Source organism: Oryza sativa, chromosome 9 (genome assembly GCF_034140825.1).
Source record: "Oryza sativa Japonica Group chromosome 9, ASM3414082v1".
In the NCBI taxonomy this organism is placed as follows: Eukaryota; Viridiplantae; Streptophyta; class Magnoliopsida; order Poales; family Poaceae; genus Oryza; species Oryza sativa.
In genome coordinates this window covers 9,338,481-9,399,533 of record NC_089043.1, presented here as the reverse complement: position 1 = coordinate 9,399,533, position 61,053 = coordinate 9,338,481, and the positions used below count along the sequence as shown (strand labels likewise).

Genomic DNA, 61,053 nt, shown 5'->3' with positions numbered 1-61,053 from the left:
CTACTAAAGAACTATTTTTAGTCCCAGTTGTTAAACAATCGGGAAAAAAAATCAGCAACCGCGCGCTAAAAAAAATTGGATTTACTGCCCCCGATCTCATCCTTATCTCTTCCTCTCATCTCATCTCCTTATCTCCTCTCATCAACCTTATCTCTTCTCCTCCTCCTTCCCTCATTCTCTCACCCCCCCCACATCTCCTTCTCCGCCCCCCTCCCCTCTCCTCCCCCTCCTCATCCCCTCATGCGTCTACCTTTTCTTCAATATTTTCTACTACTTCATTCCCTTAATTTAATGATGTTGAAGTAAATAAATTGTAGTATGTCTTTCTTGTAGGAGCAGTGTATGGTCCTATATCATTTTCTTAGATCCAATATATCTTAGTTTATGTGCATCTGCGGACTTTACATTGTTGCTTGGAAAGTGTATATTATTCAAGTACATTTTCAGTTCTAATTGGTTTATCATAATAGCCTATAAAGTAGATGGTTGCTCCCTATCCTTACATGATTATCCCATCTAGGTCCTAGAACTATAAAAAATACAGAGATTCAAATCTCACAAATTGTCAGAATATGTGACCCTTTAGCTGAATTGCCATGACCCTTTGAGATTCTACGTGGCGATGACATGGCATCATCACTAATTCTACACTAACACTCGAAGGAAGAAGAGAAAAGAAAATGGAAAAGGAAAAGGAGGAAAAGAAAATTTTTTAAGTGGGCTCCACTTGTTAGTCGGTATAGGATTGATGAATATGCCACGTTGTGGTATATCACGTCAACCCTAGAGAAGGACCATGGTAATTTGGGGCCAGAATGATATACTAGTATAATTTTTCATCAACATTTGCTTTGTTCAACGCGCGTGCACATCTGTAAATTTGAGGGAATACATTCTATTTAGGACCACGTTTTCTTCTTCTCCATGTTCAACTTTCTGCATATGCAAATTAGGGTATGTGCATATGCAACTTTCTGCGTATATGTAATAATGTAAATTAGGGTTTGTGTATATGTAACTATGTAAGAGAGCTCATCAGCGTACTAGAGTCGATATGCTCAAAATTGTTAATGTTGTAAAGAAGTGGTTTAAGGTGGTCCAAAGATCATGAACTCTATCATGGGCTGTTTTACGGCTAAAATATACCCACGATGCGGGAGACGAACGAATGGTTGCAACGAAGAACGTGAAGAAATAGAAGAGCTCTAAACTCGAAGCAGACAGGCAGGGCAAGGCTGGGCTCTAGCATCTGTGGGCGTAATAATAATGATAATAATATATGTTCTTCACCGGCCGCTATTAGCTTTTCTCTGGAATCCAAATTTTCTTTTTGCTCAAGCGGCCCAAAGTAGGAGATTGGATTTTATCTTTCTTTTATTACCTTTTCGATCACTGGTCAAAATTTGGGGTATCCATCGAATGGATTCGATTCCAAAAGTAATATTCTCCTTTAAAATTGTCTTCTAGATCATTAAGTGTTAGTTCATGGACCACAGGGTAAAAGAGCGGTCCATGAAACTAATATCAAAGTACGAAAATAACCTAAAAAATAGGAGTATATATCAAAGTACGAAAATATATATCTGAAAAGATATGTTTGGCTGATATTCTTTTTCATTCGTCCAGATGTGTGTCGTACGTATGATCAATCAGAAAAGCCTTCCGCGAATTTAAAATTGTGTTTCAGTGCAGCTTTAATTTAATTTTAAGATCTTGCTCAATCGCAATATATGCAAGTTTAATCTTATACTAGAACCAGTTGCTTTCTGCGCCGTTTGTGGTGGTAGGATCAAATAAAACTCATCACATACCGGAGATGCGAGACGCTTGGCGCGGGAAAGTGTTCATGCAAATGATCCTTAATTCAAAATATAAATACATTCAGATTTGCATGAAACAAGAATGTTTGGATTATTTTATATATATCCCGCGTGTGATCAATGAGCTAGATGTAAACAGCTTTTTTTCTCAATAATAGAAATCAATCCGGCCGGCATCCACAAACACGAATATCCTCCGACGATAACTAATAAGAGCATCACCCACAGGTTAGCAATAATCCATTCCCAAAATTTGATTTTGGGTTTTCTAAACTGAAAATAAAAAAGTGAAAAAACTCTTTCTTTCAAGGGATAGCCTAAATTCAATAAAAAAAAGTGGACCCTTATGTTAAACTACCAAAATTTGATTTTTTGGTTTCCTAAACTGTAAATAGGAAGTGAAAAAACTCCTTCCTCCAAGAGATAGCCTAAATTAATTCCCAAAAATTAAAAGTGGACCCTTCTGTTAAACTACCAACAGGAATTTCCCTTTTTTTCCATTCACGCGTACAGAAAGAGATCACGATGACACGCATGCTCCCAATAGAAATTTCGCCGCTCGCGCGGGAAGGAGAGGAGAAGCGCAGGGAAGGAGAGAGAAACACGCGAACGAGAGATTGGGAGTCGCTCTCTCACCCTCAAATCTACATAATGAAATATATGGAGATGGGAACTCCAAAACTAATGTAAGGCTTTTGGGAATATGTTGGATCTGATTTGTAAAAAAAAACCCCTCAAAATCCGTTTTGGGAATGAAATATGATGACTGTTGGTGATGCTGCGATTTAAGTGCATTCATATTTACCTTGCCCTTGTATTAATGAAGTATACATGAATTTTAGACTATATATATATTCAATCTGCAATAAATTCTGAGGTATATTCTCTTCTTTTAAGCGTGTAGCATAACCCCTAACTGTGGGTCATTATGTCATATTAGGTCTGCTCCACCATGGCTTAATCGGAGCCACAGCTTTAATCTTGAACCTACATGACCCAAAAAACTAGTTAGTCTGATATGTAAGAACTGTCTCCACATGTCACAAATCAGGCCCAATAATCTTCTCCGTCATATCAATCTATGTGACCCGAATACTTGTTACTGGGGCACCCCCACCATGAGAACCATGAAAGTTATTCTGGGTTTCCAAACCACAGGTCGAATTAGAGCTACAACTTTAGGTTTAGGTCTTTGAGCCTACACAATTCAAAAGATTAGTCTGATGGGTGATGTGTGCCCCACCTTTTAAGTTGTGCTACCCCGTTATCAATTATTGATGTGAAACTAAACCCAACAATCTCTCTCGTCACACATCGGGTCCAACAATCTTCCCATCACATCAACCCATGTGAACCCAAAGACTTATTACCGGGGCTCCCTACTGTGTGACCCATGAAAATTATTCTGGGTTTTCAAACCTAGGCTATGATACCACTTGCTAGAGTGCGCAGTATAGCCCACCAACCGTGGGTCACCTAGGTCATATTGGGCCTACTCTACTACATGATTAATCGGAAGCATAACTTTAGATCTTGGGCCTATGTTATCCAAAAGACTAATCTTATGGATACGGAATGCTCCCACCTTTTATGTCGTGCTCCTCCATCATTAATTACCGATATGGGATTAAACCCAACAATAAAAATGAAGGTGAACCTAGTCTTCGAGGAGTTTAGAATATGCAAGTGATGGAGGAATCCAATTTCGCTTGATACGATGATAGTGATGATGGGAGAAAATATGGAGCATTGTTACAAGTGGAGTTCACACGAAAAAGTTACAGGGATAGCGGAGTTTCTCGATGATGGTGAGTCTGGGTGCATTACCTTTTGTTAATATTTTTCATGGAGTAGATTTTGTAAACTGATGTCTTTCTCAGTTCGGATATTACACTTTGAATTGAATTGAATTACATATATATTCTATTTAAATTGTGTATAACAATAAATCAAGGTGCATATTTACATAAAAGACGCATTACTGGAGAAACCATTTTTTACGGGTTGACCAAATTCCACAATAGCCCCGGTTCTTTAAAAAACCAGGACTAAAAGACACCTTTAATCCCGATTTATAAGTGCAACGGGACCATGTGATCTTTAGTTCCGGGTATTTAAACCGAGACTAAATATAGCGATTTTTAGTCCCGCATTCGTAGCCCCGGTTTGCTACCTGGGAATAAAGGGGTTGCAAACCGGGCTAAAAAGATCTGTGCAGCAGTGACGCTCGCAACATCCCACTATATATTAAAAAAAAACCTTTGCCTTGAATCAGCTTTTGGTAATTATTATGACATAAATAATGGTGTGACGTAACCGTCTGGAGAGAATGCTAAAGCGAAAAGGAAAAAAAGTAGGACGCCGTCCATCGATTACCAGACTTAGTACGCAACTTGAATTAATGGTGACGGGTGAGTTTCAATTAGTAGCTTTTTGGTTGGCTGCTAACTCGTCTTGTGTGCTTCGTAACTACTAAACGGTAAGTTATTTTTAATAAACATTTTATGTGCAATATTTTTTAAAATCAGATAAATTTCTTTTAAAGTTTATAATAGTTAATGCTTAGTTAATCATGCGCTAGCAGCTCTTCTCAATTTACGTAATACACGAAAAAGCCAATCCATTTAGCTGAATTTCACCCTAAGTCTTAATTTTAATATGGATAACTTATTGTATGGGCTGTTGGTGTATGCTAGGATAACTTGTTGTATGGGTTATCTGTATATCTTTTAAATATGACATAGAAAGATTATATATACAACAACTGTTAATACCCTTAAGAGCAACTTTAGGTACTTAAAAGATACTATAATTTGGTATTTCTCAGCAACTCATGTAGCACGGTACCTCATTTAGCAGGAGGTTGGTACTCTTAATATCGTTACGGATGGTTAAATTTCTTATTTATTAATGAAATGGCTTAATTGCTTAATCCAAGATAGTTAGATGACCCTTAGGATAGGAGAGGAATCTTGTTAGAATATTACAATAATTTAAAACCTATACAATATTTCTTTGCTCACAATAAAAGATAGGTGTCTAAGGACATGATTAATGTGGTAAGTTAGCGAGTGGCCTCCCAATGCCACCTTGGAGACAGACTGCCAGCTCGGCCAGAGCGGTAGCTCTGTATGGGCACATGTGACCTATAGAGCGCACGGTGACTTGTGCATGAGGCGGTTGCTTTGGTGGTCCAAGCCTAGAAAAATAAGGGGAACCAGGGAGGGAGTAGGAAAAAAAAGAAGAGTACCGGAGACTTGGAGCATGTCAAGTTGGTGGAGGATCCTGGTGCAGATTGTACTAGATTGGGCAGTCAGGAAGCAGATCAGGCTATCGTCGACGAAATTAGCATGGCCTCGATAGAGAAATTGACGTAACCTCACTGTCCTTGTGTCATCGAGATATCACTAACTTGAGATAGGAGGGAGGGATGGGATGGGGCAGAGTAAGGTGACATTGTTGGCTGCATCGGTAAAGAGTGTGAGTATTATAGATATGGCATACCCCGTATACCCGCACTTACTATCATTGTGATTATTTCATACTTATTCTTATATGGAAAGGTATTTCTAAATATGGATAAATATACAAACAAGGAATGACTGTAAAGTCCGTTCCAGTAGAAATAAGGCCTTGTTTTTCCATACTTATTTGAGACCCTGAGTTTTATTTGCGCAAGGAGTTATATCACAGTATAAACATGATGCTTTACAGGAGGGAAGGGCATCAAATCATAAGCCTTACACAACGCCACATCGAGTTTATACCAGGAGGAAGCCCTTTCGCTAGATGCCGAGTACAACCTGCCGCTTTGCTCATCAAGATCAATTGGTTGGCTAGATTAGGTTGCTTGCTCTCCTTTTGTACTTGGTATAATACATCCAAGATAGAACAATACATATAAACAGGAGTATGGCTATTACCCATATCGGGGTGCTGTGTTGAATAGAAGGACAAAGGGGGTTAATTGGTAGGAGAGAGAGTGGGGGAGGGAGAGGAAAAAGAGTGCGGTTGGAGGCTAACTGGGTGTCCATCACGATGTTAAGGGTATACACTGGTGGAGAAACCGTTTGTAGTCCCGGTTCGTAACCCCCCTTTAGTCCCGGTTGTCCAACCGGGACTACGAATCCCGGTTCGTGTTACCAACCGGGACTAAAGATCGGTCAGCCACGTGGCCGGCCAAACCATCTTTAGTCACGGTTTGTGTTACCAACTGGGACTAAAGATTGGTGTATCATTTTTTTTATTTGCATGGCTCTGTTTGCTGCATGGTTATATATATATATATATATATATATATATATATATATATATATATATATGTATGTGTATATATATATATATATATATGTGCATATGTGTATATGTATAAATACATATATTACACACATATGTATAATTGAAAGCACTTAACATTTTATGTGCATATATGTTACCAAAATATATATTAACACTAAAGTAAATGTGTACATATATAAATATATATATATACATGCATATATAGTACAATTCATTTGCTCAGTAGCTATAGCTACGACTTCGACGCCGGCGTTATGTCAGAAGAGGAAGGACCGACGTTATGAATTGTCGATCCGTCGTAATAGAATTCACCATTGGGATTAAGGACTTCTTTGTTGATGAATCCCATCAGTTGTTCTTGAACAGCCGTGATAAAATCCTTGTGTGGGAGATTATCCCTCATGTGAATACGCTATCATTCGAAAAATAATGACATATCAATATATGAAATTAATAAACAACTTAACAAATCGATACGCAATGAAATTTTGAATGGTTTATGTATATGTACATCGAGCTCTCGTGTGGTGCATATTTGGTTTGATAGGCAGTGGGCATACTCGCATACGTAGTAGCCGCATAAGTTAGTTCCCTGGTCCTGCTTTGCACACTACATGAGAAACGATGAGAGATTTAATATACTCTTTATATTAACTGTAATTAGAGATTCAATTCAATATAATTTTGGATCATGCATGTACTCACTGGAAAATGAAACCTCCGTCCAGGTTTTTCTTCCCAAGTCCCGTGGACCAATTGACGGAACCGATCCCAAGCCCTACATATGCAGTTGCAAGCTATGATTAATTAATTATTACCCGAGACCAACATAATAGCAATAGAATCCCCGCGACTTTGGAATAGATGGCATTATATTACCTGTCTATCAGTTGGAAGACCTTGTCAAAAATCTTCTCCTCTTTATTCATTGAGTCATACACAGTGACTCTGCATGCGTCCAAGTCGAAGAATAACAGGACCCAGTGGAATCTGGAATATGCGTGAGATGAGATATATATGAAAATGTACATGCTATATGTATGGGAACGAAATTTGTTCGAACGATAATAAAAACTCACTCTGTGTTGTACGGCAGTAGTATGTACGTCTTGAAATGCTGCTGCGTTAGGAGATGGACGAGATTGTCCTCTGTGTCTTTCTTGTACTTGTCGATCATTTCGGTGTTGATTTTTCAAGGGTCGATGAACCCAGTATCGTAGACCCTCCGCCGTTGGGCCCTTTGAATCTCCATTCTACAACGATGAGAGGAAATTATTATTGCTTATATATATGCCAGGAGCTAATTATTGAACGAAACAAATCGAACTCAAAGATACTCACAAAATACATGCGCTCAGAAGAGAGACGTCGAGGGCGTCTAGATGGTACAGATCAAAGAGATCCTTGAAATGGATCCAGAGAACATCTTCTCCTTGCAAGAAGTCGGGGTTTCTGATCCTCGCTCCGAACATCTCTCTACCCTTGGCGCTCATTTCCATGTACCCTTCATGGAATTTGTACATCTGCGTTGGTAGGGACTGCAGCTGCTCAGGCGTGACAAGCGGTTTACCGAGTTCAAACTTGTATGCCACTTCCGCCTTCGGGATTGGTGCGCCTCGAATTAGCTGATCCACAGTTAGACCGGTGTTTGAAATGAATTCCGTTATGCCAAAATCTTTGCTGGTCACTAACGGCTCAACCTCTTGGTTTGGTTGTTCTCCAAGCTGAGGGATTGGTTTGGACTTCTTGTGATAGGCTTTCTGAAGTGTTCGGTCATAGTCCGATATCTGTGAGGCCTCCTTGTTTGTTGTGGACATTCCCTTAAAGAAGTTCTTCATGCTCGGGTCAATAGGTATCTTCTTTTCAGGACTCCGAGGCTTGAGTTGCCTCTTCACTTCTCCTGCCACATAAGCATCAAGCTCCTCTTGACTGCAATCGTACTGCGGCTCCTTGTTATTGGTGGCGTCAACTTTCGCCTTCTTCGTTGCCCTTGTGCGGGCAGGCGGTGGAGCTTGGCGAGACCTTGTCTTGGGAGGTGCAGGCGGACACGGTGGAGGTGGAGGAGGCGAAGGAGGCAGGGAGGCGGAGGAGCCGGAGGAGATGGTGCAGGAGGAGGTGGCGGAGGAGCCGGAGGAGATGGTGCAGGAGGACGTGGCGGAGGAACCGGAGGAGATGGTGCAGGAGGAGATGGCGGAGCCGGAGGAGATGGTGCACGAGACGCCGCTTGTCGCCCAGGGAGGATGATGTACCGCTTGTCGCGATAGTATAATGGCATGGCTTGTGTCTCGTAGATGCGTCTCACTGTCTCCTCCTGGGTAGTCCAACTCGAGGTCCTCGTACGCGGCTTCCACCAGTTCAACTTCGACCCTCGAGTATCCTGCTGGAATCGGCCTGCAGTGGTAAGTCCCGGAAGGGTCCGTTGGGATGGCCATTCCCGACGCCACCTTCACGTGATGAGAGGTTATCTATTAGTAATCAACCTAAGTAGCAACTTGCGGAATGTACAAGTCAAAAATCATCAAACTACGAGCATACCTTGATTGATAAGTTCTTGAAGGGAATATGCAGCTCACATGGTGTCCGCTGCGTGATCTCATCAACGGGGCAGGTGGTTTTGTCCTGGGTTTGCATGGCGTCCATGCTCTGTGATCCTACCTGCCCTGTTGAGGCGCAGCTGCTACGATTGCCTGATGGGCTGACCATTGCAGGAGGAATGTACGGCTGGGGATCCTGGGACCGATGTGTGGCCATACGTTCATCCACCTTCCTTGCCACCTCCTCTTGCATGCTGAGCTCGTAGCTCGATACCCTATACTCAAGATCTACAATCTTCGCCTCAGTATCTCTCTTGCTCCTCATCCGACTCCTGTACGTGTGGATGTCCTCCTTGAATCCAATCTTCCAGGGAATCACGCCTTTCCCTCGTGTTCATCCTGGATGCTCGGGAGTCTGTAGGGCGAGTAACAGCTCGTCCTTCTCTCTGTCGGGTCGGAATGTGCCCTGAGAAGAGGCTTCCGCTGCGTTCGTTAGTCGACTGGCAGCCTCGCGTATCTGATCGCTGAAGACAAGGGAGCCATCAACTGGGTTAAGCGTTCCACCGTGAGCATAGTACCAGAACTTCGATCGATCCAGCCATTTAGCGGTGGCCGGTTCGATACCCCTCTCAATCAATCTTGCCTCCATCTCCTCCCACTTCGGCATTGCGACGCTATATCCGCCTGACCCCAAGTGGTGATGGTACTTCTTGTTGGCGGCATTTTCTTTGTTTCGGGCCATCATCGCTTGTCCTTGTTGCCCTGTCTTGTAAGCAACGAACTCGTCCCAATGATCCCTTAGCTTTGGGAATACGTCGAAGTTCGGTGTTAGTCCCTTCAGGATGTATTTGTTGTTGAGATCTCCCTTGAAGCTCTGGAACTGTTTTGCCATTTTCTTCAGAGTCCACTGTTTCACTATGTTCTCCGTACCCACGGGTAGCGTGAACGTCTCGAGCATTGTGGTCCACAGACCACATGATCTCTTTCTCTGATTCCGGGACAAAGCTGTCATTATCCCCGCGTGCCATTGTTTGCGCTAGTACACCATGTTGACAGGGACGTTGTCCCTCACAACCCAACCGCTGTGGCGTATAAAATTCTTGGCTGCTTCTGCCGGGGCACTAGGTCGGCCGTCTTCGTCCACCTCAGTTATGATGTGCCGATTCTCTATCTTCTTCGCGGCACCTCGTTGTCCGCGTGCCCTCTTCTGTCCAGCGGAGGGATGACTTCCACTAGCCTCCTCCTCCTCGTTCCCCTCCGCATCCCTCTCCACGTTCCCCTCCTCGTTCAAGTGCTGGTTTGGATCCTCGTTCCCCTCTTCTTCGTTCCAGTACTGGCTGCTTCCTTCTGCGATTGTATCGTACAGTATCTGTTCCTCATTGCGATCAGCCATCTGTGCATACAAAAAATATTTGTTAAGTCTATAGGTCATATTTGCTAAGCGTAATACTAAAACTCTACTAATCTTATATTAAATCTCTAATAATCTTATATTAAAATTGCAGTAATCATATATGCTAAGTCTAACAATCTTATAATAAAACTCTAATAATCTTATATTAAAATTATAATAATCATATATGCTAAGTGTAACAATCTTATATTAAATCGCTACTAATCTTATATTAAAATTGTAATAATCATATATATATGCTAAGTCTAACAATCTTATATTAAATCTCTACTAATCTTATATTAAATCTCTACTAATCTTATATTAAAATTGTAATAATCATATATGCTAAGTCTAACAATCTTATATTCAAACTCTAATAATCTTATATTAAAATTTTAATAATCATATATGCTAAGTCTAACAATCTTATATTAAATCTCTACTAATCTTATATTAAATCTCTACTAATCTTATATTAAAATTGTAATAATCATATATGCTAAGTCTAACAATCTTATATTAAAACTCTAATAATATAATATTCTTATATTAAAACTCTAATAATCTAATAATCTTATATTAAAACTCTAATAATCTTATATTAAATCTCTAACAATCACTTCTTTACATTATTGCCTGCACGAATTCCTTCGATGGCTAGCTACAACTTCGGCTTGAGGGACGACGACGACGTCTTCTCTGCAACATTACCAGGAAAATGTATTAGTCTAAATGGGCCAAGTTACATATATTGTATTTCACGTTTTAACCTATATATATAATCATATATGTATGCTAAGTTTAATAATCGTTTAATTATCTTGTTCGTACAAGTTTCGCTCGCGTTCGTTCTCACACTTTTAGTACAAGTGCATTCACGCGTTTCGTTCACGTTTGTTCACGTTCGTTCGCATTCGTTAACGTTTCGTTCACGTTCGTTCGCGTTTCGTTCACGTTCGTTCGCGTTCGTTCGCGTTCGTTAAGCGTTCGTTCACGTTCGTCCACGTTTCGTTCATGTTCGTTCGCGTTCGTTCACGTTTCAATCACGTTCGTTCACGTTCGGCAAGGTCGGGGCGCGCGGCAGTGGCGGCGGCGGAGCGGCGGCGTGGCGGCGTGGTGAGCTCAAGGCGGGGGCGGTGGCGTGGCAGTGGCGTCGGCGTCGTCGGCGGTGGTGGCCGCGGCGAAGTCGGTCGTCGGCGGTGGCGGTTGACCGTGGCGTGGCAGTGGCGTCAGCAACGAGCTAGGCGGCGGCGGTTTGGAGAGAGAGAGAGATCGAGATCGAGAGAGAGTGAGAGAGAGAGAGAGGCAGCGGCGACTCTCACCCAAGAGATGCGGCGGCGGTGTCTACGGTGGAGGCGGCAAGGACCGCCAAGCGACGGCGAGAGACGACGGCGGCGTCGGCGCGGGGTTGCCCTAGGCAGTGGCGGCGAAGGAGAAGCCGAGATCGATCTCGATGGAAAAACGTCTAAGTGTTGGTGGAGAAGACGAGGGCACACCGGGAATATATATACCCCTAGATCTTTAGTCCCGGTTGGTGAGAACATCCGGGGGTACAGATCATTACTCCCTGTTCGTAACAACAACCGGGGCTAAAGAAAAATAGCACTGAATTTTGAATTTCATTACATATGTGTTTCAAAAATAGTAAATAATGCATTACAATTATTTAAAGCCGAAAAATTAATGACAAAACCTTCGAAAAATTATTGTTACCTGTAGTAAACTAAGTGGATAATATATAATAAGCACATGAATGATTTAAAATTGTTAAAAATTCTAATAATCATATATAATTAGCATATGCATGATATTAAATTATTAGAAATTCTAATTAACATATGTAAATACCACATGCATGATTTAAAATTAATAAAAATTCTAATAATCATATATAATTAGCATATCATGATATTAAATTGTTAAAAATTCTAATTAACATATGTAAATACCACGTGCATGTTTTAAAACTTTTAAAAATTCTAATAATCATATATAACTAGCATATGGATGATTTCAATTTGATAAAAATTCTAATAATCATACATAATTAAAATATGTCATACAACAATTGATTTGTTTGGATATTCAATACATCAAAAATAGTTTACATCGTGTACACAACAATTACGGTAATACATCGGCGGTGACGGTTGACCGCACGTACTTTCTCCTCACTATTGTTCCTTTCTTGTGATCGCTACGTGAGTAAGGAGTGTCTTCATTTGATAGGAGGGTGCTAGGGTCAATCGTCACCGTGAAAGGGGGTTTCCCATCAAACTGATCGTAATCCTCGTCAGTCTTGTCCTCTACTTTGACGATTTTTCTTTTTCCTGGGAAAACCACGTGGCGCTTCGGCTCATCAGGCCCTTTGCCCTTTTTTCCTTTGCTAGACATGTCCTTGACGTAAAAAACTTGCGTTACATCATTGGCAAGGACAAAAGGTTCGTCCGAGTATCAAACCTTGTTAAGGTCAACCGTTGTCATCCCACTGTCATCGATCGTTACACCTCCACCAGTCAACCTAACCCATTGGCACCGGAACAGAGGGACCTTGAGAGGTTCATAGTCAAGTTCCCATATGTCCTCGATGGCACCGTAATACGTGCTAGTTGTACCATCGTGTCCCATGGCATCGATACGAATAACAATGTTCTGGTTCGTGCTCTTCATGTCTTGGGCTCTCGTGAAGAATGTGTACCCATTGATTTCATATCCCTGGAATGTCGCGATCGAGCCAGATGGTCCCCTCACCAGGAAGGCCAGTTGTTGGTTAATCGTCTCGTTACCCATGAGATGTTGTCGCAGCCACTCGGAGAAAGTATCAATGTGATGCCGTGTAATCCATGCATCGGACTTACCGATGTTTCTGGCGCGAATTAGAGCCAAGTGCTCCTCGATGTAGGGAGCCACCAATGAAGATTGTTGCAGAACCGTGAAATGGGCTTTACGGAATAAATTGTTGTCTACCGTCATTATTGCTTTCCTTCCGAGAGTCCCCTTTCGCCGTAATCTCCCTTCATGGTGTGATTCAAGTACCCCGATTGGGCGAAGGTCTTCGATAAATTCTATGCAAAATTCAATGACCTCCTCTGTTCCACCCCTTGGCGATGCTTGCCTCTGGACGAGCACGGTTATGAACATACTTCTTCAGAACGCCCATGTACCTCTCGAAAGGAAACATGTTGTGTAGGTACACAGGGCCGAGAATACCGATCTCTTTAACAAGGTGACAAAGCAGATGTGTCATTATAAAAATGAAGGTGGAAATATCAACTCAAAGCTGACAAGACATTGTACCACATCATTCTGAAGGGCTTCTAATCTATCCGGATTGATGACCTTCTGCGAAATTGCGTTCATGAAAGCATATAGCTTTCTTATTGTTGCCCAGACATTGTCTGGGAGGATACCCCTTATTATAACTGGTAGCAGCTGTGTCATCAACATGTGACAGTCATGAGACTTTAGGTTTGTGAACTTCTTCTCCTTCGTGCTTATTATTCGCTTTATATTCGTGGAGTATTCTGACGGTATCTTGATGCTCTCCAAGCATTCAAACATACTTTCCTTCTCTGCCTTGCTAAGAGTGTAGCTGGCTGGAAGTAATGGCTTCCTTTCTCCTTTGGTTCCGGGTGAAGGTCGCCGCATTGTTCCATATGCTTCAGATCATTACGTGCTTCCAGTGTATCTTTCGACTTTCCATATACACCTAGGAAGCCAAGAAGGTTTAGGCAAAAGTTCTTAGTGAGGTGCATCACGTCGATTGCGTGGCGGACGTCCAAGAATTCCCAATAGGGTGTCACATACCATGACTTTGGGTGTTTGGAAAATATGGAAATGGTGGAAGAAGTAAAATAAATAAAACTTTTGTTTAAAACTTATATGCTTGCTTGTTTGTGCATTTTGTGGTGTATGCATATGCTTTATAGGATCATGTTCATATTTAACTAAAACCAATGGATCAAAGAAAAATTCTTGGAACAACTCAAAAATCTGGGAAGAATTTGTGGTAACTTCTTGCTGACCTTAGAAACTAAATGTGGATTTTAATTTAGCTTATCAACTCATTAGATCAACCAAACAACTCTCTAAACACTTAAGCACAGGATTTTGACAGATTCTCTGGAGCACTCTTTGACACTCTGCCAAAATTGGATCTTGAACTCCTAGGCTGTAAAACTCGATCCAAACTGTAGTTCAATCATTGCTTTACAACTTTGCCTTTGGTCACTAGCTCTAACTCTGCCTGGAACTAATTTTAAACTGAACCCAAAGATGGAATTCCACCTCTGTTCCAGACTTGGCCAAAACCTAGATCTCCTCTCCTTCTCTCTCACTAGTCGCTGCCATGTGGGCCAGGGCTGCATGGCGGGACCCCATTGTCAGCCTCACATTCCTCTCCACACGGGCCCACTGCCTGAACTCGCATGCCACGCGTGTGAGCACGCGTCGAGCACGGGAGAGGGCGAGCTCCTCCTGTCCATCTCCGCCGGCGACCATACTTAACCCGACCGGCCGACCAACTTTCTCTCCCTCTCGCCCTTGTCTCGTTTCGCGGAAGAACCGAGGTACCCCGCCTCGGATTCGCCGGGAACGGAGGCGCCATCTCCGGCGCCGGCGAGATAAGTCCTCGACTCCGTCGCAATCCGGTGAGCCCATTTCCGTTCAATATGCGTTCTGTAATCCCCTCTCAATGCCGTCTCTAACACCACCAAGAACACCTCATTTGGTGCAGCCAATCTCCGGGAACGTGACCGCGTCAAATCGGAACACCGTCGCGCTCTGGACGCCGCTGCTTCGCCTTTGCTCGTCGCCCGGCTTCCATAGTTCGTTACAGGCTGAGCCACTTCGTCACGAGCTTCATCAACACCTGTAGATCAAGAATCCCGAAGGAATCGACGCGAGGTGGACCACAGTGGGAGATCCTCTTCTTCTTCTCCAATCCCAGCCGCCGACGCCATTCCTTTCTTTCTCCTTCTCTGGTGAGCTTCGGCGCAATATTTTCCGCCTAGAGCTACCTTGTGCTGATCTAAACAGAGGCATGCTTCCTCTCTTTGCAGTAGAAGCCTGGGGATACGCCGTCGACGACGACCGTAGCAGCCGCGCCGTCGCCGAACCAGTACACCGTCGCCAAGACTTCGCTGAGCTGCGTTTGCTTCTTGGTGAGCCTCCTAGTAGTCCCTAGAGTCCTTACCATACGCATGCACGATTAGATCGAGCCTCAAAACTCACATGCATGTGCAAGCCGAGCTTAGCCGCCGCTTCTAACACCCTGACAGCCGCTATAGAGCACCAAGGCTTGCAAGAAAAACACCAATAGGTTCGTACGGTTGTTCTCTACACTTTTTGTTTTGGGAGCTTGAGCTGAATCGCCGCTGTTCGCCGCTGGTGATACTGTGAAGTTCGTGGCTGTGCTGCTGCTCTGTTCTGTCCAGAGCAAGGGCATGGCTTTTGAAATTTAAAGACTCCCAGGGATGTATTAGCAGCCCGAGCAATCACTTACATATGGGGTCGTGCACTAATCTGTAAATAACATAGAACTCAAGTCCCATTTTGAATAAAATCCTGGAACACGTGCTAGGGGCTGCGGGATCTATTTCCTGAGAACCCAGGAGCTTTTGCGCAAAATGTTAGTCTCTGTCTGGTGGACCTGAGAAAGGAAAATGATGTATGAAAATTTGAGAAAATACAAAAACTAATTTCCTATCAACTGAAAAATGTCAGAACTTTAGAAAGTGGTAGAAAATTCATCCTGACTCTAAAAATTGCAAACTAAATTATGTTGGAATCATATTTTCATGCTTTGCATCATAAAAATGTTTGACTTAACAGAATCATAAAGATTTATGTCTCAATAATTCGAAATGCATTTAGGACCATAATTAACATGTAAACACTTTAAAAAAAAATCTGTAACTTTGAATGTAAACTGTTAGATTGAAGTTTCTTTCACTGAAAATCAAACTAACACAGAGCACACCAACTCCATAAAAAAAAGCATTCATTTTAGAGCATGTTGGATTTTTATGTATGTTTAAATTTTAAATTTTTGCATATGTATGTTTAGACGATTCGCAGCCGAGTCTCGAGGAGGCCTACTTTGTAGCTGAGCAAGGAGTGGAAGAGCAAGGCAAGCCACCTCCCTTCTTTGATCACATTGAACCTATGATTTGGATGTTTTTGAAAAGTTTGCAAAATATGCATGTCTATTGTACACTAATCCATTAAAATCTTGTAAAATTTGTTAGATCAACTCCTTAACTTGCATTATCACCTGAACTCCACAAAAGACCTTAACCATTATTCCAAAACCTTAGGAACAATCCATTGTGTCACATTAAGAATGATGTTTGAGATAGCAAGTCTATAAAAATGCTCAGCCATGCTTAGTGATGAGTTTACTTACCATTTGGGCTCAATTACATATATTAAATGATTTATTTTATGATCTGGATTAAAATGATAAAATGTGATATTTGTTAAATAAAATGTTGGAAAATGTGGATTTTAGGTTTGGGCCGCATGTGGTACACATATTGTGTTTAGTTGTGTACTGATAGGGGGAGAGTGTGCCCAAACCGACCTAAGGACTTCACTCAGCGTCAATTCATTTCGTATACAGTACAACCACATGTGCTAGTATGGGATAGCCCAAGCTTAGTAAATTATTTATGATTTAGCCTTACATTCTGGTAGGCCGGTGTGTATGAGTTAGTCGATAATTCTGAGGAATTAGTCGTTGATTCAGAGGAACTTCCTATTTACCCCGACGTGGTAGTTTAGGTGACTAAGTCTGTCCAATACAACGGTATTGTGCCACGTGGGTGGGTTCCCGTTGCGTCCGCCACCACGGCGTTAAGTTTAAGGCGTGGGCCCGCCACTTAACGGTTCTAGGTCATATATCGAGTATGGCTTAGGATGGAGTAACACGTATCGTGCTGGTGTAAGGCTAAATCATGAATCTTGGAAGGGCTTTGTTGTGAGTAATAAATCGGGTACTTATGTATCGCGTGCCATGCTTTTGCATGATTATTATTTCGCATCATGTGGGTAAAGTGTACGTACTCTGCAGAGTTAAAACTAATCGATTAGCCGTGCTCACGGTCAAGAGCGGCGTGTGAATATGTCATGAGTTTAGACATGTGTTTTATTCTTCTAAAGCTGAATTTGAACTTCAAAATGTGATGTGATTTGTGGTTTATATCCTTGCTGCCATGGAAGGCAATAAGGAGCTATGTTATATGTGTTTATCATCTAATTTGGTGCCCAATTGCTAAGTGTATGCTTGCTGAAATTTATTTGAAAATAAATCTGAAATTTGAAATGCTCTTTGCAAACTAAATTTGCTTTATGCTAAAATTATCCCATGTTAGCTTTACTTTGAATTTGCCATGCATGTAGAGTACTAGGCTTGCTTGGTGCTTGCCAGTACAATTTATTGTACTGACTCTTGCTTGTATTGTTGTATTGTTGCATGTTTAGAATTGGTTGCAGGTGAGATCACTCCTGTGGAGGATGATTTCGTTGGGGAAGTTTCTTTCTTCCAGGATGGTTCTTACTAGGGTCTATCCTAGTCGGTTGCATGAAAGATCTTTTGGGTAGAAGATGCTTCCGCGAACCTATCTATTCAGCCAATCGGCCATGTGTATCTAAGTTATAAGTTGTATGATCCTAACTAAAACTTAGAACTTAGAACTCCCTATGTTGAGATATCATGTGCTTGGATGAAAGTGTTTAGTGTGTTCCTTTTGTTAGGGACATATTAAACATGAGTATGAGTTAAAGATATTTGAGATGTTGTGGATCTTTAGCCATTTTTGTCAAGTCTCCTGATTGTGTAACACATCTGGTCGCCACCTTCGAGTGGTTTGACGGGCACATCTCAGGCTGAAGTTGACTGGCAGGCTAAAGGCCCGGCAATGTCTCACATATTTTTCTCTCGGAGCGTCGAATGTCTTAATATGTTTGATGGAAGAATTGTGATTAGCTATTCATCCTTCAAATATACTAAGGGGTTCGGAGTGCTTCCGACAGCTTTGGTATCAGAGCCAAGACCGACTGTAGGAACCCTTTTAAGACTGAGCGGTAGTAAGGCTTCAAAAGAAAATATTTTGAGGGTAATGTCCTCACTAAAATATATTTGCAAAATCTAATCTATTCTTACTTCTTAGCCCTGTTTGGATAAATTCCTTTCCTATGAATCTTGTTTTGATTTTAAAACCCCATCTTACTCTATAGGACCGGAAGATGCATAAATAGAGAAGTAGTAACTCATAGAGAAGAATAAGGAATGAATGAAACAAATTCGATTCAAGTCAGTACTTGAATGATTTGAAAACTTCTCAGTAAATAGATGACTAAATTTTTCCCTTCTAAATTTGAATTTAAAATTTTAAAATTTTATCGATGGCCTAGAAAGTGGTAGTACGGGGTAGGATGGAATTGATTTGTTTTAACCATAGTTTGCTTGTCATATAAAGGCCACCAGATGTTTGTAAAGCCTCTACATTAAGTTCTTAGCATGTCCCAAAATTGGTACGAATTTTACATGCTCGCATTTTTTTTAAAAAAAAATATATAATTTTTTTTAAACTGCGCAGATTCTAGAACTGGTAGCAGTCGTCCTTCTCATTTTTTACTCAGAGCAGTATGCTGGACAGAACCTGACATAATAACCAAAACACCATTTCCAAGTTCCTAAAGAGTTTCAATTGAAATTCTAATTGGTCTATACTTCCAATATCTTGTAGATGTCTTCTATGTGGCAACCATCGGGCTATTCTGGAGGTTTTGAGGAAGAATCACTGCCTCACATCCTGTGGCTTATGCTGCAACATCTAGGTTATGATCATCCACCGGAGTATCATTTCTTTTCTCATGAGCGGAGTTCATCTCTCGAGCATATATGGCTGAGCTGTGTATACAGGGACTTTGGACCCATGAACCACCCCTTTACTTTCAAGCTTGTGGTTGGGATGCACCCTCAGCAATGCAGGAAGCTGCATTACAAGCGATTGTGTATTACCGACATTATAGGCCAGGGTTGGACGGGTTCTTTCATTTCTTTCCAGCTCGCACAAACCAATCCTCCGCTAATTACTATCCAGGTCTTGAGGGAAACATGAGAGAGATTGACACTCCAGGACTATTCTTAGCTGGCCTGGTTCGTGCTATGGATAGATATCTCGCAAAAACTATAACTGAGTTGCGTAGATTGCAAGCTAGGGTGGTCATGCTTGATAGACGAATAGAACCACTCGGGCATCAAGGACATTTTGATAATGCCATCATTTATGGGAATCATGAACTCCAGCCTCTTACAGAGACTTTGCCTCCTCCCATGGGTATTTATCATAATATAAACACTAGAGCCCGCATGAGAGTTGGTTTTCATCGAAATCGTCGAACCATGCCAGACCCTGCACTTGCTGGAGATCCGGTGCTGCTGGGGCCATTCTATGAGTTCGAGCGGAATGGGAGACAATACCGTTTGACTATGGCCACTCCGTCAACCACAGTGCCTCAACCTCCCATCGGATTCTCCGAAGTTCCATAGAATGGTGTACTGGAAAAAAAGAATATGTATGGGGTGTAACTTTCATTTCTTTTCTTTAAGATGTATGAGATGACACCCTAATATGTAATCTTTTTAACGGTCAAAATTTTGTAACACCAAGGCATGAACTTGGTTTCTTATGACCATTATCCACTCCTATGTATCTGTGATCACTTAGATCCTTTAAAACTAATGTACTGGAATGAACTTATGCTCCTTTTGGAATGGATTGCTTGCTGTCCAGAAATTTGTTTCATGCAAATATATGATGGATGACTTGTAAATTCGGCTATAAGAAATCATTCCTGTATGCTACCTATTTAGGGTAATGTATATGCCAATTCTATGCTCAAGCAGCTCATGTACTTTTGTACTTTGAGTGCAGGATGACACATACTCGCTCTATGGCTGCTCTTACTGATGATGCCAATGGTGAGGGAGCGAGTCAGCCTCGCACTGGCCCATATTCTTCTGGACGTGCCGGGGGTAGTCGCCGTGCTGCCACTGCAGAACAGCATGATGATGAACCATCTCTTGCTCAACTCCTGGCTAATCAGAACCGACTTTTTGAAAGGATGGTAGCGAACTCTGAAAACATGGGGGCTGCCATGGCACAGCAGGCCAATCAAGCACCCTCCAAGCTAGCAGATGTTCAACGAACACATCCACCTCATTTCTCCTCTGCGGCTGATCCACTCGCAGCAGATGATTGGCTTCGTGATATTGAAATCAAGCTGAACCTTTGCCGGTGTGATCCTGTAGAGAAGGCTACCTTTGCTGCTTACTACCTGCAAGGTGCAGCAGCTGCTTGGTGGGAGACATACAAGACTCTCATTCCTCCTGACGAGCCAATCACTTGGACTGTTTTCCGTGAGGGATTCAGGTCTGCTCACATCCCTGCTGGTCTCATGGAAATCAAAAAGAAAGAATTTCTTAACTTGAAGCAAGGAAACATGCCCTTCATGGAGTTCATGGAACGCTTCAATTATCTGGGTAGATATGCCGCTTCTGACTTGAACACTGAAACAAAGAAGGTTGAGCTATGCAGAGATCGTCTTGCACCTGAACTCAAGCATGCTCTTGCTGCTCATGAAATCACCAGCATGAAGACACTGGTTGCCCTTCGTGTTGAATCAAGTGAAAAGGAAGTGGTTGAAGACCGTAAGCGTAAGTGGGCTGCAAAGAAATTTGCTGGCAGCAGCAGTTCCACTCGGCCTCGTCTTGCTCCATCTCCTGCGGTTCGTCCTATGGCACCTCAGCCACCTCGGCAGATGTATGTGCCTCCACGTCCGCAAACTCAGTTAGTTCGTCAAGTTCCTCGCGCAGTTCAAGCTGCGGGAGATGCATCTCGTAATGCCAATGTCACCTGCTACAATTGCGGCAAGAAGGGGCATTATTCTCCTAGCTGTCCTTATCCGAAGACTGGAACATCCGGACCGTACTCGCAGGGAGCACCGCAGCAGCCTCGTGGTCCTCCTCAAGTTCAGCCTGGACAGCGTGGAGCTCCTGCTGTTCCCAAGCCAGCTCCAACTTTTGGAAGGGGCCGGCTCAACCATGTCACTGCAGAAGAAGCAACCGACGCACCTGGTGTCGTACTTGGTACATTTCTTGTGCACTCCATTCCCTTAACAGTTCTTTTTGATTCCGGTGCAACTCATTCATTCATGTCAACCTTGAAAGCAAAACAACTTGACTTGAAAACAGAATTTCTTAGCGATGCTATGCGCATCCAATCTCCTGGATCCACCATGGTCACCAAACTTCTATGCAAAGGTGTAGAACTTATAATAGACGGGGTAAAGTTTAAAGCTAACCTCATATTATTAGACACCTTGGGCCTAGATGTCATTCTTGGGATGGATTGGTTAACTAAACATGAGGGAACCATTGATTGTGCTCATAGAACTGTAACTCTTCGTAGCACCGATGGTCAATTTGTTAGGTTTACCTTTGAACAAACCTCCACTTCAAATCAACCCTCTATACAATCTCTCTCTATACCGGAGTTAAAATCAGTACCCATCGTGAATGAATATTCCGATGTGTTTCCTGACGAATTACCAGGGATGCCTCCAGATCGTGACATTGAATTTGTGATAGATTTAATCCCTGGGACAGCACCTATAGCCAAAAGGCCATATCGAATGACTTCTGAAAATTTGATGGAATTAAAGAAGAAACTCAATGAGCAATTGGCTAAAGGTTTCATTCGTCCTAGTTCATCTCCTTGGGGCTGTCCAGTGTTGTTTGTACCAAAGAAAGATGGAACCATGCGAATGTGCGTGGATTATCGACCTCTGAATGAAGTCACCATCAAAAATAAATATCCTCTTCCTAGGATCGATGATTTATTTGATCAGTTAACCGGAGCTCGTGTCTTCTCAAAAATTGATCTTAGATTGGGATATTTTCAGCTTAAAATCAGACCGGAGGACATTCCTAAAACCGCATTCACAACTCGCTACGGTTTATTTGAATACACCGTAGTCTCTTTTGGATTAACCAATGCTCCTGCTTCTTTCATGAATATGATGAATAAAATCTTCATGGAATATCTTGATAAATTTGTGGTGGTATTCATTGATGATATACTCATCTACTCCAAGAGTGAAGAGGAACATGCGCAACATTTACGTATGGTACTCGATAAACTCCGTGAGCATCAACTTTATGCCAAATTCTCAAAATGTGAATTTTGGTTAAAAGAAGTTGAATTTCTTGGTCATGTACTTTCTGAAGGTGGTATTGCTGTGAATCCAAGAAATGTACAGAACGTACTTAATTGGAAGCAACCACAAAATGTTCCTGAAATTAGAAGTTTTCTTGGACTAGCTGGTTACTACCGTCGTTTCATTGAAAATTTCTCCAAAATTGCTAGACCCTTGACTCAACTTCTTAAAAAAGAAAATAAATTCATATGGTCTGAGGCATGTGAAACAAGTTTTCATGAACTTAAAAGAAGGCTCACAACAGCCCCAGTGCTAGTGATGCCTGATGTTCTTAAACCTTTTCATGTTTACTGCGATGCCTCACATCATGGTCTCGGTTGTGTACTGATGCAAGAAGGAAAAGTAGTGGCTTATGCTTCTCGTCAGTTACGACCACACGAGATCAATTATCCAACTCATGACTTACAGCTAGCAGCTGTGGTGCATGCTCTAAAGATTTGGCGCCATTATTTGGTCAGTAATCGGTGCGAAATCTTTACCGATCATAAGAGTTTGAAATATTTCTTTACCCAACCAGATCTGAACCTAAGGCAAAGAAGATGGTTAGAACTCATTAAAGATTATGATCTCGGTATTCATTATCATCCCGGTAAAGCAAATGTAGTAGCTGATACTTTAAGCCGGAAGCTACATCACCTTGCCGTTATTGAGACAATAAATCAGCCATCGTTGTCCTCTGAATTTCAGAAATTGAATTTGGGATTGGTAGAGGATGGTTATGTTGCTGCACTAGCATTACAACCTACTCTCTATTCTCAAATTAAAGCTGCTCAGTCCATTGATGAGGAAGTAGCTGAAATTATGAAAGAAATCAATTCAAAGCCACAATCTATATACACTCTTAATTCTGATGGTATGGTTATGCTTGGCAAACGAATCTTTGTTCCCAATAATCAACACCTTCGAGAAACCATTCTTGATGAAGCACATCAAACACCTTTGTCTATCCATCCGGGTTGCACTAAGATGTACCAGGATATTCGCACTCAATATTGGTGGCCTAGCCTGAGGCGTGACATAGCAGCATATGTTGCAATTTGCGACGTGTGCCAACGTGTCAAAGCTGAACATCAACGACCCGCTGGGCTACTCCAACCTTTGCAAGTACCTGAATGGAAATTTGATGAAGTTGGAATGGATTTTATTACCGGTCTTCCTAAAACACCCAATGGACATGATTCTATATGGGTTATTATGGATCGACTGACTAAAGTGGCTCACTTCATTCCGGTGCATGTGACTTATGGTGGAGCCAAGCTAGCAGAGTTATATTTGACTCATATTGTAAGGCTTCATGGCGTACCAAAAGTCATAGTATCCGATCGAGGAACACAATTTACATCCAGATTTTGGAAAAATTTACATGAACTTCTCGGAACCAAATTGTTCCTCAGCACCGCCTTTCATCCACAAACAGGAGGTCAAGTGGAAAGAACAAACCAAATACTTGAAGACATGCTCCGAGCTTGTGTGCTTGAACATAACACTAACTGGGAGAAATGTCTATCTTTTGCTGAATTCTCCTACAACAATAGCTTTCAATCAAGTATCCAAATGTCACCATTTGAAGCTCTTTATGGGAGAAAATGTAGGACTCCTCTTTATTGGTCCGAAGTAGGAGAAAGACAATTCTTTGGACCTGCTATCATTAATGAAGCTGAAAAGAATGTCACTCTTATTCGGGACCGATTAAAAGAAGCTCAAACTCGTCAAAAGAGCTACTCTGATCGTCGTCGACGAGAGCTAAGTTTTGATGTTGGTGACCATGTCTATCTTAAAGTATCACCCATGAGAGGTACTCAACGATTCCAAATTCATGGCAAGCTTGCTCCACGATATATTGGGCCATACCAAATAATATCTAAGCGTGGACAAGTAGCCTATCAATTGGAATTGCCATTTCAGTTGTCTAATATACATGATGTATTCCATGTTTCTCAACTTAAGAAATGTCTTCGAACTCCGATTGAGCACACCTCACTTGAAGACATTAATCTAAAGCCAAATCTCTCCTATCAAGAATACCCAATTCGTATTCTCGAAGAAAGTGAACGGCGTACCCGCAAAAGCTCCATCAAGATACTTCGAGTACAATGGAGCAATCATACTGCGGATGAAGCCACATGGGAACGAGAGGACCGACTTAAGGCCGAATTCCCTAGTTTCTTCTAGAATGACGAATCTCGGGGTCGAGATTCTTTTGTAAGGGGGGTAGGCTGTCACATACCATGACTTTGGGTGTTTGGAAAACATGGAAATGGTGGAAGAAGTAAAATAAATAAAACTTTTGTTTAAAACTTATATGCTTGCTTGTTTGTGCATTTTGTGGTGTATGCATATGCTTTATAGGATCATGTTCATATTTAACTAAAACCAATGGATCAAAGAAAAATTCTTGGAACAACTCAAAAATCTGGGAAGAATTTGTGGTAACTTCTTGCTGACCTTAGAAACTAAATGCGGATTTTAATTTAGCTTATCAACTCATTAGATCAACCAAACAACTCTCTAAACACTTAAGCACAGGATTTTGACAGATTCTCTGGAGCACTCTTTGACACTCTGCCAAAATTGGATCTTGAACTCCTAGGCTGTAAAACTCGATCCAAACTGTAGTTCAATCATTGCTTTACAACTTTGCCTTTGGTCACTAGCTCTAACTCTGCCTGGAACTAATTTTAAACTAACCCAAAGATGGAATTCCACCTCTGTTCCAGACTTGGCCAAAACCTAGATCTCCTCTCCTTCTCTCTCACTAGTCGCTGCCATGTGGGCCAGGGCTGCATGGCGGGACCCCATTGTCAGCCTCACATTCCTCTCCACACGGGCCCACTGCCTGAACTCGCATGCCACGCGTGTGAGCACGCGTCGAGCACGGGAGAGGGCGAGCTCCTCCTGTCCATCTCCGCCGGCGACCATACTTAACCCGACCGGCCGACCAACTTTCTCTCCCTCTCGCCCTTGTCTCGTTTCGCGGAAGAACCGAGGTACCCCGCCTCGGATTCGCCGGGAACGGAGGCGCCATCTCCGGCGCCGGCGAGATAAGTCCTCGACTCCGTCGCAATCCGGTGAGCCCATTTCCGTTCAATATGCGTTCTGTAATCCCCTCTCAATGCCGTCTCTAACACCACCAAGAACACCTCATTTGGTGCAGCCAATCTCCGGGAACGTGACCGCGTCAAATCGGAACACCGTCGCGCTCTGGACGCCGCTGCTTCGCCTTTGCTCGTCGCCCGGCTTCCATAGTTCGTTACAGGCTGAGCCACTTCGTCACGAGCTTCATCAACACCTGTAGATCAAGAATCCCGAAGGAATCGACGCGAGGTGGACCACAGTGGGAGATCCTCTTCTTCTTCTCCAATCCCAGCCGCCGACGCCATTCCTTTCTTTCTCCTTCTCTGGTGAGCTTCGGCGCAATATTTTCCGCCTAGAGCTACCTTGTGCTGATCTAAACAGAGGCATGCTTCCTCTCTTTGCAGTAGAAGCCTGGGGATACGCCGTCGACGACGACCGTAGCAGCCGCGCCGTCGCCGAACCAGTACACCGTCGCCAAGACTTCGCTGAGCTGCGTTTGCTTCTTGGTGAGCCTCCTAGTAGTCCCTAGAGTCCTTACCATACGCATGCACGATTAGATCGAGCCTCAAAACTCACATGCATGTGCAAGCCGAGCTTAGCCGCCGCTTCTAACACCCTGACAGCCGCTATAGAGCACCAAGGCTTGCAAGAAAAACACCAATAGGTTCGTACGGTTGTTCTCTACACTTTTTGTTTTGGGAGCTTGAGCTGAATCGCCGCTGTTCGCCGCTGGTGATACTGTGAAGTTCGTGGCTGTGCTGCTGCTCTGTTCTGTCCAGAGCAAGGGCATGGCTTTTGAAATTTAAAGACTCCCAGGGATGTATTAGCAGCCCGAGCAATCACTTACATATGGGGTCGTGCACTAATCTGTAAATAACATAGAACTCAAGTCCCATTTTGAATAAAATCCTGGAACACGTGCTAGGGGCTGCGGGATCTATTTCCTGAGAACCCAGGAGCTTTTGCGCAAAATGTTAGTCTCTGTCTGGTGGACCTGAGAAAGGAAAATGATGTATGAAAATTTGAGAAAATACAAAAACTAATTTCCTATCAACTGAAAAATGTCAGAACTTTAGAAAGTGGTAGAAAATTCATCCTGACTCTAAAAATTGCAAACTAAATTATGTTGGAATCATATTTTCATGCTTTGCATCATAAAAATGTTTGACTTAACAGAATCATAAAGATTTATGTCTCAATAATTCGAAATGCATTTAGGACCATAATTAACATGTAAACACTTTAAAAAAAAATCTGTAACTTTGAATGTAAACTGTTAGATTGAAGTTTCTTTCACTGAAAATCAAACTAACACAGAGCACACCAACTCCATAAAAAAAAGCATTCATTTTAGAGCATGTTGGATTTTTATGTATGTTTAAATTTTAAATTTTTGCATATGTATGTTTAGACGATTCGCAGCCGAGTCTCGAGGAGGCCTACTTTGTAGCTGAGCAAGGAGTGGAAGAGCAAGGCAAGCCACCTCCCTTCTTTGATCACATTGAACCTATGATTTGGATGTTTTTGAAAAGTTTGCAAAATATGCATGTCTATTGTACACTAATCCATTAAAATCTTGTAAAATTTGTTAGATCAACTCCTTAACTTGCATTATCACCTGAACTCCACAAAAGACCTTAACCATTATTCCAAAACCTTAGGAACAATCCATTGTGTCACATTAAGAATGATGTTTGAGATAGCAAGTCTATAAAAATGCTCAGCCATGCTTAGTGATGAGTTTACTTACCATTTGGGCTCAATTACATATATTAAATGATTTATTTTATGATCTGGATTAAAATGATAAAATGTGATATTTGTTAAATAAAATGTTGGAAAATGTGGATTTTAGGTTTGGGCCGCATGTGGTACACATATTGTGTTTAGTTGTGTACTGATAGGGGGAGAGTGTGCCCAAACCGACCTAAGGACTTCACTCAGCGTCAATTCATTTCGTATACAGTACAACCACATGTGCTAGTATGGGATAGCCCAAGCTTAGTAAATTATTTATGATTTAGCCTTACATTCTGGTAGGCCGGTGTGTATGAGTTAGTCGATAATTCTGAGGAATTAGTCGTTGATTCAGAGGAACTTCCTATTTACCCCGACGTGGTAGTTTAGGTGACTAAGTCTGTCCAATACAACGGTATTGTGCCACGTGGGTGGGTTCCCGTTGCGTCCGCCACCACGGCGTTAAGTTTAAGGCGTGGGCCCGCCACTTAACGGTTCTAGGTCATATATCGAGTATGGCTTAGGATGGAGTAACACGTATCGTGCTGGTGTAAGGCTAAATCATGAATCTTGGAAGGGCTTTGTTGTGAGTAATAAATCGGGTACTTATGTATCGCGTGCCATGCTTTTGCATGATTATTATTTCGCATCATGTGGGTAAAGTGTACGTACTCTGCAGAGTTAAAACTAATCGATTAGCCGTGCTCATGGTCAAGAGCGGCGTGTGAATATGTCATGAGTTTAGACATGTGTTTTATTCTTCTAAAGCTGAATTTGAACTTCAAAATGTGATGTGATTTGTGGTTTATATCCTTGCTGCCATGGAAGGCAATAAGGAGCTATGTTATATGTGTTTATCATCTAATTTGGTGCCCAATTGCTAAGTGTATGCTTGCTGAAATTTATTTGAAAATAAATCTGAAATTTGAAATGCTCTTTGCAAACTAAATTTGCTTTATGCTAAAATTATCCCATGTTAGCTTTACTTTGAATTTGCCATGCATGTAGAGTACTAGGCTTGCTTGGTGCTTGCCAGTACAATTTATTGTACTGACTCTTGCTTGTATTGTTGTATTGTTGCATGTTTAGAATTGGTTGCAGGTGAGATCACTCCTGTGGAGGATGATTTCGTTGGGGAAGTTTCTTTCTTCCAGGATGGTTCTTACTAGGGTCTATCCTAGTCGGTTGCATGAAAGATCTTTTGGGTAGAAGATGCTTCCGCGAACCTATCTATTCAGCCAATCGGCCATGTGTATCTAAGTTATAAGTTGTATGATCCTAACTAAAACTTAGAACTTAGAACTCCCTATGTTGAGATATCATGTGCTTGGATGAAAGTGTTTAGTGTGTTCCTTTTGTTAGGGACATATTAAACATGAGTATGAGTTAAAGATATTTGAGATGTTGTGGATCTTTAGCCATTTTTGTCAAGTCTCCTGATTGTGTAACACATCTGGTCGCCACCTTCGAGTGGTTTGACGGGCACATCTCAGGCTGAAGTTGACTGGCAGGCTAAAGGCCCGGCAATGTCTCACATATTTTTCTCTCGGAGCGTCGAATGTCTTAATATGTTTGATGGAAGAATTGTGATTAGCTATTCATCCTTCAAATATACTAAGGGGTTCGGAGTGCTTCCGACATAGGGTAACTCCCAAAATATGGAGTTTTTTTTTCCACATCGCCGCGTAACCATCTTCGCTCTCTATAGGCTGGCTGCCAGGCCCCTTTCCAAACACTACTTTAAGATCTTTCACCATAGCAAACACTGTTTTACCGCGGCGATGTTTTGGCTTCGTACGGTGGTCCACGTATGTTCAAAGTGCTTGCCTTTCTTCCATACCGGGTGGTTCGCTGCAAGGAATCGACGATGACCCATGTACACAACCTTCCTACAGTGCTTAAGATACGTACTTTCTGTTTCATCCATATAGTGAGTGCAAGCCTTGTACCCCTTGTTGGACTTCCCGGATAGGTTGCTAAGTGCAGGCCAATCATTGATGGTTACGAACAGCAGCGCTCGTAGGTTAAACTCCTCCTGTTTGTCCTCGTCCCACACGGGGACACCTTCCTTCTTCCACAACAGTTTAAGATCTTCGACCAGTGATCTTAGGTACACATCGATGTTGTTACCAGGTTGCTTGGGGCCTTGAATAATAATCGGCATCATTATATACTTCCTCTTCATGCATAGCCAAGGGGGGAGGTTGTAGATACACATCGTAACGGGCCAAGTGCTATGGCCACTGCTCATCTCTCTAAAAGGATTCATGTCATCCGTACTTAAACCAAACTGTATGTTACGTGCGTCCTTTCCAAAGTCTTTAAATTTTCTGTCGATGTTTCGCCACTGCGAACCATCGGCGGGGTGCCTCAGCATCCCGTCCTGTTGACGCTCTTCAGCGTGCCAACGCATCATTCTAGCATTCCCCTTGTTCCTGAACAAACGCCTTAGCCGTGGTATTATAGGGAAATACCACATCACCTCGCAGGAATTCTCTTCTTCGTTAGTTGCCCGTCAACTTCTCCTGTATCATCTCGTCTAATCTTGTATTGTTGTGCTTTACAAACAGGGCATGCTTCTAGGTTCTCGTACTCCTCACCGCGATATAGGATACAATCATTCGGACATGCGTGAATGTTCTAAACTTCTAGTACTAGAGGGCAGACTATCTTCTTAGCCTCGTACGTTGTCTCGGACAATTTGTTTCCCTCCGGAAGAACGTTCTTGACGAGTTTCAATAAATCACCAATTGCCTTGTCACTAACACCATTTTTTGCCTTCCATTGCAAGAACTCCAGAGTGGTATCCAACTTTTTGTGCCCCTGCTCGCAACCTGGGTACAACGACGTTCTGTGGTCCTCTAACATCTTGTTCAATTTATGGGCCCCCTTTTCACTTTCGCAGTCCTCCTTGGCGTCCTGCAACATCTGACCAAGATCATCCGCAACGTTGTTACCATCAGCATCCCTTTCCTCCTCGCCCGTTTGATTTCCTTCAAATCTAGCGTACTGAGCAAAGTCCGGAATATTGTCGTCTTCCACTTCATCTTCTTCCATTTTAACCCTTTGCTCTCCGTGGGATGTCTAACAGTTATAGCTTGGCATGAACTCCGATTTAAACAAGTGGAAATGAATAGTCCTGGATGCAGAATACTCCTGATTCTTACACTTATTGCATGGACAACAAATAAAACCCTTATGCCTGTTAGCTTCGGCCACTCTCAAAAAATAATGCACGCCATCAATAAACTCTTTGGACCGCCGGTCAGCGTACATCCATTGCCGATCTATCTACATGAAATGAAAAAAAATCGTACACAAATAATTATTCGTACAAAAATGACAGTCATACAATAATGATAAAATAATTACAAACTCTTTCAAGAGTCATACAATAATGACATATCATTATTCATACAAAAATTATAAAATATTCCACCAAATAATTCTTATTTACTATTTCTAAAGTTTTAAACTAATATTAATATGTTGTACTTCTTTTAATTTTCATTTTAGTTTGTTTTCTATTATTTAAGATTAACTTTCACTATATTTTCCTTCTCAACTATTTTATAAAACCTTCTTTAGCAAATAAACTAAATTTATATATATTCTTTCTTCCCCATATACATTTTCTCTCTCATCAACTTACAACAAAATTTTGGAGACAAAAAAGTGTGCAAAACATAGCTCCAAATGTAATATGACAAAAAAAAACATTGGAGGATGAAGTTGCTAACCTTTTAGGCACCTCCGATTTGTATATAATCACCAAAATAAATTCACTATAAATTTTGGCATGACCTCCCCTCTTTTTTGAAGAAATTTTGAAGCTTGCTCGGGCTGGAGGAGGAAGAAGACATATATAAAGGGATGGGACTTTAGTCCCAGTTAGTGTTAACAACCGGGGCTAAAGATCGCCGGGATCTTTACTCCCGGTTGGTAACACCAACCGGGACTAAAGTTACAATCTTTAGTCCTGGTTGGTGTTAAAAACCGGGACTAAAGATACCGGGGGGGCCTGACAAGCCCTGACAGCATTTGAACCGAGACTAAAGATGATCTTTAGTCCCGGTTGGTGTTACCAACCGGGACTAAAGATCAAATATGCCCGTTACCCTTTTTAACCGGGACTAAAGATCATCTTTAGTCCCGGTTTTTGTTGCAACCGGGATTATTATGGAATTCGGCCGACCGACGAATGATGGTTTCTCCACCAGATACATACATTGTTTTTAGTTTTTAGGTCTAAAATATAAAGGTTTCAATTGATTAGATAATAAGAAATATCACAAGAGCTGATACATTTACAATTAGGAGCTGAAACACAACAAGTATTTAGAGCAACCTTCATTATGGGTGGTGTGACCTATGTGTGGCTTGAGCCCACATAGCACATTAAGGCCACTCTAAAGAGTAGCATCTATTGCTCATGCCCTAAGCAACCTTCAATATTCATATGCATATTATAAAGTGAAGAAAACATCAAAGGTCACACACTACCTGGACCTAACCAATAGGTCAAAAAAACGCCAACAAACCCGTGCAATGCTCAGCTCTTGTCCGTTTCCTGATCACATATTTTTCTGAAAACAATGCATGACACAAAATGCTCAGAGACAAGAGGAATAGAGGAGATCAAACCATACATATAACACCAAATGCAAGGTATAAAAGCAAAGCAATTGAGGGGAAAAAAATAAAAAAAATTCCAGATTCCATTGATTGATCGACAGCACAAGCTTGTATACAGCTTGTAAGCCCAATCAGGGAGCATATCGTTTCTCACTGTCTGAAGCAAGTTCCACTATCTCTTACCATCGTACACAAAAGCTTTCTGCAAGTGTCCCTAAAGACAGCGACAAACATGTACTGCATATGGGCCTCCAAAGTGCACAACCACACAGCAAATGGCTTCAGAAAAAGCTGGGTGAAAAAAAAGGATTAGGTACATTAATTGTTGATTTAACCTGTGCATTTGCACAGGAATATTTCTTGTGTGCCCTGGACCTCTGGCCCGTTCCCGGTGCAAAAGAAAAATATTTTTTTCCAAGGAATTTATTCTTTTTGTGTCTCTATGTGTCAAGAAATGACCATGCATGTATCTGCGCATCGGCTTTAGGCTACAATGGAAGATAATTTCACAATGGAAGATAATAGAGGAATGGACCATAGAAGATAATTTCTCCATGCACATGTTGGTAAAAATGCTTATACATGTTTAGCGAGGAAAATTTCTAAAAGAACTACTACTTCTGTTGCATAAGCATTTTGTACACAATAAGTATTGATCAGATCCATCAGTCTGCGTGGAAATTCACCACTTTCATCTTTGACAAATTTTGCAGCCTTTATACTTTGGCTCATCACCTTCAAGTTTTACGTATGTATTCCTGCATTGAAATCTAAAGTTAGTCACCTATCACAAGTTTTTGTTATTTTCTCAAGGTCAAAACTAATCTGATCGGCAGCTTATATTACCCATCATCAATGCATCATGACCAACATTGGTCTAAGTCCAACCCTAGAACCCAAAAAATCCCTTTTCAACCTAGGACAAGATATCGGCAACGACCATTGGAGCCTCCTTTCCTGCTACACATCAAGTGTAAGCAGAAGTGTGGGAATAAGAGAGTGGAGGTAGAGGAAAGGGCTGGCTACCTAGCTAGCATAGAGGGGACAACATCAAACAAGAGGAATCTGCAATGCCATATCGTTGTCGCTGTTGTTTGGCCTACGCCTCTTGGTGTCGCCGACAACGCGATCGGGGAGCTAGACGAGAGCCCCCTGGGGATGTGGAAGGTGACATGGAATATCCCTGCCCATTTGGTTCTGCAGAAGTAGTGGTAGTGGTGTTGGTGGTGGAGCTGATCAGCTGATGGGGTGGGGGCAGTGATGTCTCCCACCATAGCTGTGAAAGGTGAGCACTAGTACCACTGCAGATGAATCTGCAGCTTGCATGATCTGCTGGCTTGAATTAAGCTTCTTCTCTTCCCTTGCATGGGGCAGTTCCTGGTATAGGGAATCAATCATAGCCACTCTTTCTTTTTGGCCATGGTTCCATGGTGATAGGATGCCCTGTCCATGCATGCTTGCTTGATCCTTGGAACTGCATACTAGCTGGTTGCAGGAGGCACATTTGCAACTTTTGTGAGAGGTGGTGGTGTATGATCATGATCACTTTCCTAGTTTCCTATGAGAGGGGAGCTTCTTTGGCAAGTTAACATCCTTGACACTTGGAAGAGAACTTGCCTTCTGTGGATGGTTGTTTCATTAGCTGGAAGTGTGTCTATGTACCTGTATATGACATAAATACCTAACTTTGATCAGGCACATTGTCACCAGCACACATGGTCTACATTAGAGTTACCTATTAAGGTGGTGGGTTGGGCCTGAGTCACTTGAAATGCTCTGCAGAAGATATTCTTCCTCCCTCCATCCCAAAATTTAAGACACAACTAACACTAACGCAAAAACCAAAAAAGAATTATTATCACCACCTCATTTGTCACCTCAACAAATACAATGTATGCACCCAATGTGATTTAAGATCTTGAGGATGGAGGATTTAAAAATAAAATAAACTCAAGGGAGAGAGTGGTGCTAGTTAATTACATGTATGTATGCATGCTCGCCTTGAATTATGAAACATTGAAAAAAAAAATAGTAACGCCATATATTTTGGAATGGAAGAAGTGTAAATTTAGGCTAATGTGGTACATTGTTTTTTTCTCCAATTGTTTCATATGAAACTACTACAAAATTTATATCAAGAGCCTTAGATTTATGCTCAACAAGATGAAATCCCAAGCATTGTTGTGGGAGTTTTTTAATGATAATAGGAGAAATAACATATAAGATAGCTAGATGACATAACTTTTTATATTTTATATAATTCTCATCTTTTATCTACTATTAAACCAAAAAAATATAAACAATTAAGATGGTGTGGTCTATAACAATCTAAATTATATATAGATTAATCACTTAAAAGCAAAATTAAGATAATGTGGCTCAATTAATGAGAGAAGGAAAAGAAATGAGATAATATAGATTAATCATCTAAAGAGAAAACTTAGGTGATATGACATCATAAGAGAAGAAAAAGGAGGAAGATAATTTGAACCGTAGATCAATCACTCCAAAGGTTAGAAATAATTGAGGTGATGTGGCTTAATGAGAAAGGAGAGAAATGTCATTAATTACACTAAGTGGGATTTGGGTGGCGTTGCTATGTGTTATGCTTATTTAGAAATTCAAAGTTGTAATTGTTATTTTTTAAAAAATTAAATTAATGTTAAATAAAATATTTTATCTAATTATGATGTCTATCTCTATCCCATATTTTTCAGAATACATGTGGTTCTCGTAGGAATCTGCACTAACAATCATAATTTTCACAAGCGGTTTTAATTTATAAGGCACTCTCGGTAGTATCGCAAGAAGATCCATGTGAAAATTAATCACTATTGACATGGCATACTTGTCGGTATTAAATACACAATCATGTGCTAAGAGTGGGTATCCTTCTATTTTTCTCTAGGATGAAAACGTGTTATTTGAGGATGTTGATGCCAAGATGGATGGATCTGAATTGTGATCCAGAAAAGTGTCACTGCCCCATTCCCCAAATTTCTTAACTACAAATAATCTGCTAGCAAAGACCTCGTATACTGACAAATTATGTGTCGGGAAAAGCTTTATTGAGAGATAGGATCTGTTAGGATGACTTCATACTTACAAAGATCTTTGCAGACTCATAAATCGACGTCGTGGATGGTACCACATGCCTACCTAATTAAGAGTTCTCTAACATATAAAATCAAGAGCAATTTTACGGTCCTGGAGTAGATACCATAAGGTACCACTTTTTCTATTGTAAATTTGGTACCTAGGTAATACGAGGTATCATGCTAAATTTTATACTAAATTTTTGGTACCTCATAGTACCTCCTCAATAACCGTAAAATTGCTTATAAACTCAAGTGCTAAATGCAGTCCAACCTCTAAATTAACCCTTCTAGCTACTTGAAGACCGGGATCGAGACTATGAGTATAGGTGGGGCAACCGCGAAAAAGTAAATGAATAATAAGGTCATCCCTTTTTGCATTGATTGTGAAATTTCCATGTAGTAAAAAAAATGTGATTGATACAAATTAAACCAGTCAACCTCAGTCGATGTTGAAGTTGAAACTTGAACTCTCACCACTACTACTAGCCCACATGGTTGAGTCATCACTCCGTGACTGGACGTGCACCCAGCAGAACATAGTAAGATCTCATTGGCCTGCATCTGAACGTGCATCTCACATTAGATGAAAGAGAACCATTTTCAAATCAAGGATGTAATTGTCAACAAATAGAACGTTTCTGCATGATGAATATCAATGCACATCATGGTTACTAGTGACATTAAGAAGATGTATAGTTGCCTTGCCGGCAAGGTATATGCATTGATCATTTCAGTTTTCGCAATTCTTGTCTCGGATGCAGCAAGTTCACACGAACTATTAGCAAGAATATATGCTTGTTCCTGTGGATTATTTTGCCAATCCTCTCCTGTCCAAATTTGATGGACCCGAATATATAGACGCAATTTGCATCCATGTTCACTAGCTTCTCTTTATATGGCCTAAAAGTAAATGCTACTTGTCGCAAGTTTTTTAGTGTTCAAATATAATAATTATATTGTAACTAAACTGTAACTACATCGTAACTTCACAAAATAAAGATAGCGCAATCCCTTTAGGTTTCACAAAATAATGACCAAAATCATAGTTTTTTTTTGCGAATGGTATATGAAATTCACAATTAACTGTAGTACGTAGCCCACTAGCCCATTTAGGGCCTTGTCGTAACAAAGATCTTTTTTATGGAAACACACTATGAACACCTCCGAAAAACTGGACCGGTATATCTTGAGACTGACGAAATTATCATGGGCGTCTTGCTGACAATGGGTACGTCGCCTACCACTGAAAGAATAATTAACCATAAATACGAGCACCCGTGTTAAATATAGGATTTGAACTCGGGTGGACTGGTTCCACCACAAGAAACCTAACTAGTTGAGCTACGCTCACTTTGCAAAAGAAGATTTGGTGCAATACCTAAGCTTTATCTAGAGTTCTCAATCATTCATATATATGGTTAGACAATCTCTGGTGTATATCGTCCCGGAACAACCAAACCGATGATAAACATGCAAGATGCACATCGCCTAGTGTTTTTTTCTTAAGAAACAGGCGCCCACAACGCATACACACTCATCTCTATGAAAGCACACACGCACACCTAAACCCTTATGAGTACCTCTGAAGGACTGGGCCGGCATATCTTGAGATTGACGAAGTCACCATGCGTGCCTCGTTGTCGACAGATACGTCGTCTATTACTGAAAGAATAGTTAGCCGTAAATGCGAGCACATGTATTAAATTTAGGATTTAAATTCGGGTGGGCTAGTTTCTCCACAAAGAACCTAAACAGTTGAGCTACACTCACTTCGTGATGCATTGCCTGGTTTTGGTTGGAACTGATCAGAGGGAATATAAAATATTGCCTAAAATTATTAAGGGAACCCAGTGGTGGCATATATGCAAGGATAAGGACATCACCTGTGTGTCAAAAGGACAAGAGAATGGAGTTAAAAAAAAGATAACGAAGGATAGACTATTGCAATTTTTTCTCTTCATTATTGGCCCCAATTAATTTGGATGGTAAATAAAAGGTCGATAATTACGTGAGAAGTTCGATGGTAAATTATGATCGATGAACAACTGAGATGACACGTGGTTTGACCATAAGCCCAAAGTTATTACAGGTTGCTGGCTGGGCTACCTTGATTTATGATAAAATTTGCTACATAGCATATAAAATTTATGTAATTGGTTGAAGGACACGCAAAATCGTGTCACTGCTAAGGGACACCATAAAATTGATGTAATTGGTTGCTGGACACTGGAGGTATCATTTTAGGCAAATTTTGCTACATGACACTTCTTATGTGTGGTTTTAGCCCTAGGACACTGCCCAAACTCATTTTTGGAGGAAAACACTTCATAAACATGGTAATTTACCAGTGGACACCGTGCCGATTAAAATAATAATTTCCGGTTGGATAGGAGAGGGAAATCGCGTGAAATATCAAAAGTTCCCTTGGGCCCACTTGTCAGCACTCCATCTATCTTCCACACTTTTCTTTCTCCCTTCTTCTTCTTCCTCCCGCCGAGCAGGGTGACCGGGTCATCCTGCGTGACGCGATCCTTGCGGCGCGCCGGGTGGTGAAGGCGAGGACGGGACGGTCGTCGGCGAGGTGGCGGATGCCGCAGCGAGGGAGACGGGGTGCTTGGCGAGGGCGGATGCCGCGGCGAGGGAGACGGGGTGCGTGGCGAGGGCGAAGGGAGATGGGGTACACGGCGAGGGCGCAGGGAGATGGGGTGCACGGCGAGGTGGGAGCTTGCGTCCACGGCGTCCACGGAGAAGAACCAGATGGTGTTCACCGACTGCTCAACCACCTCCGCCGCTGCCGACTGCCCTCCGCACGCAGCAGCCCGCGGCGAGGGCGGAGGGAGACGGGGTGCGCGGACATGGGGGGTGGCCACGGAGGAGGGGGAGGACGGAGCCACTCCAGGACGCGGCGGCAGGCAAGGTGGGAGCTTGCGTCGCCATGGGGTGCGCGCTGCTCTCGCTAGCTGCCCGCTACCGCGGCTCCTGCCACGCGCTCGCTCGCCGCCACTAGCTACCGCCTACGCTGCGCTCGCTCGCACGCTGCTAGCTGCCGCCTGCCGCGCGCTCACTCGCCACTGTTGCCACTCCACTTGGCCGACGCTGCCACTCCGCCGGACGCCGTCCTCGCTATCTCCGCCGCGACCGACGCCGTCCCGTGCGCCTCTGAGATAGATGAGGAGAGAGAATATAGAGAGAGATGAGAAGAGAGAAAGGAGATAGAGCTGACATGTGGGCCCAAGGGCATTATTGACATTTCACGTGATTTCTCTCCCCTCCCCAACTGGAAAGTATTATTTTAATCGGTGCGGTGTCTACTAACAAATTACCACGTTTATGTAGTGTTTGCCCCCAAAAGTGAGTTTGGACAGTGTCCTAGGACTAAAACCACACATAACAAGTGTCCTGTAGCAAAATTTCCCATCATTTTATTATATTTGATGCAAATGGAGAGAGAGAGAGAAATCGTGCAAAGTACAAATGTACCCTGCACGCTGTTCTTCTTCATGCTTCAGCTCGATACAGAGCAACAAAAGGAGTGGGTTTGGGGGTCGGGGTAGGGGACAAAATGGCAGCATCAGCGAGGCCGATGATCACGTGGCCGGCTGGTTGGAGTCGTTGGGGTCGGGGAGAGGAAGAAGCTACTCCGGTGGCGGATTTGGTGGTGGAGGAGGTGCAGATTCACCCCCAACCGCCGATCGTTTCACTGAATTAGGTCGGGGAAGGGGGGGTTGCTCCCCATCCCATCCACATTGTTTCACCCATAAATCCCCCGTGAATCACGGCTATTGTGCGAATTAATTGGTTGTTGTTTGGCCGCCGGCGAACCAACCGGCCGAGCTCCTCCACGGCTCCTCCTCTCCCCCGACGGCTTATAAACAGCGCCCAGGACCACCTCTCCCCCTTTACCTCGCTGCTCGGATGCCATGCCCTCCCCACCGCCGTCGTGCGCTCTGTCCCAAGCACCGCCGCCGCTAGGCGTCAACTGGGACCTCCCCGAGCACCGGCAAGACCACCGCCGTCTTTGTCGTCCCCGTCCACGCCTCCGTTGTGCCTGGTGAGCATCGGAGCTCCATCTCCACCCCATCCTGAGCCTGCCACGCTTTCCTCCTCGTCACCACTCGCCGTTGCCGCCTCCCTATCTCGGTGCGCTCCCGCGCTTGCGCCAGCCTCCCTGCGCAGCGCGCCGCTGCGTCGTGGCCAGGTGGAGAAAGAGCAGGTAGGAGCAAACTTGTCTATTTTAAATTTCTCTCTCCACGCTTTTTTCAAATATTATAAAATAATGCTTCCGGTGTCTTATATCCAATTACACCATTTTTGTGGTGTCCCTTAGCAGAGCCACGATTTTACGGTATCCTTCAACCAATTACACAAATTTTGGATGTCCTCGGGTAAATTTTGCCTTGATTTATTGGCTATAATAAGTGTGCCATAATCGTGGTTTTGAGATCCAGATATTTGTTTGTTTAGAAGGCGCAATATGTGATCTCGACCAATGTTAGGTTGGAGAGTCCAAAAGAAATGGTTACTTGGAAACATTGATAGTGAACATTCAGGACTTGTATTTTGTTTTGATGCCTTTGTAACCTAGTTTAAATGTCAAGAAAGCGCATAAACTTTTCTTTTCTTCTGAACAATATATTGAGTGCCTTTTGTTGTGTACAATGAAAACGGATTGTTCTAGAGTGTTGCCGTGGAGAAAGGGATGAGATGATGTGGTATGCATGATTTGATGAGTTAGGAGGTAGTGCATCCCTATCTGTCCAAGCAAAATGCTCAGCAAGCAGCCAAATGATGTGTTTGTGACCTCTTCAAAAGTTTGTGGATGCAGTGGCACAGGAAAAGTGGAGGCTACGATCGAGTGCTCTAGTTTCTAGTTAGCACGGTCCATCATAATAAACTAATTTGGCGCACATAATGGAATGTTTCACGTCGTGATTGTCGTGTGTGATATATATATAGCGGCCCGTGATAGGAAAATGTGTATATTTGATTAGCAAATTTATTTCCGTGGTGAACTAAATTATCTTACATTATGATTCTATTGAAAAAGATGCTTTTCTGTATGTTACAGTACAGTGCATAAATTTTACACCATACTCCTATATATGTATTAAAGGCATTTTGGTAAAGCTTCAACTCCTATCTTCTTAATTCTACCTTGGGTTTTAAAAATGTACGACGCTGGTGACTTTTCAACCTCTTTTTTAAGATAACTTTTTTTAGAACATTAAGAAAACTGTTAGAACATTATTACAGCAGGGCATGCAAAGCAGTAGTCACTAGCCTCAACAGAGAGAAATATAGTGGTACTAATTAAAGAAACTTCCCTAAAATCTAAGAGAAAATTATCATTAATTTTTAAGATAATCATAACATGAATAAGTATCTATGTTACTCCATACTGATATGTAGCAATATTCGTTAACCAGTACACTATGAAATAAGCTGCTTATCCCTTCTATACAAGAAACGTTGTTCCCATACTGTGACATGTCACAAACACTAAGTAAACAAACAATTTAATATTTTTCATATTTTCACTAATTTTTAAATATATGAATAGTTATATGGCATGTCTAAAAGTCAATAATATCATGCATTTAGAAATAGAGGGAGTATAACAAAGAGTTTGAAGGCTAGAATAAACTGATTTAAGGCTCTAATTTAATAAATAAAATGTGAACAAAATCTCATGTCTAGCAAACCCTATTTTTCCAGCAGCTGCAGCTCACATAATTTTTTTGGAGCTAGCTAGAGATGCCCAGCTTGAAGAGGTTGGAGGAGTCTTATCAATAGGTCATAATGTAGACGTACAAAGCTAGCTAGAATTTGAAGCTGGCATGAAAACATATTAGAAAAAATAGCTATAGTGTTTTCCTGTAACACCTATCTTAAATAATGTGTGTTTGCATAGTTCTTTATGTGTTACTTGATTGTGTTACAAGATAATGTTCTGTAGCAGTGTGGTGCCTAAAGTGGACCTGGCCCCTGGCAGTGATAACATGCATATATTAATTTCTCAACAGTTTAGCTTTTCAAGGTTGAAAACCTCTGAGTGCAGGTATGCAGCGCACAACTTTATTACCATGATTTAAAACATCGATACAATGCCATCAAGTACTAAAGATTGTGCCATCAATGACTTGAAAACTAATGCCATAAAAATAAGCTAGTTGTTATATTTTCTATCTATTTCATAAAAGAAAAGCCTCTTACCTCTAAAAATCCCAACATTTGTATGCAATGGGGGCGGGCCTTTTCTAGAGTTTGAGCAAAACCTATTATGATTGGCCACTGGTATGCTCGCTAGTGCCGGTGAGTCTGTCCATATTTCGGTGTCGGTCAATTAAGTTTAGTTTTACAACTTCAATCATTTTGTTTTCGATCTCGATCAGTTTGGTTCAGTTTTTTGGTGTCCATCAATTTAGTTTAGTTTTACGGCCTCAATCATTTTGTTTTCGATCTCGATTAGTTTGGTTCAGTTTTTCTGTGTCGGTCATTTTTACCCATCTCTATGCCCGGGCACCTGTCCATGGCGGTCCACCCATTGTTTGTAGGGGCACACATGCACATGTGCATATATGGATGGTTCTGCGTTCTTAAATCCAAGTTCTCAACCTTCGCACGCTTCTCAATTTGCTAAACGGTGTGTGTTTTGTAAAAATTTTCTATAGAAATTTGCTTTAAAAAATCATATTAATCCATTTCTTAAAGTTTTCTTAAGCTAATAATTAATTAATCACATACTAATCTATTGCTCCGTTTTCCGTGTCGGTGGTGAGGGTTCCCAACCCTTACCTAAAAACACAGCTTAAGTTGTGTTTGGGGTCGAACATACACTCTCAAAAAATCATGTAATTTTTAATTGAATTTTGGCTAGTTAGTTTTTATCCAATGGGTTACATAGTCAAGCCATTTGAAAATTTATATAGATACAGAGTTGTACATATGCATGTTTTCTTAATGCATAATATATAGATGGACCACCAAAATTAACCGTTTAATTTACAAGATATAGCAACATAAAGTGTTATTTTATTATGAGATACATCCTATATTAACCAATTAATTTCTACATTAAAGTAAATCAGCCAACCATTCTGACCAACACTACCCTCAACACACCACCTTTTTCCTGCAGTTTTCTTACAAACTCATCATGCTGCTTTATTTTTCAGCTATAGGGAGGTGAGGTCCTTCCTAAGTTCCTAGCTAGTGACGGCAATAATACACAATCCTCCGCCGAGTTGTGGGGGCAACAAGATCCTGCTGCCTCTCTCTCTCTCATGGTCATGGTCTGTGCAGCTACATTGCCACCATTCCTTAACACTACAGAGCTCATGATTTGAGCCAATAAGCAATAAGTAGAGAATCTTTTGTTGTATAGGACATCTGGGAGCTGGAGAGGCATTTGAGGGAGGGAGGAGGATATCTCTTGATTGTCATCTTCCCCCCTCTTTCTTCCCTTCTTATAACCTTCCTCAACTCATGGAGGCCTAACCCTCCTCTCATTCTTCTTCAACAACAACAACCTCTTTCTTTCCACTCTCTCTCTCTCTCTCTCTCTCTCTCTCTCTCTCTCTCTCTCTCTCTCTCTATCTATCTATCTTGACAAAGGAAGAGTTTCCAAGAACCCTGAATCGATCATCTGGAGAAAGATTGCTAAACTCTCAGATAGCTGCATGTATGAGAGCTTCCTTATCAAGGTGATTTCTCTCTCTCTCTCTCCCTCTTGAGGCTCTGATTACTGACTCTGATCATCATTTGCATGGATCCATGCATGATGATTTCTTCAGAAATTCATTAAACTGTATAAGCATATATGCTGAGCATCAAGCTTTATATTGCAGTTCATTCTTTCGATGCCTTGTGTCACAAGGGAATTTCTCAGTTCTTCCATCCTAATTTCTAGTGAATCATATATGTTTTTTTTAAAAAAAAATTGTTGTGGTTTGTTTTATTTTTATTGGAGCCTTTATTGTGCATGGGCACAATCCAAGGCACATGCTGCTTTCTTTTGGTCATTTTGAGATATATAAAAAAAATGATCAAGGGGATTTGTACTTCACACCCATACTGCAAAAAGTGCAATCATGTTTACTTATATCACTCACATCTAGTAACTACCTCCTTTCTTGTGTTTGTGTTTTTTTGCATATATTTCCTTTTTCATTCATGGAAAACGTTTTTCTCTTTGTACTTCTTTGCTCATCAACAATTAGCTATAAATACATTGAATACCAGTTGTACTAATTTTGCAAGGCACCAGCTGCAAACATTAAATCCCTGTGTTGCATGGTCCTTTTCCATCATGCAATTCTCTTCCAGGGCACCAACCCCCACTCTTCATTGAATCTGGCACATGCTGTGCATTTCATGCTAGCTGCACTTGATGCTTCAGTCCACATCCCACTTAGCTAGTGAGTTTCATTCAGAATTATGGGAAACCGAATAAGCGCGTCGCAGTCTGAAAACTCGCAACTACTATTCACATATGGATTTTTGTTTTAAAAGAAACAGAGCCAGAGAAGAATTTTGTCCATCAATATCATCAATTATATATCAAACTCAATATATATAGGTGCTGATCATGGCAAGCCTGCATTTGAACACTGAGGCCAGCCTACATAAATGGACAGAGGGATGAGGCCAAGTTGGCAACATCTTGTGCAGAAAAAGGAGAACAGCAAAAGGAGAGGAAGAGCAAGTAACAAAGTCATGCCTATATGATGGGGCCTTGTGCTGCTGCTGCTGCTTGAGGTGAGCACTGTTCCATCTGAAAGCAGCACAGAGCATTAGTGCAATCACCACTGTTTGTTTGTTATCCTACCTTACCTTTTATTTTTTGGAGGCACACACACACACCTCTCTCTCTATGATTCTCTCCCTCTCTCTGAAAACTGAAGAGTATGTTTATGCTACAAGCTGGAGTTTGGTGCATGATGAGGATACAAGGGACATGAGTTGCATGGAGGCCCCATATGTCTTCCTTAATGCCTTGATGCTTTGGGCATTCAAGAAAAATGCTAGGCACACAAGCACAAAACTAGCAGAAAAATCCACTTCTTTTGGATTATTCCTACACTAGAAAAGTTTAAAAAGTTATCTTGGATTTACTTATTTATTCTCCGCTCTTCCTTGGAAAATTTTGATTACCTTATCCTGGATTTCTTCATTGCTTCCTTAAAAAAGATGCCTCTAATGAGGCAAGATCCAACTCTACTACATTTTCTTTGTCACTAATGTGGCCAGCACCCTGTCTTTGTATTGGATGATGAGTGTGTGTGTGGTTTGGGCACAAGTCACACCAACACACACCATCAACAAAAAGGACCTAGCTATGCTAAGCTAGAGTGATCCTAATCAAATCAACAGGACCCCTAAAATTCCACCCAAGTGCTTGTGCTATGTGTGACCCTAACTGTGAAGTCATGCTTGCATATAACACCAAGGAAATGCATACAAAAAACACACCAATAATATGTACACTTTTTTCTTATCAGGGATACTCTCTGAAGGTGAAAGGCCATAGAGAGAAAGAGAGAGAGAGAGAGAGAGCTAGTATGGGGCTCACAGAAAGTTAGTAGCTATGAACAGTGAACACACACACTCACAAAATTGAAGGTGTGGTCCTGAAAGCTCCTCTCTTCCCTTGGAGGTTTATATATATATATATATTAGCAAGGCTGATTGTGCCTTTTCTCTAAAGAGAAGAGAAGGGCCACATCTTATTAGTCCCCCTCACATTTGCCATTAGCTTAAGCTTCAGCTTTTTAGCTGGCAGATCTTAAGGCTTCAGAATTTCTCTTTAATTCATCAAGGTATGGATCCACTTGAGCATCATACATTGCATTTGTTTTGCCTGGATGGAGCTTTTCTTGAGTTTTAAATGTTTTACCAATCTATCATTGTTTCGATGGCATGCTTTTGCCCCTGGTTTTGATGTTTCTTAGAATCAAGCTCCTGCAATTTCATCAGCACTTTCTGGTTTTTTTGTCAAATACTTGCTTGTTCTGTTCGAGCAATGGTTCTGAAGAATAACCAGCCAACAGCTTGCTAGCTTGGTGACTGGGATTATTGCTGGAAATACTAGATAAAAGATCAAAACAGTTTATCTAGTTCTGTTCTGGGATTATTGATCGACCAAGTTATTGGAAATTTATGCCATGTTATGAAATTCTTGATGAAATACCCAACTTGGTGATTTTGCTCTGTTTTGCTGGAAATTAGACAGAACCAGCAAGGTTTTTGTCAGTTTCAGTTTCAGTAAAGAAAAATGTCACTGTTTATGTTCACCTCAGATGTAGTTCATTGAACCTGCAGCAATATTCAGTTATATTGTTTCTTAAGATAGTGATGAGTTCAGTCAATTAACCAGAGCATCCTTTGCAGGATATCAAGAAGTTCTTCACCATGAAGTACATGAAGCTTGGGACAAAGCCTGACACATTCTACACCGAAGAAGCTGTCAGGTAAATGTCGTGCATTCGTATTTTCGTTTGTCGTTTCAATGAATATTTGTAACTATTTTGACTTTGTTGCACTACAGGTCTGTACTGTCAGACGTACCTGCTGATCTCATCATACATGTCAACAACACAAAGTATCAGCTACATAAGGTGCTGGTTTTGTTCATTGATGCAAAATTATCTTTATTACCACTTTTGAACCATTTCCTATATTCCTCGCAGTGCTGATGAAATTTCCTATCCTTAACTTTTAATGATATAAGATATACATATTGATCACAGACTTTTCTTCTAGAAAACAGTATTTGAATTCAATAGTCAATCAAAAATACCTTGGCCACCTAATCCAATCTGAGGAGCATCTCCCCTGAAAAGATTTTGTTCCATACTGAAAGCCAAAGTTGATTGAAAAGATACTCTTGGCCATCAACTCCATTTGCACCCTTATCAAGGTATTCAAATCTGATAGCCACACCACCTTTGCGAATCACTGATTTATTAAGCATTGGGCATACATATGAAACATAGAATATGATAGGAGGCGCTGAATCAGATCCATCTTTCTCTGATAGTTTAACATGTCACATGTTCCCCAATGCTACATTACATTGTTTAAGCAATGTCACAGGCCTAATGATGATGTGAAGTTGTGAACTAAGGCAACTTTACCAAGTCGCGGCTCGCAATGATTAGCACACATCAAAGCCTAATGATGGCCTCAAACCAACTCTATCTTTGTTTAGTCATCCTTTCTGAAATGACGAACCGACATTGGTTTAGGTTCATAGGCCTGAAGATCTGCTTTGCCAAGATTGTCATGGTATAAGCATCAAATGAGGCATTAAAAATTACTTGCTATGCCCTTTTCTGATCCACGCCTCAAAAGCTTCTTCTGAACTTCACAAAATCCCGGTTAGGAAAGTTGCGGGAATAGAATGCAAAGTTCTCTTTAAGTTCAGTCCCGTGAATGCCACTGATGGAAATAGTTTAATGGAAAAGATCTAAAGTGAACAAGTGGTAAAATTGAAGTTCTTTTAAATAAAACTGAAGATTAAGCTGTTATTTAAGATTTTTGCAGTTTGGACTATGCTCCTCCTTCAGATCCTCTCATGATTCATGATTTTGAAAAGATTATAGGACAAATGTACAAAACTGGCTTCCTGATTTATTTTTCCATGACCAAGCTTCTGATTCAATTATGTGCATTTTGACATTAAAGAAAACAAAACTGGGAGAAACTATTTTGCATGGACACAAGTGTTACAGCATTTATGCTTTCATAAAAAGGATGTTGCTTTTAGGTTGGAAAATGAAGACAATCTGTGATTAAGTTGCTCGGAATGCAGAGTAAATCTGAATTGTTGTACTTTCTTTTCTCAAAATTACTTGCAGCTAAAATTCTGTTCCCACTCTGAAAATGCTGATACAGAAGGCACTGGTTGCCATCCGTATTATCAAGTATGCAAGCAATTTTTTAGAGAAGAGAACAATCAAAAGTTAAAGTGCTCTTGCTAATTTCATTTCCTATTTGCATCAATTTCTGGTTAAAACCTAGAACAATTCCCTGTAAGCAATTTCAGTACCATAACAGAAGTTCAGACTTCAGAGTAAACTGAAGTTAAAAGCAAATAATCATAGTTTAAGGACATAAATCTGGTAGCAATTAGACTATCAAAGCCTTTATCATAGCAAAACTGCATCTGTATTGCCTACAGTTCAGACTGAATATTGTTTTGCTGCCAATTCAAAATATACACATGTCCCAAAAAATATCACAAACTTACAACAAAGGTTTTAGCACATAACTAGAGGATTCCATTTGAAGGAAATGAAGAACAGAAATACAAACAAATAGGCCAGAAAATTAAAATTTGGTGAGTATTTATCTTTTCTGTTTTCCAATGTCCAACCTGTTGATTGATTTCAGGTGTTTTTACCCTGTAGTTCCCCCTCCTCCTCAAGTGCGGCCTCCTGCAGCGCCTCTGCTCCGATGACGACGGCGTCGACGGCGTCGATGCGGCGCCGGTGCCGGTGGCGCTGCACGACATCCCCGGCGGCGAGGAGGCGTTCGAGCTGTGCGCCAAGTTCTGCTACGGCATCTCCATCAACATCGGCGCGGGAAACTTCGTGGCGGCGGCGCTGGCGGCGAGATTCCTCCGGATGACGGAGGCGGTGGCCAAGGGGAACCTCGTCGCCAAGCTCGACTCCTTCTTCGACTCGTGCATCCTCCAGGGCTGGAAGGACCCCATCGCCGCCCTCACGGCCGCGTGGCGGATCTCCGGCTGGTCCGAGAGCCGCATCGTCCAGCCCTGCGTCGACGCCATCGTCGAGAAGATCCTCACGCCCCCCTCCAAGGTAGATGCTTTGTCCTTCGCGCCAAATTTTGATTTTGAAAGCCATTTGAAGTTTTTTTTTTCCCGTTTCTTTCTTGATTTTGGCGCGGAAACGGTTGATGACCGCAGATTATAGATGAATACAAGTGAAATTTACACAAATTTTGCCAAAAATTAAAATTCATTTGGCTTTTTAAACACCATGAAATTTTAAAATAAAACGTTGTCATACATTTTAAAACCTAAAACCATGTAACCATCAAGCCGGTTTTGTGCATTGTAGAGAAAGTAGTGATGTGGCAATGGCGACAAATTCACTACACCAACCACTTTCTAGTAATATGTTTCTATATTGTACCAATCACGCTCATATAAATAAGGATATAGTATAATTATGATTAGGAAATAAAACATTAGATTCGATAGTTATGTACGCTGCGCGCTAAGGTAGAAGTAAATAAGGATATAGTATAAGTATGATTAGGAAATAAAACATTAGATTCGATAGTTATGTACGCTGCGCGCTAAGGTAGAAGTAAATAAGGATATAGTATAAGTATGATTAGGAAATAAAACATTAGATTCGATAGTTATGTACGCTGCGCGCTAAGATAGAAGACAGGAGGAGGATGATTCCACTTTTATATAGTAATAACAGAGAAAAGTATAAATAACAGTTTATTAGATCGTTTTTAAATACAAATCGAGCCTGACCTAATTCGTAGCAGCCGAACCCAGTTTTATTTCTTTTGAGATATGAACCGAATTTAGCTCGTATTTGACGAAATTTCTGTGAAAAATTCATAAATGAGCGTAAATATTTGTGCAGGTTACGTGGTCGTACACCTACACGAGGCCTGGGTACGCAAAGAAGGCCCACCAGTCAGTGCCCAAGGACTGGTGGACGGAGGACGTGTCGGAGCTGGACATCGACGTCTTCCGCTCCCTCCTCTCCACCGTCTGCGCCGCCCGCCTCCTCCCGCCGCCGCTCATCGGCGAGGCCCTCCACGTCTACGCCTGCAAGCACCTGCCTGACCCGCTCAACCACGCCGCCGCCGCCGCCACCGCCAACGGCCAGAGCTCTGAGCTGGAGACGGCGGCGGCGAAGCAGCGTCGCGTGCTGGAGACCATCGTCACCATGATCCCCGGCGACGCCGGCGCGGTCACCGGCCGCTTCCTGCTCCGGCTGCTCCGCGTGGCGAGCTACGTCGGCGCGTCGCCGTCGACGCGCGCGCAGCTGGTCCGGCAGGCCGGGGCGCAGCTCGACGAGGCGAGGGCGGTGGACCTGCTCGTCCCGATGCCGTCGTCGTCGGACCCGCCGGCGTACGACGTCGGCGCCGCGGAGGCCGTGCTCGAGCACTTCCTGGCGCTGTTCCAGCGGCCGGCGCCGCCCGACGAGCGGCGGCGGATGAGCGCCGCCATGGAGAAGGTGGCCAGGACGTTCGACGAGTACCTCCGCGCCGTCGCGCTCCACGCCGACTTCCCCGTCGGCAAGTTCGTCGACCTCGCCGAGTGCTTGCCGGACATCGCCCGCAACGACCACGACGGCCTCTACCACGCCATTGACACCTATCTCAAGGTCACAGAATCAATCACACCGTCAAAATACCAGCTAAATTAATTGATCATTCGAGCTGATAAGATCAACAATGGCGTATGCAGGAGCACCCGGAGCTGAGCAAGGCGGACAAGAAGCGGCTATGCCGGATGATCGACTGCCGGAAGCTGTCGCCGGACGTGCGGGCGCAGGCGATCTCCAACGACCGGATGCCGCTGCGCACCATCGTGCAGCTGCTCTTCGTCGAGCAGGAGAGGGCCATGGGCGGCGGCGGCGCAAGCGGCAGCAACAGCGCCGTCGCGCCCGACGCCATCGCAATGCTCGCCGCAAGAAAGGAGAAGGAGGACGAGCCGCCGGCGCCGGCCGCTGACCACAAGTCGGACGTGCACCGGCCACGCGGCGACCACGGCGAACGCGCCCGGGCGGACGGCGCGGCGATGACGAGGTCGCTCTCGGCGTCCACCACCAAGACGGCCGGCGCTGCCGCGCCGAGGACGGCGGAGAGTAGGGGGAGCAGGATGAGGAACAAGTAAATCAATGGTGGTCGCCCATGAATGGATGACATTCTTGTTTCTTCTGATCCCTTGCTTGAAATTTGTTGATACTTGTGATTCTTGATTTTTTTTTCTTTTGGTATTCTTTTTCTATTTTCTTCTTCATTTTGATTTCAGTGCATCCCATTTTTGGTGGGAGATGTGAGGGCCATATTGTTGAAAGAGGGAAGAGAATGAGGGGTAGATTTTGTAATTAAATGGATGGGGGATAATAAGAGGCTATAATCATACGACCTAGCATAGCTCACCAATCAAGAAAAATGTCCATCTTCATCATTCATTCCACATATGTATCTACTGTTACCTTCATCCAAATATTCCCTTGTGCTCTTTGGACTTAGAGGATAATATATCTCTTAATATGTTTTCAAAAAAAATTAAAGATTGTGATATAATTATTCAGCAAATGAACTTAAGATTATCATATTTATATTCATAGTAGATAATGTTTATAGTGAAAAATCAAAGATTCAATACATTGGTTCGTCCCAGATTCAATACTTCAAAGAGTGGATTTTAAACTTTTGAGGGGACGTAAGCTCATTATTTATATGCCACTCAAAAAATTATGAATATATCACTTCACAAAAATGCAAGTTCATTCTAACCAACAAACACGAAAATGCTTCGTATCTGGCGTCTGGTCCGACGCCAAATATCGGACGACTCGTCCTTATCCAAAAGTTACTCTGTAACTACCTCCTCCTCCTCCCCCCCCCCACCACACACACACACACACTCCTATCTCTCTTCTCTTTTTTTTTCCCCTTGCGGCAGAGGCAAGGTGCTAGACGAGGCTGGCGACGGGCTGGTCAGCATCCTGCTCGTGGCGGCGCTATTCATCCTGCTCGTCGCGGACGGTGCGGCGGCGTTGTTCCTGCTCTACCGGCCGCAGGCGCCAGCCATCGCCATGATGGCCGTGCAGCTCCCCTCCTTCGCCTCATGCAACGGCACCGTCTCTGACTTTGCCGTCACCTCCTCCGCTGCTTCCTCCTCCCCTGTGCAGACCATCACTGTCCCCGCCTCCGGTCCGTCCCCAGCGGCAGTGCTGCAGCCGGCCCGTCCCTGGCGGCGGTGGGCGCGGTGGCGCTGCAGCAAGAACAGCCGCAGCAGCAGCAGCAGCAGGTGGCGGCACCGCCGGTGATGGAGGTGGACTCGCCGGTGACCGGAGATGAAGAAGATGGAGGTGGGTTTGTTTAGTTGGAGTTTAGGATATTGCATCCTACTGTTTTAGCTTGTTACACTCTGTTGCATTAAGGTGTTTCATTTTGTTTTGATTTGATGTAGCAATCTATTGTATGTGTTTGTTGCACTCTATTTTATTCGTGTGTTTCATCCTTGTTTTATCGGATGTTGCACATGATGTACGATGTTTTAGCTTGTTGCACTCTGTTGTATTAAGGTGTTTCATTTTGTTTTGATTTGATGTTACATTGCAATATATTGTATATGTTTGTTGCACTCTATTGTATTCGTGTGTTTCATCCTTGTTTTATCGGATGTTGCACATGATGTACGATGTGTTTTCTTGGATGTTGCAGAATTGAGTCTTGATGATGCAAGTAGTGTTTTTTCACTGTTTCATCTGATTGAAACATTTTTTTACCAATTGGTGAATCATTTCTCATCGAGTAATGAAGCATCTGTAACATTTTCTAGTGAAACATTATTTAATGAGTGATGAAATATCTGAAACATTTTTTTATATATGATGAAACATTGTCCGATGTATAGCAATTGCAAGTTAGAATTTAACTTCTACAAGTGAAAAAAATAACTATAGCTATTTCATTGCAACATGTAGAAGTTAAATATAACCTTTTATGTTTTTGAGTGATTAATCACATATTAATCTATCTTATTGATTTTTTTAATTTTTTAAATAAGATTTTTTTAATTTTTTAATAACTATTTAAATAACATGCAAACAACGAGGGAACGTTCTCTTCAGAGCAGTTTCCACATATTGAACTAGAGTTCAGAAAAAAAAAAGGTGTATATGAGAAGTGAGCAGGGAGCTCAGTCAAAGAAAGTACAACAAAATGTAGCACTTGAAAATGCCATATATATTTCACACTTTTCCCCCCTAAGGAAGTAAGGAACCCATTGTCATTCATGAAAAAACCACTATATCATGTCGGCATTCAACAATGTACAGTTACTGGTTCCGTCTTTTCATAACAATGGGCTTAAAATTCCCCCAAATCAACCCCACCTATGATACAACATATCCAGATCATCTGAGTGACTCATCAAATCTCCTTCACAACAGTGAAAAGAAAAATATACCCTCATTTCCCTCGCAAAACTGGCCTTAGTGTCAAGAGCAATGCTTTGCAGTTTCCAACCATAAACCCCAAAACACGATCTGCTATTATAAACTAATGTATCCAACTTCATATCTAAAATACACTTCTCATTTGTTAGTCCCTATGAATGCTTCCGATGTTTTCTAGAAATAACATCACCTCTTACCGTACTTCTTGTTTCAATAATTCTGGAAGCAAAGCAGATGAAACCGATGATTGCCAATGCATAGAGCGCCCTATAAGGAGCCAGAGCCATTGAGCTAACAAATGAATAATATCCAGCTACAAGGTAGAGAAAGCTTAGTCCAACATCTCGCCCTCTCCTTCCAGGTAGCTTGAAAGATATACAGCTCACATTTGGTGGTGATCCGAAAAGTCCATGCAGAATAGTGCCAACACAAAGTACTGAATCCACAAACCATGGAAAATTTTGACCCATTCCGATTCTCTGCAGAAAAATAATATGATGCGATTTAAATCGACATTCAATAAGCTGCACAGCATAATTTGCTGAGCTGCGCATCCTATGAATGATTTAATAGAATGTAGGAAGAACCAAAGGACAGATCAACAAAAAATATACTAGTTCAGAGATAAACAGTTGGCAGGGTTTGATGCCGCGATGTTAGAGTACATTGATTTCATTGGGATATCCTGTAGCAGCTATAATCTGAAAAACTATACACTACTCAATTTATAGCCCATAAATCCAATCAAAGCCTGATCTTAACTACAGGTGAAAAGTTGCACTTAGTTAACGAGCAATACAAATCGACATCATATTTCTAACCACACAATCTTATTTTTAGGACATTTATGCCATATCAAGGCCTTCCAGTTCCTGACAAAATGAAATGATTCTAAATGCATTGCATTTCTATTCCACAAAAGTCAAAAACACATTATTCTAAAATATTCTTAAATAGATGAGACAAATTTCACCCTCCGTAGTTTATTAAATTTTGTTTGCATGGCTGAAGTGCCATGGGAGCAGTGTAGTTGCTTTTCTATAGTAATGAGTCAAAATATCACTGGCTCATCAATAATGTTAGTCCTGGAAATGGTAGACCAATACTGTCTACTGTCTATCTTGCCAAAACACATGGACACAATAAGACCGTTTCAATCTAGATAGCCTACTCATGCATATAGGCAAACTGATTTGAGAAAGACTGGATAATAGCTCTAGCTCTAGCTCCATCGAGATGACCGACAAAATTAGTATGAGGAAGCATATTTTACATATCTCACTCCACATTGGCAGGGCAAAAGTTAATAAAAACTACGAGTAACTAGAAATTTTCCAAATGATATTCAGGTGTGTAAGAACAAACCTGTAGCCAAGCAACAAGAGAAGGTGCAAACATTAGAGTGGCAAGAAGGTGCAAGATCATGATCCCATGCCGACAGTCAAATACTTCCAATTGGCAGTCAGTAAAACTTTTAACAGATGTTGGGCTATCATCCATCGGCAGAAGTTGCTCGAGGCCATCTTGTTTATTTTCGGGCAGAATAATATTATCACCCATGGATTTATACAAATCCTTTTTCTGAGTGATACTGCGAAATGAAGCTGCTAAGAAACTGACACAAGATCAAAACATTAGTGTAGTAGTTGAATGATTGCAATTATGTACAAAATAGATGTACATGAGCATCCATTTGTATATTAGAGATACTACCGAGAAATGCAAGAAATTCCTCCTAGAAAATGTTCTTGTAAACATGCAATTTCAAAAGGCACAGGGAAAACATATCTATAGAGGATTTTAGTAACAATAACATGTGAAATATCAGTAAAATTAAATTGTACCTGCAAAGGGTGGAGTGTGCATGGAAGGCATGTGAGAGAAGTAATACACCAAGACCAATTGCTGGATGAACTAAGCAGACAAGTGGTATTGTAGCAAATGCTACAATTATACTTGGATTGTTTTTAATTATCTGCACAATCTTTTCCAAGGGCACATCAGCATAGTCTGAATATGATACAAGAAAACTAAACCATGTATGAAGGTCTTGATATAATCTTTACTTTCAGAAGCAATTTACCTTTAGCGACTGAAATGGTAATGAGAGAGTGAGGAAGTGGCGAACAATCATTGATTGAGTACCATCCTCCCATGATTGCCAGCTGTAGATCATACAAAATAACAACAGAAAAATAATATTTGGTCAGTTTAACCACAGATTAGTTTCACAACTATATACACTTTTTTTAATTTGACACTAGAGTATCACTTATGAAGAATTAATAAAGCAAAACATGGATTCCACAAAAATGTTTCTAAAGTTCGTTTCATGAAAACCATCTTTTTTAAAGATTACAACCATGGAAAAGAAAGGATAAATTGGTTCTAAATAAGCATGCGTTCCCTCAATTTCACTACGAACTACATGCAAAAGTCTAGTTTTTGTCCCTCGATTACTGCCTTAGTCTAATTTTCGTCCCTCGACTACAATACCGGACAACTCATGTCCCTCATCTCTCAAAACCAGTTATTTCCATCCCTTGCCTCCTTAGAACCCTGGTTTTGTCCACGTGGAAATATTACTAAGCATTACTGAGGTGGAATCATGCTGAATCAGCCAGGCCCATTAAGCTCTGCACCAAGCCCCCCCCCCCCTCTCTCTCTCCCTTCTCTATCATGCTGTCCCTCCCCTGTTCTAGTTCTCCAAACTCCCCATTTTCAATCCCGCATCTAGTGAGCTCCCACCATCCATGGCAAGCTCCTCGAGCTCAAGGTCCCCTCGTTTGAAGGCTGCGGGCTTCTAGTGTCCCTCACCTGCGGGCTTTTGCTTGCTAGTTAATGATTCCATACAGAGAGGGATTTGGTGCTCTTTGGATTGATTATGATTTCCCTTTTCACCCTTGAAATTTAAGCCTGGTCATTGCAATAAAAATGCTGGCATCTGCATTGCTTGTGTTCTGCTGTTTCTTGCTAATTTGTTGATTGTGTTCCTCCCGAGCAAAAAAGAAAAAGAAAAAAAATAAAATAAAGAAAATAAACTGAAGAACTAAGCTTTTGTTCTGCCTCCACGTCCCTGACTTGGTCGTGGGCGTCAGCCACACATTATTTGGGTAAGATATGGGCATCGTAGTGGGGATTTGATGCTTGAGCTAGGGATTTGGAGATCTGACCAGTGGTTGCTAGGTTGGGGCAGGAGCAAGAGCGGGAGGGAGAGAGAACTAGAAAAAGAGTAAGAGAGTGGTCAGTACTGATTGAGCATGATTTAATCCCAATCATTTGAGTAGCATGTCCATGTGGCCAAAACCAGGTTCAAATGAGATGAAGGATGGATATGGACCGGTTTTGAGAGATGAGGGACATAAGTCGTCCGGTTCCGTAGTTGAGAAGAAAATTAGACCATGGCAATGGTTGAGGGACCAAAACTAGACCATTTCCTAACTACATTCTCAATTTCCTCAACTAGTCAAGTCACAAACAATTTGAAATGGCACTTCACAAGAAACAAAGAAGACAAACATAGTGAAATAGGGAATTTTAAACAGGCAATGATGATAGACCCATCAGAAGACTAAATCCTACTTGAAATCATGCACATTTCCCAATTGGACCATACAATGCCCCTAATTATAAGGCACACTACAATTCATTTACTTTAACAGAATTAAAGGGCATGTACTGAAAATATTGCAATATTTGCACACATGATTTCAGCAATGGACTTAATAGTGTCAAAATACGCATCCCACGACAATAGACTTTTAGGAAATTATTGTGGAATGGAGAAGTAGAACCTACTCCTTTGCCCAACAATCCTAGGAAATTAAAATGTTCATCTTTGTGTTGTTCATAAATGTTCTTGTAGTTAATTGAAAAGGAAAATAGTACACCAATAAGACAATAATACTAACAGCAATACTAATTTAGGACACATGAATCAGCACACTCCACAACAGTAGTGTCAAAAGGATGATGCGGAGGACTGCTATATTGTTACCCGACAACAATCATCAAAATAAAGGTAATGTATTTAAGTTAGAAGCAAGGAACTCCAATGATCATCAAATGAACCATCTCCATCACAAAGATAAATAGAATTTTAAGATTCCTAGGTATTTCACAGTACCAGTCAAATCGTCAGTGACTGCATCCTACACAAAAAAACATTACTCAATAAAAAAGGGTACTTAGTGTACTAACCGCCTCTTGATGAAGACATGAAGAATAGCAGCGACATAAAGAATCAATTTTGAACTTAGTATCAATAAAATTGTGAAGCCATTAGCAACTATGTAGCACATCATGGTAACTAGCAGGAAGGTTCCAAGTGGAGGATTTTGCTCTCTGGTGAAAACAAGAAAGGCAAGAAAAAGAAGAACTGGTATGAAGCAAAGGAACATGAATGCTCTAGGCAGCCTCAGATTAGACTCTATAGCTGACAAAACAGACGGCACAGAAGAATCATGTTCCCATGCTGATGATTGCCGCATCAGGCCGAAAAACATTACAGCAATCATGAAACCAAGAATCTGCAAAATGTAAAAAATGAAACAGTTCGATAAGTTATCTGGCCAAGCAATTCATGTAAATAAGCAGGCATCCGGGTGACCATGACATCCTCTGAATATGAATCAAATTCAGCAATAGGGACAGTGCCATAATTATGCATATATGCGCAAAAAGATTACCTGTGATGAGTACAGCAAAAAGAATCTGCTTGCTGCAGCACTAAGTGAAACACGAAGACTCACTTCATATGAGCAATGTGGATCAGCCTACAATAATAGGAAGCCACCTAATGTAGTAAGTACACAAGTTGAGAAAGTATTCTTTAGTTAACAGCAGATAGAAATAATTTGATGGATAGCTCAGTGACACTTGAAAAATGGATAATGTGCAAATGGACACCCTAAACTTTTTGAATTCCGAATTTTGGAGAGAAGATTTTGTATGTCAGTAGTATGCTCACGGCTGGTGGACTTAGTGGCATTGCCAAAAATACAGGCCTAGTAGCTGGCAACACTCAATGGTTCAGACGTGCAGCACTGCAAGCATGAAACATGAAGGCTGGTAGCTTAGCAACTAGGGGACTAGACAGTAGAGATTGATAACCAGAGTGAGACTGCTCAGCAACTCAAGCAGAACAACTTGTTAGCACATGTGGGAGCAGGAGCAGCATATGCTTCTGGGAGGTGGCAATGGCAGGTGGTACATCCATGCATGGCAGGTAATAAAGTCACAATAAGCTGAGATTAAAGCAGTATGCAAAAATCTTACAAAAAAATTTAAGCTGGCATAATAAATGGCTGATCCCTTGCATGCTAAAAACTTTAAGGTGTTCCATGATTTATGTTTTGCAGTCTCCCTAATCACTACTGAGCTTTACATTCATGTCAAAAACTCAATATCGCAGCTGATAAACTTACCAGGACAAGCACAGTAGATCTTTCAGTCCCTTGATGTGAATCCCAAAGGGCAGGTGAAGAATCAACCACTAGAGTCTCAGAGTAAATATTTGGAATAATGTGCAGACCTGATACAGGGTCCCAAGCCAAAGCAACAGGTGGGAAGCACCGCAGTTTACAAAGTTCTACAATGCATACCAACATACCAAAAATTATAATCTATTAACAGCGCTGCATGGTTCCTCAAACTGTACGAATTACTAGTAGTCTGGTACAAGAAGTATGCAAATTGATGTATGGTAAAGACCATATATCAGGAGTAGAATGTACACTGTTATTAGTTGTTACTACCACCACCATATTACCATCAAAAGGAAAACAGTACAGGCAGTGTTGCTATCAAGAATTTCGGTATATGCAGAGTTAAAGAGAAGAAACAGCTCACTATTTTTCTCAGCTTCCAATTGGTCGCCAGTAGCTTTTACTCCACATCCAGCAGTTCTCAAAGATAATATAACTGGTAGAAGACCAAGGCTCACAGAAAACGACAAGTTTAAAGCCAGTGGGTGGTCCTCCTTCAAAAATATTTCCTAAGATAAAAAAAAATTAAGTTTCAACACATCCATATCATACAGTTACAAACATCATTATCCATATTTTGGTAAGCAAGAATTAATTACTTCAGGAATATAGCTGGAGCCAATAATTCGGGCAGCAGAAAGTGCACTCGTCCCTTCCTCTGGATTAAAGAACTGTCCTACTGCCATAGATGCCGCTGGAGGTGGTCTACCTGAAATTGTCTGGATACAGAAGATCAGAATAACATCGACTTTTAACAATTCAGCAGGGAAGGTAAACATTTAGAATATATTTCTATTGATAAAAGTTTATATCCATGAAACAGGACAAAATACTTAACATCCACAAGATGGATATCAATAGAGTTTGCAACCGAATCGCAGAAATGGGCATTAATGCATTGATGTGACAGTGTTCCAATGTACTGGTCACGTGCACAGACAGACAGACTAGTCATGACAATTATATATCAAAGTTAGAGAAGACAATGAATCCATAACTTTCCAAATAATCATCTTTGATTTTATTTTTTTTATGGCAGTATGGCTTGTCATCGCAGCCAGCAAACCTTCAATGCGAATGTGAACAAGTATGTGGCCAATTCCCATGCAAACACAAAATCCTATATCCTCTTTCAACATTAAAGGCCTTTTTTTCATATTAAATTGCACATTTCTTCTTGGTACTTCCATAGCCAACAGATGAAAGGGACAACGTAGATGACTGAACAAAAAATAACCAAAATAATACTACTTTTCACTACTCCCAACATTACATAAATATGCCCCTCTAATTTCAAAATTTGTTAATAACTTCATATTCGCCTATTCTGTTACAACAGATGGATCGACAACATGCAATACACATACATGTTATCACACAGAAGAACTTTCACCCTTCTAACATACATGAATATCGATAGTTTTGACAAAACAATTGTAATTTTTTAAAATTTATTCTAATAAGATTGAATTCTATTTGCGTGTGTAGAGAAGTAGAAAGGGATATGTTACACAGGAAACATGGAAAAAGATGTCTTATAGGTGAAAGCTGCATATCCAGTTAGAAAGATGTTACATAGGGAACCTTTCAAAAATCATATTGTGCTAAACTAAATGATGCCACCAAAAAGTACACAGGGAGTCAATGATTGATATGCACCATGAAAATTAATCCTAATAATGAACAGAAAATATTATGGTATTTCCAAAAGCTTATCTAAGTCACGCGCAAGATGTTCGCCAACAAAGCAACAAACCAATTTGTCATATCTAGGATGAACATGAAACAGGAGTTCCTGAAATTGTTATCATTTAAAGTGGACTATTGTATAAATAAGGCCTGACTGCAACTGATCTCACCAGATACATTTCTGAGAAATTAACTGATGCTGGGCAGGGGGGGTTTTAGTATCACAATAGTACAGCAATAGCCTTATCTTTGTTCACACTTTTATGTAGCCCTGAACTTTTTATTATTATTATTATCAAAAGCAACTAGTTTTATTATAATAGATTATGATGGAAGGAATTCAAGATACTGTCACCTAAAGGTTGATGCGCATGAAGAAGCACAAGAACACAATAGGGGTTTGTGCAAAAAATTACAAGAAAACAGGAATGGTACAAGGGAATACCGGTCGAGGTGCCACTGAGATAGTCATGAAGCGGAAACCACTCATTTCTTCTGGACTAAGCAGAAGAAATGCAGTAGGAGGTGGTTGCTCGGTTTGACTCCCAGGTTCAACCTGTTCAAAAGCATAGCATGTAATTATCACAACCATGATGGCAATGTGCAAGATAGCAATGAAGCAGAGCAAATCAACTGTAGTAATGGAGTTAAGTTATGCTATGACTCGTGTTATACTAGCATCGTCAAAAGCTAAAGAACAAGAAAATTAAAAAAAATCCTCATGCAACAGTTTCTGGATTAAATCTACATAAACATACAAGTGGCACTGCGAGCACCGATAAGACGAAGGGAAGGAGGAACTGTAAAGTGTGAACAACACAAGAGAATTACTGCCATTTGCTATCATATTGTCCTAACATAATTTAGGGAAATAAGACAGAAATTGCAGTTAATAGTTTAAGAAGACAAAGGTGTTGGGCCATTTATTTTAAGCAGAAGAAACAGAGAAACTAGTGAACATGAATCAGAGAGTAAGAATGCCAGCAAGCAGGAAAACAAGTGGTTCAGAATTATAAATACCTGTTTTGGTGCAGGTCCTGCAGGTATTTGGACCATCTTTGATGTAACTTCCACTATCTTTTTGCTGGCAGGTACTCCATTTTGTTCAGATGAATGATCCTTTTCTGGCCACAAATGAATCCTCACCCCAGAACATGGAGAAAGATTACTTACAAAAACAAAGTGCCCTTTGCCATTTGATCCCTTGAACAAGAAAAAATAAAGCAGTCAGGCAGCTGCTCCATCTATACTTCTAATAGGATCAATATAAACAGAACTATATATAGGCTTCCCTAATTAACTCACAACAACATGCAGCAAAATAAACCACTGGTTACACCAGTAAGCCAGTTTCACCTACCAGTTTTTTAATATCTAACCATCTTCTCTTGCCATCCATTGCTAAAACAGTAACTGAATTTAACTGAATATGCAGGTCCTTTTCAAGGCCATCACTTGTCCATTGAAGAGATGGAGGGCAAGAAAGTGAATCCTTTTGCTGCAAGTCTATGATAAACATACTATGTTACATTGAGATAACAAGAAACACATGAGTTTTTGACGCCATTAAATTTGATAATGCCCTACAACTACCTACATGGGCTAATGTTATATTAGGTTGAATCATGTACAAAGATTAAAGAAACATACTATTCTAATCATCTATAGTTGTTGAAGGATATAGAAACTATTAGAAATGAGTCAATCAATATTGGACCTTGGCTATTTACCATGCATTACTATGTACTAAGAAGATCTCTTAGATTATGGTTCTAATCCAGTGCTTCCATTGATTTTTTGAAGAAAAAAA

At 41.5% G+C, this 61,053-nt stretch overlaps 3 protein-coding genes and 2 long non-coding RNA genes across 8 annotated transcripts in view; 4 read left to right on the top strand and 1 right to left on the bottom strand.

Annotated features, from left to right (window-relative positions):
- The first annotated feature begins 14,582 nt into the window (after window positions 1–14,582).
- LOC107278905 (uncharacterized) lies at window positions 14,583–17,764 on the top strand. The gene is made up of 5 exons (XR_010735228.1): window positions 14,583–14,698; window positions 14,785–15,031; window positions 15,110–15,211; window positions 16,117–16,179; window positions 17,532–17,764. It is a non-coding gene; the product is annotated as an uncharacterized lncRNA (long non-coding RNA).
- Window positions 17,765–20,009: 2,245 nt separating this feature from the next.
- Window positions 20,010–21,702, top strand: LOC112936436 (uncharacterized). Its single transcript, XM_026020391.1, has 3 exons — window positions 20,010–20,878; window positions 21,054–21,204; window positions 21,670–21,702. The coding sequence occupies exons 1-3, from the start codon at window positions 20,010–20,012 to the stop codon at window positions 21,700–21,702; spliced, it is 1,053 nt and encodes a 350-aa protein (XP_025876176.1).
- Window positions 21,703–25,286: 3,584 nt separating this feature from the next.
- LOC107278904 (uncharacterized) lies at window positions 25,287–28,522 on the top strand. The gene is made up of 5 exons (XR_010735227.1): window positions 25,287–25,402; window positions 25,489–25,735; window positions 25,814–25,915; window positions 26,821–26,883; window positions 28,236–28,522. It is a non-coding gene; the product is annotated as an uncharacterized lncRNA (long non-coding RNA).
- A 13,622-nt stretch (window positions 28,523–42,144) lies between these two features.
- Window positions 42,145–50,075, top strand: LOC4346563 (BTB/POZ domain-containing protein At5g47800). 3 transcript variants are annotated; one of them, XM_015795997.3, is made up of 7 exons: window positions 42,366–42,582; window positions 43,458–43,636; window positions 45,269–45,348; window positions 45,426–45,495; window positions 47,290–47,700; window positions 48,508–49,257; window positions 49,341–50,075. In XM_015795997.3, the coding sequence occupies exons 3-7, from the start codon at window positions 45,290–45,292 to the stop codon at window positions 49,767–49,769; spliced, it is 1,719 nt and encodes a 572-aa protein (XP_015651483.1). In that variant the 5' UTR covers window positions 42,366–42,582; window positions 43,458–43,636; window positions 45,269–45,289; the 3' UTR covers window positions 49,770–50,075. The 3 variants fall into 3 exon arrangements, with proteins under 3 accessions (XP_015651481.1, XP_015651483.1, XP_025876268.1); XM_015795995.3 differs by lacking the exon at window positions 43,458–43,636 and having other exon boundaries at window positions 42,145–42,582; XM_026020483.2 differs by lacking the exons at window positions 42,366–42,582; window positions 43,458–43,636 and adding an exon at window positions 44,558–44,697.
- Window positions 50,076–51,835: 1,760 nt separating this feature from the next.
- The window catches only part of LOC4346562 (GPI inositol-deacylase), a 13,172-nt gene continuing 3,954 nt past the window's right edge, over window positions 51,836–61,053 (bottom strand). The window contains exons 7-18 of one of the 2 annotated variants that reach the window (XM_015756496.2): window positions 60,604–60,749; window positions 60,264–60,446; window positions 59,689–59,799; window positions 58,154–58,273; window positions 57,919–58,063; window positions 57,495–57,658; window positions 56,757–56,843; window positions 56,269–56,597; window positions 54,152–54,233; window positions 53,913–54,052; window positions 53,434–53,683; window positions 51,836–52,547 (exon numbers count right to left, since the gene is read on the bottom strand). In XM_015756496.2, coding sequence (XP_015611982.1) covers window positions 52,221–52,547; window positions 53,434–53,683; window positions 53,913–54,052; window positions 54,152–54,233; window positions 56,269–56,597; window positions 56,757–56,843; window positions 57,495–57,658; window positions 57,919–58,063; window positions 58,154–58,273; window positions 59,689–59,799; window positions 60,264–60,446; window positions 60,604–60,749 — 2,084 coding nt within the window. In that variant the 3' untranslated portion in view covers window positions 51,836–52,220. The remainder of the gene's footprint in view (window positions 52,548–53,433; window positions 53,684–53,912; window positions 54,053–54,151; window positions 54,234–56,268; window positions 56,598–56,756; window positions 56,844–57,494; window positions 57,659–57,918; window positions 58,064–58,153; window positions 58,274–59,688; window positions 59,800–60,263; window positions 60,447–60,603; window positions 60,750–61,053) is intronic. The other variant, XM_015756497.3, reaches the window with a different exon arrangement.

Excerpts from the sequence above, each read along its gene's own strand:
- LOC112936436 (XM_026020391.1), top strand. The coding sequence starts at position 20,010 with ATGGCTGCTCTTACTGATGATGCCAATGGTGAGGGAGCGAGTCAGCCT. Across the intron at positions 20,879-21,053 it reads CCTCAGCCACCTCGGCAGAT|GGAGCACCGCAGCAGCCTCG; the intron begins GTATGTGCCTCC and ends CCGTACTCGCAG. Across the intron at positions 21,205-21,669 it reads CGCACCTGGTGTCGTACTTG|GGATGCCTCCAGATCGTGAC; the intron begins GTACATTTCTTG and ends ACGAATTACCAG.
- LOC4346563 (XM_015795995.3), top strand. The coding sequence starts at position 42,559 with ATGTATGAGAGCTTCCTTATCAAG. Across the intron at positions 45,496-47,289 it reads CAAAGTATCAGCTACATAAG|TTCCCCCTCCTCCTCAAGTG; the intron begins GTGCTGGTTTTG and ends TTTACCCTGTAG. Across the intron at positions 47,701-48,507 it reads TCCTCACGCCCCCCTCCAAG|GTTACGTGGTCGTACACCTA; the intron begins GTAGATGCTTTG and ends ATATTTGTGCAG.